At 37.2% G+C, this 72,089-nt stretch overlaps 5 protein-coding genes across 6 annotated transcripts; all 5 read left to right on the plus strand.

Annotated features, from left to right (window-relative positions):
* The first annotated feature begins 21,248 nt into the window (after window positions 1–21,248).
* Window positions 21,249–25,459, plus strand: LOC130469533 (uncharacterized). Its single transcript, XM_056838882.1, has 3 exons — window positions 21,249–22,037; window positions 22,128–22,311; window positions 22,398–25,459. The coding sequence occupies exons 1-3, from the start codon at window positions 21,249–21,251 to the stop codon at window positions 25,457–25,459; spliced, it is 4,035 nt and encodes a 1,344-aa protein (XP_056694860.1).
* A 794-nt stretch (window positions 25,460–26,253) lies between these two features.
* On the plus strand, window positions 26,254–27,940 carry LOC110783636 (replication protein A 70 kDa DNA-binding subunit B-like). Its single transcript, XM_056841259.1, has 7 exons — window positions 26,254–26,394; window positions 26,490–26,611; window positions 26,718–26,796; window positions 26,870–26,999; window positions 27,094–27,251; window positions 27,341–27,461; window positions 27,554–27,940. Exons 1-7 carry the CDS (start codon window positions 26,312–26,314, stop codon window positions 27,746–27,748), a joined length of 888 nt encoding a protein of 295 aa, XP_056697237.1. The 5' UTR covers window positions 26,254–26,311; the 3' UTR covers window positions 27,749–27,940.
* Window positions 27,941–36,911: 8,971 nt separating this feature from the next.
* On the plus strand, window positions 36,912–44,466 carry LOC130469534 (uncharacterized). The gene is made up of 2 exons (XM_056838883.1): window positions 36,912–36,973; window positions 43,614–44,466. Exons 1-2 carry the CDS (start codon window positions 36,912–36,914, stop codon window positions 44,464–44,466), a joined length of 915 nt encoding a protein of 304 aa, XP_056694861.1.
* A 256-nt stretch (window positions 44,467–44,722) lies between these two features.
* Window positions 44,723–46,948, plus strand: LOC130469535 (replication protein A 70 kDa DNA-binding subunit B-like). Its single transcript, XM_056838884.1, has 9 exons — window positions 44,723–44,881; window positions 44,961–45,234; window positions 45,314–45,401; window positions 45,497–45,618; window positions 45,725–45,803; window positions 45,877–46,006; window positions 46,101–46,258; window positions 46,348–46,468; window positions 46,561–46,948. The coding sequence occupies exons 1-9, from the start codon at window positions 44,723–44,725 to the stop codon at window positions 46,753–46,755; spliced, it is 1,326 nt and encodes a 441-aa protein (XP_056694862.1). The 3' UTR covers window positions 46,756–46,948.
* Window positions 46,949–49,633: 2,685 nt separating this feature from the next.
* Window positions 49,634–55,076, plus strand: LOC110785403 (protein IQ-DOMAIN 14). 2 transcript variants are annotated; one of them, XM_021989833.2, is made up of 7 exons: window positions 49,634–50,155; window positions 50,583–50,616; window positions 51,399–51,500; window positions 51,716–52,321; window positions 53,086–53,316; window positions 53,401–53,526; window positions 54,154–55,076. In XM_021989833.2, the coding sequence occupies exons 3-7, from the start codon at window positions 51,426–51,428 to the stop codon at window positions 54,850–54,852; spliced, it is 1,737 nt and encodes a 578-aa protein (XP_021845525.2). In that variant the 5' UTR covers window positions 49,634–50,155; window positions 50,583–50,616; window positions 51,399–51,425; the 3' UTR covers window positions 54,853–55,076. The 2 variants fall into 2 exon arrangements, with proteins under 2 accessions (XP_021845525.2, XP_021845526.2); XM_021989834.2 differs by lacking the exon at window positions 49,634–50,155 and adding an exon at window positions 50,418–50,467.
* The last annotated feature ends 17,013 nt before the right edge of the window (window positions 55,077–72,089 follow it).

Here is a 72,089-nt window from a genome sequence, read left to right on the forward strand (position 1 = left end):
AAAACTTATTTTGTCTGAAATAAGCTTATTTGTTTGTGAAAATGTCTGAAAAAAACTTATTTTTGCTGAACTTATATTATCTGGACTTATTTTGTCGGACAAAATAAGTAAAAATAAGCCGAACAAAACAGAGCCTTAAATAAAATTCAAGTGAATAAAATACATCTTTATTGAGTTATTTTTGAGATAGAGTCATGGAGACAAAGAGAGTAAAAGAAAATCTAAACTAAGTATTTGAGATTTTTATTTTGTTGCTAACCATCATTTTTTTTCCAATAATTTGGTTAATTGTCCGGGAATTAAAAATATCCCATTTAACTTTTCAAATAATATTCTGGAATAAGGTTGATAAAAAAAATATGGCAAACTAAATTCATAAACTCAATGTACGTAATCGGATCTTGGAAAAGCTATTCAAAACTTTTGGATAATTTTTTTGGTGTGGATGTTATCTCCGACGATTGAAAAACTTTATCAAGAACATTCCTATAATGTTAGTTATGTGTTGCAAATCAATTAGGCATAGCCGCATAGGATTACATGTGGTTACACAAGTACATTGCAAGTAAAATAAACAAGTGAAATATTGTAACGCGCGTTTAATTTCTTTACTTTGAAAATGTTTGTAAAATTTAGATTTTTCGTCATACAAGTACATGAGTATCTAGTTAGATTTTTTTTTTAATTGAGATGATTAATTGTCTTACTTGTTATTTCTAGTGATTAGAGGTAATAAACCACTTTTTAATTTTTATTCTCCTAAAAATCGCATGCATATAATATTAGCAATTAGATAATGCAAGATCGTCTTTTCACAAGAAACTTTGGCCTATAATTTCGGAAGGTTAAGGAGACCTTTGGAGTTCGGGTTTCAAAGGAAGTGTCCAATGAAATAATTAAAATATAGTCAAACAAAAAAGATAAGATATTGGATGGTGCTCCAAAAGCTAATCATAATCTTTCTTATAAAAATTGTGAAAAAACTTTCAAACTTTTGAAATTCTTTGAATCTTTATCATTTTTGAAGATACTAGTATTAAAGCTCGTGTGATGTACGGGTTTGTCAATTTTCATACATCTTTGTCTTATTATATGATCATATATAAATAGGTTTTTATAGAAAGTTAAAATAGGTGTCTATTTAAGTTGGAGTATAAATATGACAATATGTTCTTAATATTTAAAATGTTTATGCATAAGGCACTCATAGAAGAACCGAGTTATGTAATGATTAGTTCAAAAATAGGAAAAATCGAGTTAGTTATTCATGTCATCTCAACAAACTCATTACATATTTGTATAAGTATATACTCCCTCTGTCCTTAATTTTTCGCCTCATATTCTATTTAGTTCATCCCTTAGAGATTGCTTCATTTTCTTATATTGTATTAAATCCTCAGTATTTACCCCATTTATATACAGTCGTAAAAATTAAAAAACAATGTTACTTCCATTTTCTTGCTAAATTTTAGTACAATCCTTAACAAAACACATTTTCATATGGGACAAACAAATAGGGATAGATAGCGTAATATAACCTCATGTTATCTTTTTTATATAATATACAACCAGATATTTATAATTTGTTTTAGTGACATTAGCACAATTTTGTTTTTGTGCAAGATCAGAGGAGAACCCCCTAAAAGAAACAAATAGTATCTAGTGACATTAATACTTTTTTTTGAGTTGAAAATAAGAGGGCAAGCCCCTAAAAGAAAAATGTGAGTTGAAATTAAGTGAGAATTCAAGTACTGTGTATAAATGATATCAAACGACTGCATTTATCGCATTTTAATCCCCCAATTGATTTTATTTTCAAAAATTAAGATCTACTCATTAATCATAATGTTTTTGTTTTCTTCTCAATTAGAGCGAGAACTTCTATCTGAATGTTTCAAATTTTGTAGAAATTAGTGATCTTTTTGTGATTATGATTCATGATCTTTGGTAGGTAATGACCTAATTTAGTTTACAGATTGCATCTTGGCTGGGTACTTTGATAAAAAAAGATGAGTTAAGCTTATCTTTTTTTTAAAAATAAAAAAATACTTGAAACATTATGGTAGTGTAGAAGACAATAAATCTTTTTGGGCTCACTATTACATGAGCTTTTCTTTTGGAAGGAATCATCCGTCTTCTTTTTCTTCTCTCTCTTTGTAAAGTTTTTTCACTTGATTACGTTTGTGTATCGTTAGAGCAAATTAGATTGGAAAATGACTTTTAATGTCCTGTTATTTGTTCATCATGGGTAATTTAAAGAATGAAAAGGGTATGTAAAAAACATGGAAAAAGTAGAAGTAGGATAAATTTACGTTGAAACCTACTATCCTCTTGTTTGTTATCATCTTTTTAAATATTTATCTTATCACTATGGGTAATATATACGGAGTATAAAACATGGAAGAGATATAATATGATAAATTTTTTGTTAGGACATGTTATACGTATGGAGGGTTTTAAAGATAATAATATTATAATAATGCTATGTTAATTATCGTCTTTTTTAATCTTCATCTTATTATCATGGGTAATATATACAGAGCGTAAAACATGAAAGGGATAGAATATGCTAAATTTTCGTTATAACATATTATTCGTATGGAATTTTTTCAGGACAATAATAATGCTACTCCAGTAGTTAATTATAGACTATTCTTCCCATTTACACACAAATCTCTCGAAATTCTTCCCACTTACACACACAAAAGAGAAAAGACTATATAACTCTTTGAATTTGAGGAGAGCATCAAAACATGATGCATGTAGCCAGGGATGTAAAATTATGTTATGTTAATTATAGACTATTCTTCCCATTTACACACAAATCTCTCGAAATTCTTCTCACTTACACACACAAAAGACTATATTATTCTTTGATGTTGAGGAGAGCATCAAAACATGATGCAAGTAGTCAGGGATGTAAAATTGCATTTTGAATTCGTCCTCATTGCACACATCTCGATCATAAGTTACCGGACTCCAATTACAAAACTAGTATTCAACTAATTTGCCATGTACAATACTTACAGAGTACGAATTATACAAAGTATGAGACAAACTATGCTATTATGGAGTAAATCACAACGCATTAATTTCTTTAGAAAAATATGATTTATTAATGATCACTGTTATGGATTACTAAAAGAAACTTTAACTAAAAGATAAATAAAAATTCAAAATCTTAAAATCCTTGATCAACACAATTGTCTACTACTATTGAAACTGATAATTATAATTAAAATATACTCAAAATCAAAATATTCGGATCCTTGAGCATGCCTCTTATTATTATTTTTGAGAGAATCCCTTGTCATGGAGTTAAACCTGCATATATAAATAGTTGAACAAATAGATTAATACATTGATTTTAAATTTAAAGAATGAAGGAGAAAATTTGGCGAATGTTTGTTAATATTGTTTACCTTTGCTTTTTTAATGTGTAATTGGATGAATCATTGTTATTTTCCTTAGTATCACTACCATCATGAGGTTGTTTTTTATTGTCTACCAAGACGCCACCCGAGAATTATCCATCGCTTGGATAACGAACCAACTGTGATGACCGGAACAATTATATATATATATATATTAGATTAAGGTTTGTGTTTGATTTTATTTTTTTCCATTTAAGGGGCGTTTGTGTTTGAGTTGACGAGGATAAAAGGTCTTTTACCATCTTAACTCTCATTACCATCTTAACCAACCACCAATTTTGGTTTATTTTTTCACATTAATGTATAAATATAAATTAATTTTAACATGAACTCTAAAACAACGAAGTTTCTATGTGACTTTATTTTCTATGACTATTTTGGAATAAAAATAATAATTAAAGCATTAGGACAACCATGAAGAAAACATGACGTCATAAGTTTCATAAGCATCAACTATAGAAATGTCTTGCATATATCTGATTTAGTGTTTATTAATTTGAAACACTTAGTTCTATCTAGAAAAAAAAATTATACAAATTGTAAGTTGGAATCTTTACACTATTCAAAATTGGAGAGAATCTTTTAATTTCTTTCCAATACGTATTTCAAAACATATTCATGCGAGATCTTATTTTGTTCGTCTTAATATGTAGTTTAACAATATCAAATATTTATTTATTTTTTCTAACATACGTATTTAAATATATTTACGTTTAAATATTGAGTTGAAACGAGTTGAAAAGTCAAAACATGACTAATATTTAAGAACGGAGGGAGTATATGTATTTTAGCATTAATACTGCATTTGACAATAAAAATGTAACTTCTAATTATAAATACAACTATTTAATCATAGTGTAATGGTTGTCTTATACTCATAAGAAAATCTTAATTAAAAATTTATTAAATTACTCAGGGGTGATCTTTCATTTACATTAACAAAGTTTTAATCATGATCATCATCCCCTTTCTTCGTGGAAGCTACTACCCTTTGAAACGACTTTCTCTTAGCCCTTCGACACAATATCAAATGAAGGTGATAATCTTATTATGATTATTATTTTGTAGGGTAATTCCAATTGTCCATGAAAATTCATCTATTGATAGTTAACGTCAGACAAACTATTTTAGTCCTTCGACTATGTTTAGTCGTAACTCAAAAACCTATATAAGACGATTTTATGTATAAGATTAGTTTATTACCAAATAATTGTAATTTTTAATTAAACACTTACGCATTGGGACCATGTAGTTATATTCTACGTACTACGTTTGTATTAATTATATTTTCAATCAAATAATTATAGTTTTATTCTTATTAATATGTTTTTTTCAATTAAATATATGTTTTTTTTTTATTTTGACATTAGCGGTCTTATGCATAAAGCAGTCTCATAGGAGACGTTCTCTTTGTTTATTTGCAAGCAAATCGAAAAACAAATTATGTTGCCTCATTGTGGGACATTCAACTCCGATTCATCAAGATATAGACTATCTTTTAGATGATAAATTTGTCTTTCCTTTTTTTTTTGTTCAACCTGATCTTGATTTTAAGAGGCACTACAAGAAATTGTACCATTAATGACGGGAAATCCCGTCGCGAAAGGCCAATAATCGTTGATTAACGACGGGAATTCCTGTCGCGAACCCGTCATAAAAGGGGGCCGTCGTTAATAGAAATCTCGTCGTAAATCCGTCGTAAACCCGTCGTAAAAGACATTTGCGACGGTTATTCCCGTCATTGTTTGGTTGTTAGCCCCGTCGCAAAAGGCTTTTGCGACGGGATTTTTGACCTGTCGTAATTAGGTTGTCGTTAAAGATACAAATTCTTGTAGTAAGGAGACTGTGAATAACTTTATTTTCAAACCCTTTATTTTATTTTAAAGTAACACACTCTTTGAAAAATAAAATTACTAATTACGACATTAAATGTGTATTACGTAAGTAAATAGTGGGGGTTGATTGATACACCAACCTAAAATGTCCATGAAACGCAAGCAACAAATTTGGGTGCATGACATAATTGTAAATGTAGTGACGTAGGGTGGCTACAATTGTTTTGTTTTCGTCTAATAATTACTCCTATCCTTTTTCCCATTCCAAAGGTGAATAGTCACTTTCTCTGTTTTCTGCAAACAAACAAAACTTTAATGCTCAAAAGTTTTATCAATTCATCTTGTTTGGATTCTCTCCATTTATCTTCATTCGTTTTATATCTTAAAATTATACGGAGGAACACCTAAACTTGTAACAAAAACAACTCCAAAATCCCATATTTTTCCTCCGTGCAATCACAACCGTTAATTTAGGATAAATTCATAAAGATAATCTATTTCATTTCTTTAATGAAATGGAGAGGATCTCAGCTCTGATTCATCACCCAAAAAATTATACGGAGTAAAAATAATTCATACAATATCATGCCAATTTGGTATGTGTTGCCGTGTTGGAAACATCATAATACTGCTTTATCAAAATAAATTCATCGAATCATTAGAATCTCTATTCTACATTTCTACTAGTACGAGGGAACCCTTGAACTCATTATTGTAACTGAATTTTTGGTGCTTCTCTATAAAATAGTCAATAATACTCTCGGTAACTTCACAATTTGATTTAATTAATTAATTAAATAACAGATTATTTATCAAACTAAATTTTAGTAATTTTAAAATTGATTATTTAATCTCAAATAACAAAAAAGGAAGGAATAATGCAATCACGTATAGAGTATGTCAGCATAAAGTCCACTAATTAATATTTCACTTCTACAAACTAGGAAAGCAAAAATATATTGGCAAAAAACTGTTTCAAATCTATCAATAAAAGACAAAAGAATACAAAAAAAAAAAAACCAAATAATATTACATAATTGATTATAATTGTCAAAATCTCTATTCTATATACGGAAAACTAAATTTAATCAAATTACTTTCGCCAATAAGATTTATTAATACGAGTCTAAATAATTCAAAAAAAAAAGGAGTAAACCAAACAAACATAAGAAAAAAGATTAACCATTCCAAGATTTGGATCTAAACTTTTTTATTCTTGAACGCACATGATAATATAAATTATCTACTCCGTACATTAATATCTCATTTTTTAAAGGGAAAATTGTTACGATAGATACACGTTGGTCAAAGTGCGTGCAGTTGAGATAGAATGTGTGGTGGAACTGTGACATAAGAGAATGGGACATCCGTCGGAGAAAATAGTGAAGCTTCTTCCTCCCGTGAGTCGTGCAGTTAGAAAAAATAATAATGTGTGTGATATTTTCCCTCGTGCTGAGCATACTAGAAATAGTTTTCCTATTAATGAGAATAAAGCTCGTAGCATGTTTGAATTAATACATTTAGATTTATGGGGGCCCTATAAGACTCGTTCATTTTGTGGTACTCGGTATTTTTTAACCATTGTAGACGATTTTTCTAGAGGAGTATGAATTTATTTACTTCGTGATAAAACCGAGGTTGAAGATATGTTTATGAATTTTGTTGCAATGAGTAAACGTTAGTTTAATCAAGATACTAAAGTGATACGGAGTGATAATGGTACTGAATTTAATTGTCTGCAAGGTTATTTTTTTAAGAATATAATTTTATTCGAATCATCGTGTGTGGGTACCCCTCAGCAAAATGGTAGGGTGGAACGGAAACATCAACACCTTTTAAATGTTGCCCGGGCATTACGACTTCAAGCAAATTTACTTAAGAAATTTTGGGGGGAATGTGTTTTGTCGGCATGTTATTTGATTAATCGGACCCCTACACCATTGCTTGATAATAAAATAGCGTATGAAATGTTGTTTGGAAAAGTCCCGTCATATGAGTTAATTCGAGTCTTTGGTTGTCTTTGTTACGCTCATAATCAACATAGTAAAGGGGATAAATTTGATTCTAGGGGTCGACGATGCATCCTTGTTGGCTATTAATTTGGAAAGAAAGGATGGTATTCATTTGACTTAGAAACCTGAGAATTTTTCGTGTCTCGTGATGTTCGGTTTCATGAAAATAAATTTCCATACACTGAAATTTTGAGGGCTACTATTGATAGTGATGATGATTTTCTGCATAGTTCTGCTTTAGCCCACAGCAAACAGAGAGGTGAGGCGCACAGAGAGGCGCCCCATGAGCCTCAGACTGAGGCGCTGCACACTGATCAACCTCCTGCCTCTCATGCACTATTGCCTACTGCGTACCAGGGGGAAGCAGACACTGCTAATAGCAGCAACAGTAATCCCGTAGGGACGGGCAGTCGAATAAGGAGGTAGAAGAGGAGCTTGGGAAAGGGAAAAGAATTAAGTATCCATCATCCAAGATCCGGGATTGTGTCACCCACACTATACGGAAAAATAATATCTCATCTGCAACGTCACCCTCGACATCATCCTCCTCAGGTACTCCCTATCCTATAACGTATTTTGTTAATTATGAACGATTCTATGCAAAACACATAAACTTTATTGCAACAATCACAGATGGAAAAGCGCCCAAAACTTTCAAACAAGCATGAAACATGTAGAATGGAGAGAGGCTATGAGTGCAGAAATAGATGCACTTAAAGCACAGAAGACATGGGTTCTACGAAAATTACCTCTCGAAAAGAAGCACTCGGGAGCAAGTGGGTGTATACAGAGAAAAGAGATGAGGACGGACATTTGATTTGGCATAAGGCAAGACTAGTCTGCTTGGAAAATCACCAGGTAGAAGGTATGTATTACAATCAAACGTTTTCCCCTGTTGCTAAAATATTCACAGTGCGAACTTTCCTGGAAATTGCTGAAGTGAAAAATTGGGAAGTACATCAAATGGATGTACACAATGCTTTCCTTCATGGTGACCTAGAAGAAGAAATTTACATGAAAATTTCACCTGGTTTCCATAAAAATAATACTGACGTGGTCTACAGGATGAAAAAATCATTATATGGACTAAAACAAGCACCCCGGTGTTGGTTTGAAAAGTTGTCTACTGCCTGAAAAAGTATGGTTTTAAGCAATCATGTTCTGATTATTCGTTATTCACTATGTCAAAGGGAGAGTTGCAGTTAAGCGTTCTAGTATATGTTGACGACATGATTATTGCAGGAAACAATGTTTTGCATTGAATAGCTTCAAAGCATATCTAAGCTAATGTTTAAAATGAAGGATCTGGGTCATCTGAAATATTTTCTAGGGCTTGAGGTTGCACGTAGCAAGAGTTGATTTTATGTTTGCCAGAGAAAATATGCGCTTGACATTATTTCAGAAACAAGTCTATTAGGTGCTAAACCTGCAGATTTTCCTATGGAGCAAAATCACAAATTAGCACTTGCCGAAGGGAAAGAGTTGGAGGATGCAGAGAAATACATACGGCTTATAGGACGTTTGATTTATTTAGTTGTTACGAGACCCGATTTGGCTTATTCGGTTCATATTTTATCCCAATTCATGCAAAAACCTAGAGAGGAGCATTGGGAAGCAACACCGTGGGTGGTACGATACTTGAAAAAGTGTCCAGGACAAGACATCCTTTTACGGTCTGATAGTACATCACGACTGGAGGGATGGTGTGACTCAGATTGGACTAGTTGCCCGTTGACTCGTTGTTCGCTCACAGGGTGGTTTGTTTGACTTGGTTTTTCACCCGTGTCCTGGAAGACTAAGAAGCAACTTACCGTGTCTCGTTCCTCGGCAAAGCTGAATATCGCTCAATGGCGGCATTGATGTGTGAGCTAAAATGGCTAAACCAACTGCTTAAAGATCTTGGATTGGAACATAAGCAGGTTATGAATGTGTTTTGTGATAGTTAATCGGCGCTACACATTGCACAAAATCCGGTGTTTCATGAAAGAACAAAACATATTGAAGCAAACTGCCACTTTATACGAGATGCGATTAAGGAAGGTATTATTTGTCCATCGTATGTATCAACAAATGTGCAATTAGCAGATATTTTTACAAAGACACTCGGTAAAGCACAGTTTGAATTTTTTTTTGGCAAGATGGGCATTCGAGACTTACATGCTCCACCTTAAGGGGATGTTACGATAGATTAGGCATATTGTAATAATATCCTAATTAGAGTTATTCTAGTACAATTAGATATACGTTATAATCTACTCCGTAGTACAGCAGCAGCAAAAGTCTAATTAAGTCCTAGTTTGTATGTCACTAGGAAAGCAGTAGTCCTCATTAGAATTGGTTTACAAGACTAATGATGTACTATATATATTTGCGAAATCAATGAGAAGAAATACAACTTATTCAATATTTGCCAAAAATTAATATCCAATTTAGTTTCATAGGTTATTGTTTCGACTTATCATAATTGATAAAAGTAGTAATTTAAGAGTAATAATAGTAAATGAATAATTTTCTTGCCTATTATTTGCAGTAATTAGCTAATTATAAACTGTTATATAATCTCGCATGCATCGCGTGCATGGAAGAATAGTAAAAATGTAAGGGAACTAAAGAAAAGTTAATACTGTTTTAATTAATTTATAGTATGAAGAAATAACAAAGGACCATTACACAAACTATTTAAGCAAATACTAAATTTGACTTTTGTGTTAGGAATGGTAGCTCTCCAATCTTCATCAAAACAAAATATGATAAAAAGACAAAAAGGGCTGTATGTTTTTTTATACACAGACACAGATACACGAAAAAATTAAGTTTGGCTTCTATCTTGATAGCAATCTAGCTTGACAGAAAACAAGAAATTACTGTCTATCTCTGTGGCTGTTTGTCAAATATCACACAGATATCAAGTACGGAGTAGTATGCAACTCCGGCAGTGTATATCAAATTATCAATTAGAAATTCATACACATTCCACATATGAAATTAGATATCAAACATAATATACACTTTGCTTTTATTGGATAATTATAGGGAGTGTTTGGTTAGGAGAGGTTTGAGGGAAAAATAACTTTTTAAAGATGAAGTAGAGGTTTGACCTTTTAAAAAAGCTAATTCAAAGTGTTTGGTGAGGAGAGGTTTGAAAATTTTGCAGTGAAAAAGTTAATTTTGAAAAAGCTCAACATATAAACTTTTTGCAATTAGAGGTTTGAGAAGTGAATGTAAAATGACTACTTTGTCATAATATTGCCTAAAATTACAACTTTTTTCCTAAAATTTCCTAATATTTCCCTCTTGAACATAATACTCACTCCTTCATTTCACCTCATTTTTTTTGTTAAATCATTTCACCTCATATTTTTTGTTAAATCATTTCACCTAATTTTTTAGACTAGTTTCTTGCTGTAATAATTTTATAATAGTACTTCAAAGCACTGCTTGAAATATATTGCAATAATGCTTGTAATATTTTGTAATATTTTTCTATTTGCAAATCAAGAATTTATATATTCCCTCTGTTCTTGAATATTAGTCCCTTTTGGAATCTTGACACTATTCACAATTGAAGAGAATCTTCTCATTTCTTTCCAATACATACTTCAAAACATATTCATGTGAGATCTTATTTTGTTCGTCTTAATGTGTAGTTTAACAATATCAAATTTGTATATTTTTTTAACATACGTATTTGGAGATATTTACGTTTAAATATTGAGTTGAAACGAGTTGAAAAGTCAAAACAGGACTAATATTTAAGAACGGAGGGGAGGGAGTATTTAAATTTTAAACTAAAGAATACTTTTAAAATAAATAATTTTGTTTATTTTTATTCAAAAAATAAAGAGAAAACAATTAACATAAAACTACGTGTACGTCTAATATTAATAAGAACAAAATATCCAACAATAAAGTATTTCAATGTCCTTAATGGTTATTTTACATATTAAACAACTAACAACTAGTTCACCAAACACTTTTACTCAAACAGCCAAATCAACCAGTTAGTCAAATCAGTTAATATAAACAGCTAACAGCTAGTCAAACCAGCTAACATCTAACAACTCCTAGCCAAAAAGGGCGATAAATTAAAGGATTTTTTTGGTATTTAATACCTTATGAAAATTTTGTTTTAATTTACTACCTTAAAGTATGTTTTTGTTTGAAATCACTACCACTTTACAATTTTCTCATTTTAAAATTGAGATATTTCTTTCGTTTCTTAATCATTTTAAGTGATTCAAATCTCATACTTCTCATTTATGTGTAAGGATTCCATAGAGATCTTGCTTTTAAAATTTTGTAAAAGGTAAAATAAATTTTAAAATATTTGTGAATTATTGAACGAATTGTTTTAAAATGTCGTTCTCAATAAAATCCCTATAGAAAAAGGAAAATAATGAGCTCTGAATCATTTTAAACGATTAAGAAATGAAAGATATATCGTAAATTTAAAATGAGAAAATTGTAAAGTGGTAGTGATTCCAAACAAAAACATACTTTAAGGTAGTATATAAATTAAAATAAAATTTTCATAAGGTAGTAAATACAAAAGTGGTGTATTTTTAAGGTAGTAAATACAAAAATTTCCCCTAGTTGGCGTTATTACCCCTGAGTATAACTAGTATAATACCCGTTCCTTATAACTAGTATAGTACCCGTTCAATGCACGATTTATGATATAAATATTAAATTTGTATATCTAAACTATAGCCATAGACAATTATCCCCCATCTAAATAGAGCTTATAGATAATCCTCTTATTAAAACTAATGATTGATAGATCTGTTACTGCCCCATTTTGTGTCTTATTTGTTTAACAAACTGAAAAAAATAAGGGTATATAGATAAATTTATGTTCTTCCCCTTTCATAACCCATGGCAAACATAAATTTATACTCATCCGCTCGTTGCTTCAATAGTCATACCCACTTAATACTCCACTATCATCTACTCTCTTCGTTTCATATTAGTGGGGACACTTTGACTTTTCTATTCACAAATTTCAATTTGACTATCATTTGTGATTTATGGGTGAGGAAAAATATAGTCGTGTGAGGTGTGTTTGATTCGTGTCGATATGTACTTTCGGAATATCAACTTTTTAAATTTTACGAATACTTAATCGTAGATATTATTGTCCAAACATTTACATTGGCAAGTGTGAAAAGGTGAAGTGTAACTATTATTTCGAAACGGAGAGATTGCATCATTACCCAATCATTTAACACCTACCTCCACCATATACTTTACTCAACTAGATATAACTTCGAAGCAGGGTGGGTTGTTCCAAGACCTGGCAAAACTGACTCGGTCCGAATGATAGACCCATTACCCGATTTTGATCCGAAATGACGACCTAAACCCGGAAACCAAATTTACCCGAACCAAAACCGAAACCGATCTGAAATTGGTTTATTCTGAAACCCATACCCAAATCGACCCGAGCCGAATTAACTCAAACCGATTTTTATCCAAAATCGAAATTACCCGAACAAAAGATAACTGTAAAATTTGAATCAACTCGCAACCGATCCGAACCGAAGATCCTAAACCAATCCGAACCGAAGAAAAACTCAAATTATCAATAGATAAACTAAATAACACAAAATTTTTAACTTTTTATTTTTTTATTTTTTTTATTTTTTATTATTATTTTATTTTTTATTATTATTATTATTATTATTATAACTCCATATTGGTTATGAAGTAATTCGAGAGTTTGATTTCAAATACTAGTTACTTTACCAAATCATGATAATCTTTTATTAATCACTAATATATATTGTTATATTTGTCCATATATTTCATGTTTCGTCTCTCAACCATACATTAGTAGAAGTAAGACTAGAGTGACCTAAATTATCACTTGTGACAATGTGAAAATATAACACTTATCGTATACTATAATTCTCATACAGTTAATCAGTAATCTCAAATCGTATACGATTATCCCTTAATTATTTTGTAAGTAATATTGTTACATGATACTCCCTCCGTTCCTAAATATGTGTCCACTTCCTAAATATGGCGTTCCCTTTTAAGTGTCCACTTCCCATTTTTGGACATAAAATCTTTCCGAATATACCCCTAAAGTTCTAAACAATTACACACAATACCTAACTCTCCTAATTATTTGTGCCAAAAAAATATTAAAATAATGAAAAAAAAGATATTTTTTTTAAAAAAGAGGGGAAGTCAGATTTGGGGAACCCAAACCCACGTTACTTCCCCTCTCTCTCCTTTCATTTTTTGTTTCATCTCCTCTCTCTCTCTCTCTCTCTCTCTCCTCCATTTCTCTGTTTCTTCTTCATCTCCTCTCGTCCCTCCCTTTTTCTTTCTTCCTCCATCTTCGGCCCTCTCTGATCTATCTCCCATCATCTCTTTCATCTCCATCTCTCTCCAATTTCACCCACAAAATTCTAGATTTTGTTTTATATGGTGAAATTTGACCATGAAAATTTCAGATCTGAAGTTTTCATGGTCAAATTTGACCTTTTAAAACTCGAATATGGCTTTGGATTACTAGGTATTTTGAAATTTTGAATTTTTTTTAGTTTATTTTGGTTTAATGACGATTTCTGGGTTTGTTGGTGATTTATTTTTATTTCTGGGTTTGTTGATGATTTTTTGTGATTTAATGGGTTTTTTTTTCTGGGTTTCTGGAAGATCTAGGGTTTCTGGGTTATTTGGGTAACTTTTGTGATCTGAGTTTTCAAAAAAGTGTTTGCATGTGAGTTTTTTTGGGTTTTGATTGAGTTTCTGGGTTTTTCTGGGTTGAAGATCTTGATTCTTTGGTTGAGTTTCTGGGTTTTTCTGGGTTTTTTCGACTCTTGTTGAGTTTCTGGGTTTCTGGGATTTTTTGGTTGAAGATCTGGAAGATCTAGGGTTTCTGGGTTATTTGGGTAACTTTGTGATCTGAGTTTTCAAAAAAGTGTTTGCATGTGCGTTTTTTTGGGTTTTGATTGAGTTTCTGGATTTTTCTGGGTTGAAGATCTTGATTCTTTGGGATTTTTCTGGGTTTTTTTCGACTCTTGTTGAGTTCGGGTTTAGTTCCAATTTTTTGTTGTTCGAACTTTTTGATTATTTTAGTTTAGTTCGATTTTTTTTGATAGTTAATCGTAGTTTTGTTCGATTTTTTGATGTTTTGTTTTGATTTATGGGTTTGGTAATTTTCATGGGGTTGATAATTATTTTTGATAATTTTTGTATGGATAATCCGTGAATCTGTGTGATTGTAATTCTATTGGTTGATCGATTTTTTTGGTGTAATTTGATTGGTTGATTTGGTTGGTAGTGTATTGATGATATGGCATTATGCTTGTTTTTCTGATTTTTCTCTCTTTTCTTTTTGTACTTTTAACATTAAACAATTATCTACTTTTTCCTTTCCCCCAAAAAAAACATTCCCAATCATTACCTCTTACACACCATTCAATTTTATTAATTACCGTGCAAATGTCCAAAGTGGACACATATTTAGGAACGGAGGGAGTAAAATATTAAAAAGCAAAATATTTTATGAACGACGACCAAATCTAAAGAGAAATTACTAAATCAAAACTTAAAACGTGAAAAGCCCGATCTAACCCGAAAAATTTGATCTAACCAATAAATACCCGATCTGACACGAAAAAACCCGATATGATATGATATGATCCGATCTGATATGAATGATGTGATCCGATCCGATATGAACCGAATGACCCGATCCGATATTGACCAAAAGTCCTGACACAAATCCGAACTGATCTGACCATCAAAAATCGAATCGAACCCGATACCCAAATGGACCCGACCCATATCTGAACCCGATCCGAAGAGAAAGTGACCCAAAATGACTCGATCTGAATTCGATCCAAACAGCCCGTTTTCCAGGTCTAGCTGTTCCCTCAACACATGTACGACAACACCTGCCTAAAATTCTCATCCTCATGTCCGTCACCACGATAGGTACGATACCCATCCCTTTCCTAAACCCGCCTCGCGGGCGAAAAATAAAATTATAATGGTTATATCTTATAAAGGTTTATATTAGAGTATTAATTAATTTAATAATATAATAAGTTTGTATTATTATATTCGCAATACAAAATTAATACTCCTTAATAATATGTGAATGTAAAGGATTGCAATATATCACTTATATATCAATTTTGTGCAAAATTATTTTGATATGAACATTGTGCATCTCAACTTGATTATGGGACAGGTTTGGATTTATTAGACTTGAGAACACTCTCCCATTCCTAAAAATGTAGAGTCGCATTTAAATATCTTAATAAATATTATGGTTAAATAATAAATCAATTTTAATAATAAATTTATGCCACTATATTCATAAGTTAGCTAAAAGGTAAACTCGATTTAATTTGACCAAATAAAGGGATATCATATTGTTAATTGGGGGAGTTTTTGGGAGACGTCTCCCCTAGCCACTTCTCCCCAGCCAAGTCGATGCATACGTGGTTACGGAGCGGGAATAAATGTTATTAGGCGGGAAGCGAGACAGGGATGAAGGAAAGTTGTGGGTGATGGCCACAAATCATTTAATGTATCTAGATTATGATGGATTCTATATTGCACATTCTCGCCTCGCTTACCCTTTATCTAATTGATTATGAATATTGTGAATATTTTTTTTACTACTATCATACATATAATAATGTTTGGTTTATTTACTTGATTTCTTTAGTCAGACAACCAAATTGCCAAATACTCTAGAATAGAGTTTTAAAATTCAAAATTCTCTTATCAAAAAAATGATGTCGGGTCTAGGAAGTCACAAATCCAAAATAACATAGTAGTGGGTAGAAAAAAAAATCGTTATTTTAGTGGGTGCAAATAGCCAAAATTGATTTTATTGAGAAACTACAAATTTTCAGATTTTATTAAAAGTTTATCAAGCATCTACATTCAAGTGGGGTCAAATGACCCCACATCTTAAAAATTAACCCCACCCCTAAGTTTAAAGCTAGGTTTGAGGCGGGTGTGGATACACAGACGGGTAATGAAGCGGGGATAAATTTATTTTCCGCCCGCGAGGCGGTGATTAAGATGAGGGTGAGTACCGTACCTATTGTGGTGGTGAGAGGATGCAGATTTTAGACCATTGCAAGTGTTAGGGACCTACCCCATCCCGATTCAAAGTTATCTCTAGCTGAATCTCTATTCTATAAAGGAACAGCTGAGGGACATTTTGGTAATGTCACTTTTCGTGTCCCCCAATTAAAAGTCAAAAATACCCCCCCCAGAGTTCTACAGTTTGTTTGCCCTACAGACCTCTATTGACTGAAAGAATTTAACGCCCAAAATGAAGAATATGGGCCCATTACCACAGAATAAAATCCCCTTTAACTCAGTTACCAAAGTTAGTGTTGATTGATGGATTAAATCAGGAAAGGAATGAAAAAAGGGAAAATAAAATATTACAATTATTACAGTTTCTAAATGAAACGAAAACCAAAAACAAGACAATTATTACAGTTTCTAAATGAAACGAAAATTATTACAAGACAAAACAAGAACAATACAGCTAAACAATTTAAATTTTTTTAACTTAATTGCAGAAACCAAAAACATCCAAAAAAACTCCATTGTAAACCAGAAGAGGCGAAAAAATTCCAGAAATCTACTGCCGCATCACTGTTCTGCCTTCTTGAAGTCGCCCACGCGTAAGTACACTTTTTCGTATGAATCCTTGCAAAACAAATACAATCAGAAACAGAAATTAAACACTTTCAAAAAATAAAATCACAAATCTGTGTATGCATACAAATACAGTGTAATATTGTACGCATAACATTATAATTTTTATGTATACAAGGCTATATAAAAAATAAAATCGTAATTAAATTTGTGATTTTATGCATAAAACCAATGTTATTTTCTAATATTGTTGCATTAATTTATTTTGCAGATTTCAACGTATAAGGTAGGTAATATTCTTGCTTTTTAATGATTTTATATTTCAATTTATGCATTTGGTTAAATAATATCATAATTTTTTAAATTTTAAATTGCAATCACATTAGAATTTAATTGGGGTTTGAAGTTCATAACGAGGTACAACAACCAAAGACATACGGTTAATTCTTAATGTTTAAAATCTGGAAGGAAAACTAAACTCCTCATCTTTCAGATCTTTGCTTTCCCAAGTCAAATCTCAGATTTTTTGCATTTCTTTTGTTAAATTTATAGTACTCTTGCCAGATGGGTTTGCATTTTTTAATTCAATTATGTAAATCAAAAAATCTGAAATAAATTATTGTTTTGCATGTTATAATTTCGGTTTTAAGTTAAATTCCAAGTTGGGTGTTAAGTTCATCAAGGCATACTATAAACAACGGCATAAGGTAGGCCCACCAAACTCTTAACAAAATATTAATATGCATTCTTGCTTTTTAATGATTTTATATTTCAATTTATGCATTTGGTTAAATAATATCATAATTTTTTAAATTTTAAATTGCAATCACATTAGAATTTAATTGGGGTTTGAAGTTCATAACGAGGTACAACAACCAAAGACATACGGTTAATTCTTAATGTTTAAAATCTGGAAGGAAAACTAAACTCCTCATCTTTCAGATCTTTGCTTTCCCAAGTCAAATCTCAGATTTTTTGCATTTCTTTTGTTAAATTTATAGTACTCTTGCCAGATGGGTTTGCATTTTTTAATTCAATTATGTAAATCAAAAAATCTGAAATAAATTATTGTTTTGCAGGTTATAATTTCGGTTTTAAGTTAAATTCCAAGTTGGGTGTTAAGTTCATCAAGGCATACTATAAACAACGACATAAGGTAGGCCCACCAAACTCTTAACAAAATATTAATATGCATACTTTTTATTGATTTTAAATAATTATTACACATTACTTTTCATGCTTTTTTTTGAATAAGTTGTTAGTTGATTTTAAAATACCCTTCTTAATTATCATGTAAATCGGTTAAACATGTGTTCTATAAAATTAGAAATTGATTATTACATCTAGCTATAACTTATAAATAGTCTTAGGGGAAAAAATTACTTAAGGTATGCATATCCTATGCACTCAAGTATTCGATCACTGTTCCACAATTCACAAATCACAATTCACAAATCCCAATTCACAAATCCCAATTCCACAACTCAGAATATAATCCCAACACTTAACCTCACCAAATTAAAACATCAAAAAACAGATCACTATTCCACAATCAATGTTCAGAAAATTCACAATTCATCAAATATCGCTAAAATGAAATTCAGTTCAAATCTACCAATTTTATCATAATTGTCAAACAAATTCAATTTAGTAATTGCAGTTTTAGTGTCCCATACGGAATAGACAACACCCAATAGTCTCAGAAAAAGCAAAATCAAATGAACAAATAAAACATCAACAAATAATTCACAATTCATCAAATATTTCTAAAACGACATTCAGTTCAAATCTACCAATTTGTAAGTTTATTGTCAATTACAAATATACTGAGTACTCAATTACAATTGCAAATATACTGAGTACTCAATTACAATTGCAAATCAAGCCGGAAATCTCAAATATTCCTCCACTACAAATCACGAGAAGATCGTGATAAAGTAAAATTCTCAAATTTAACAGATACAAACAACTAGACATCGATAATAGTAACAACAAATTAGACAAAACCCCAATAATGGTCAAATTCTCAAAATATCAACTTTAACAGACGAAATCCCAATAATGGTTAAATTCTCAAAACCTAACAAATTCTCAAATTAACAGATAAAAAATTTTGATGAACCCCAATAATGGTTAAATTAACGTTAAATTCAAGAAACATACAAATAATTGACAAACCAAGAATAGTAACAAAAAATCTCACCAAATTAAAACAAACTTAAATTAGGCACGCAATTTAACAGAGCATGTAAAACATAATCTAGGTAGGGTCATTACCCAACATCGCCCATCGCCTCGCAATCGCCCAACGCCTCGCCATCGCCTCGCCCAGCGCCTCGCCCAGTGCCTCGCCATCGCCTCGCCCAGCCAGCGACCTTACCCTCCACATTGATACGACATGCAAACCAAAAAAAAAAATCAGTTAGTTACTCAACAATTAATCGCTAAATTAAATCCTAAATACCCATTCCAATCAGAAAAAACTTGCGCCTATTTTACAAAATACCCTTAATCTGAGTTGAATTAGTTAAATTAGCGATTTTTGGCCCAACATCTTACATAAAAGCCTTAATCTGAGTTGGGAGAGGAATAGGCGGTGATTTCATTTGCTTCAACTTCTGGATTGATTGATAGTTTCCTTCCAAACACTCTTCATACATAACCATCAATTGCACTGCCACCTATACACAACAAATCAGAAACAAAAGTCTAAATTGGAATAAACCCATTATTTCGGATACAAAATCTTAAGAATTTAAATTCAATTCAACATGGAAATTCAGCATGTAACTTGGAGAAGGTGAGAAACTAAATGAAGCACTAACCTCCTCGACGCTGCCGTCATCCGCAGTTGTATTGAAAGAATCCAAGCCTACGTTCAGCTCTTCTTCTAAATCATCTATGTATATGGGTTTGATAAACGATGAAGGAGAGAAAAGATGAAGGAGAGAAAAGATGGAGATCTGATAAACGATGAGAGAGAAGGGAGGCAACAAATGAAAATAAGTTTGACTTGGGAGAGGAACGGCGGATAACAACAACAACATCAGATAGGGTTTCTGTTGTTAAGTATGGAAAGGATTGGGCTTTGAGAACAAAATGGGCCTCTGTTTTAAACTGTACTAAAACGAAAATTTGTACCTCTATTATGGTGGTTTATAAAATAAACGGAACCAAATACGGAGTATCATCTAAAGTTCGAATACTAATACGAAAATTTAAAAAAAAAACACAAGTTATGTTTGACTTTCCTTTTAGTAAAAAAGCATATAAAAAAACATTCAAATACAATATTGAATTTAATTTAAATATAAACTTTCGTTTAAGTAAAACAGAAAAGCGAAAGGAAACAACATAAAATATTTAATTTATTTTAAAATTATACGTTCGTTTTAGCAAAAAAGGAAAAAAATGCATCAATATGAATATTTTCATTTATCCGTTTATATATTGCAACAAAATTACAATGCAAACAACTTATAGTAACCAAATTAATGTGTAGTTTTAGAGTTTCATAATGGACGAGAATGGAGATCAATGTATGCAAGATCAAAGGTCGATATGGAGGGATAAAAAAAGACAACAGAGAAAATCACTCACTCCAGAACAAAGAGATCGTCAAAATGCAAAAAGACGACTCAGCTATGCATGTGAAAACCAATCAGATGTTATAGCTACTCCTGAAAGCCAACCTCAAACTCCATGTTCGGAAGGGCCTGTGATTGTTACCAATACTCCCAACACTTTGGGAGTTAGAAGGGCTATGGCAGACATCACAAATCGTGCCCACAATGTCACGACTGGATGTGAAAGGCGTGAACGTAAGAAATCTGAACATAATCAATTCATTTTAAGTATGTAAACATGACAACTTACCTAACCAATCAAAAACATGATTTGATAATGCAGTGCAACCTATTGATGAACTTCGTTTACTCGATACTCGGGCAAATCTAGAAAATCGGTTTTTTAGTGTCGGTGAAAGTAGTGCACCCACCGTGACCATCCCAGACCCAACATCAAACTCAAGCGGCATGCCCAATAGATTCTTTTGTGTTGGCGAGAGCAGTACAACCAATGCACGTATAACATACCCTACTTCAGACGATGTGGAATTGCCGCGTTTTGTTGAGGCGGAAAATGAAATACGCATGCCTGGCATATTATTCAATGTCGGTGAAAGTCGTGCAATCGACACCAACAACATATCAAACCCCATTTCTGATGATATAAGGGTCTAGAAAGTAGGGAGAACTGGTTATAGAAATTGTGCAAGAAATTACCAAGAGGGTCAAGGGGTTCCTATATTCAGTTTGCCACCCATGAAAACATGTCCGCATTGCCAAGCACGACTTTTCCATTGTGAATCTCCTGAACTATGTTGCTTAAGTGGGAAGGTCAACTTACCTGATTTTCCATTATCCTCTGATATGCTTGATTTATATTCTGATCAATCGGAATATGGGGCTCATTTTAGGCAAAACATTCGTAAGTACAACCATGTCTTTTCATTCACTTCAATGGGAGTTCATTTAGATGACGAACTAGCAAATGCACGTCAAGGCGTTTACACATTCCGTGCACAAGGTTCAATTTACCATCGTATTGGAGGTTTTTTACCTTTGAACGAAGGAGATCGTCCTCGATTTCTTCAACTCTACATTTATGATACTGAGCATGAAAATGAAAATCGTGCAGCAGAGAATTCATCATTACGCCTCGATGTCATCGACAGAATAAAGAATATTTTGAATGCTCACAATCCTTTTGTCCACAATCTCCGTCATCTTGCTCAGCGTAGTGACTTAAGTGATTGCAAATTTGTCATCAAAGAGCAACCTACAAATAAACATCAATACTCGATGCCGACAGCTTCGCAAGTAGCAGCAGTTGTCGTTGGAGGTGATGACATTTCCAACTTGAAGGATAGGGACATCATGGTAGAGTCAGTAACTGGGCAACTAAGTTATATCAAAGACACTGCCGGTTATTATGACCCACTGCAGTATCCTCTATTGTTCCCTTATGGTTCTTACGGCTGGGATTTAAACAGTCGAAGTTCCACTGGTAAGAAGTTGACATGCCGGGAATTCTATGCATACATGTTTCAGGTGCATATTTCTAATAACTCTTTTTTAAGCCTTATCCTAAAAATCATATACTTAGACCTTTATGACCAAAACAAGTATTTTGTGTTATAGATGCGACAACATCTTGATTCTCTAATCTTAAGAGGTGGTCGTCTACTGCAACAATTTGTTGTCGATAACTGTGTCAAAATGCAAGCCAATAACTTGAGGTGGATTGCACTCAACCAAGATAAGATACGTGCTGATTTGTACAAGGGTTTAGAGGATTCTTTACATGCTGGAGAGCATAACACAGGTCCATATTGATTTAAGTTAATCAATTATATTACACTCAATAATTCATACATTGTTTCACATAATTCATATAATGTCTATTTGCAGAAAATGTTGGACGACGGACCATACTACCATCTTCATTCGTTGGAAGTCCAAGAGATATGCACCAGAGGTATCAAGATGCCATGGCATTGGTTCATAAGTTCGGCAAGCCCGATATATTTCTTACAATGACATGCAATCCATCTTGGCCAGAGATACAATCAGAATTGTTGGCCGGACAAGTTCCAAACGATCGTCCAGATCTGCTGACACGAGTTTTTCATGCTAAACTTGAAGAGTTGAAAAAGGATGTTCTCGAAAGGGGCGTCCTCGGAACGGTTGTTGCTTATGTATATGTGATTGAATTCCAAAAGAGGGGTCTTCCACATGTTCATATGTTATTAATTCTTGATCAAAATGACAAGCTAACCACTCCGGATGACTTTGATAAGATTGTGAGAGCAGTGATTCCTGATGAACAACAAGAACCAAAATTGTATAAGGCAGTTCTTAAACACATGATTCATGGCCCATGTGGTGTTCTCAACCACAAATCCCCGTGTATGAAACAAGGAAGTTGTAAGAAAGGATTCCCTAAGGAATTCTCCAATGATACAAAGCAAGGCAATGACTCATATCCTCTTTACCGTCGTCCACAAGATCGTCCAGCAGTACCGTTGCGTGAGAATTCACGAGTTCGTGTAGATAATCGGTGGGTAGTCCCATATAATCCTTTTTTGCTCTTAAAGTACGATTGTCACATCAATATTGAGATATGCAGCAGCATCAAGTGTGTCAAATATCTGTATAAGTACATCCATAAGGGTTCAGATAGAGTTTCAATGGAAGTTCATAACGGAGATGAGATTGCACAATATGTTGATGCACGGTGGATTTGTGCACCCGAAGCTATGTGGAAACTTTACAAATTCCCCATGACTAGAATATGTCCTGCCGTAGATCGTTTGCAGGTTCATTTGCCAAACATGCATCAAGTGAGGTTCGAAGGGAACCAGCAAATCTCAAGCGTGTTAGCGAACCCAAGAAACTCTAAGACGATGCTCACTGAATTTTTCAAGATGAATTCAGTCGATCCAAATGCAAGGAAATATCTTTATCGAGAATTTCCTGAGCATTACAGATGGTTAACGAGTTCACGTGAATGGCAGAAGAGAAAAAGTACACAACGAGTTATGGGTCGATTGTATGTAGCTTCACCATTGGAAGGAGAACGATTTTATTTGAGAATGTTACTCAATCATGTGAGGGAGCGTACATCGTTCGAACATTTAAGAACGATCAATGGCGTCACACACCCTACATTCAGGGCTGCAGCTGAAGCCCTCGGTCTAATCGAGAATGACGAAAGCATTCGTCAATGTCTTTTAGAAGCATGTTCAGTACGAATGCCATCTGCATTACGTCGGTTATTTGCAACCATATTGGTATATTGTCAACCAACTGGATTACGAGCACTCTGGGATGAGTTTTTCCCTTACATGGTTGAGGATTATCCAGCCTCAAACACAACAAGTAATTATGTTTTCCTCACTAACAAACTTTTGCAAGACATAGATAGGTTATTAAGACCACTTAGAAAAAGGATTTCTGACTACACAGAGTTGCCAAGCTTACCCGAATGTACTGATGACATTGACGAGCTTCCTTCTATCATGGAAGAGTACTTTTCTGTTCTGGTTCCAGATGAGGATTTGGCATGCGTTGGCACTCTCAATAGTGACCAACAAGTTGCATACGACACAATAATGAATGCTGTCATTTCAAAGGCTGGCTGTTCTTTCTTCGTCGATGGTCCTGGGGGCACCGGAAAAACATTTTTATACAAAGCCCTTCTTGCTACTGTAAAAAGTAGAGGCGAAATAGCTATCCCCACTGCAACATCTGGAATTGCAGCAACGTTGTTGCACCAGGGAAGAACATCACATTCGACTTTTCAGCTCCCACTTAATCCAGACAGCTCATCAACTTGCTCATTTACCAAACGTTCTAAAACTGCAATTCTCCTAAAAAATTCTGCTATTATCGTATGGGATGAGGCCCCAATGACACACAGATATCAATTTGAAGTTGTTGATCGATCACTCAAGGATTTAATGGGGAATGACTTGCCGTTTGGGGGGAAAATTATTGTGTTCGGTGGTGATTTCAGACAGGTTTTACCGGTGGTTCGAAATGGAACTAGAGCTCAAATGATTGACGCATCTTTTGTCAGGTCCTCTATGTGGAGACACATTCGTATTTTGCGTTTGAGAGAAAATATGAGATCAATTGATGATAACGGCTTTGCTAATTTCTTACTCTCTGTTGGGAACGGTAATGAACCTACTGTTTCAGATCAGATGATAAGGTTACCCACTGCCATGATTATACCAACAGTGGCAGATAGTTCGATCGAGGCTTTGATCGACCAGGTCTTTCCAAATTTAAGTGAGCACGTTGGTGATGGAAATTTTATAGTTGAAAGGGCGATCATCACACCCCTGAACGAAGACGCTGATAGAATAAATAATAAGGTTGTCGAAAAGTTTCTCGGAGAAGGAAAAACGTATTATTCGTTTGATTCTGTTCCTGAAGATAAGAGAAATTTGTATCAACAAGAGTTTTTGAATTCGATTTCTGCGTCGGGATTGCCTCCCCATGCTCTCACCCTGAAACCTGGGGTACCCTTAATGCTTTTGAGAAATATTGATCCTAAACATGGTCTTTGCAATGGAACACGGTTGCTTTGCCATTCATTAAAGGACAATTTCATTGATGCTGAGATTTTAACCGGACATTCTAGGGGGAACAGAGTGTTTTTGCCAAGAATTCCCTTGAAAACTGCTGAAGATATTAAATTGCCATTCGAGATGGTCAGAAAGCAATTTCCTGTGAAGTTGAGTTTTGCCTTGACTATCAACAAGTCTCAGGGACAAACTATTCCACATGTTGGGATATTCCTCCCTGATCATGTATTTAGCCACGGCCAGCTATATGTGGCATTATCACGAGGAATTTCAGAGAACACGACAAAGATCGTGGTAGAAAAGGGAAAGGTTCAAGGTTGTGAAGGCATATTCACTAAAAATATTGTGTACAAAGAAGTTTTGTTGTCTTATGATTAGAGATACGGAATTAAAGTATTATTTTTTATTTCCCAATTTTGTAATAAACGTTATTGTATTCTTGACATTGAGTAGTTTTTGTAATAATAATTGATTTACCATATAGCTACGGACGAATTGAGAGATGTGAATTTTATATATCGGAGTAATTAAATGTTTTCATGTATATAACTTTCTTTTCATGTGATATACCTATTCATACGTTGTGAATTTCGGTTTATGTAATTCTAATTTTATTCTGAACTAACTTTACAGGATGACAGAGTACCATTATCCAACTTTTGAGCATTTATATCCTAGCGGGGTACAACGATATGATGTACGAGCCCGACTGATTCGCAATTATGATATTTTCAACTACAACCATAAAGGAACAACCAAGCAAACATGGAAAATGATTTTTGTCGATGTTGAGGTAAATGACCTTACGCTTCATTCAAATTTTCATTGAATCTGAACTATATCATAACTTTTTCATGTGTTTCCTTTTGTAGGGTCAGGCCATACAGTGCAATATTTTCGGCCCCGCGATTGAAAAGTTTATAGGACGGTTTCAAGAGGGATTCATTTATATACTCCTTGCTGTACAAGTGATATTTGCTGAAGGGAAAAACAAAATTGTCCCCAATTGGAAACAGATGATCATCAAAGAAGAAACAAATGTGATACGTGAAGAGGAGGATGACATTTCCATACCTTCATTCCACTACAATTTGGTTCAGTTGAACCGATTAAGTTGTCACATCGACTGGACTGATAGAGTTTATGGTACTTTTGTTTGCCTTTTTTCAATATTTAGTTATCATGCATATGTCGTTTATTAATTGAAACATTGATGATGTTTTAGATGCAATGGGATTGGTCCTATACGTTTCACCGGTTGAGAATATTGGTGTGGATTCATTTAAGCGAGACGTGGCAATAATGGATACAACGTAAGTCCTCTAAATTATTAAAATGTTAATTACAAATCGAATTTACCTTTATTTCGATAAATTTGTCTTAATATTGTTTTAATTTCTACTTGCAGCTGGACTGTTATTAAATTAACACTTTGGAATGATTTTGTGCACGTTCTTGATGAAAATCTTAATCATGTTGACGTGGCACCAATCATTGTAGCATGTGGTCTGCATGTCAAGAGCTTCTATGGTACATCATCCAAATTAAATTATATAGTAAATGCTGTCTTTTTAATATGTAGTTTAAAGTATAATATCCAGCTGTGATAATATTTCTAATTGATAAATACAAACAGGTACATATCTTTCCACGGGATACCACACTAGGGTTTATGTTAACCCGGTTAATGAAAAAACAACATCCTTATCTACATGGTACGCACAATCTCGCCAAATACATGTACAACATAACCTTAAGTATTATGCTCACAACTTTTTTCACGTATAGGTATAAATCGAAAAAATTGGCAAAGATAAGGAGAGATTGGTTTCGTTCGTCGACTTTTTCGTTAAAGTCGTCGATTGATATTTCTAACACTCCCCGTATCCGATTATCTCAATTTCCCAGCGTGAGAAAGGTATCGTTTTTAACCTTGAAGTTTGAGTGTTGTCAACAAATTAAATACGGTATTATGTACTTAATTGTCGGACTTTGCGTCTTTTTTTTGGTAGGTTCAATACTGTCGAGTTGTTGCATATGCATGTCGCGTTGATAGTGTTGATAACATCATATATGAGGCATGCAATCGTTGCCTAAAAAAGGTTGTCATTTTTCAAGGACTACAAAAATGTCAATCTTGCAATCTCACCAACACTGTAACTATCCCAAGGTAACTATCTAAATTTTTTTTATACTTAAACACACATTATATATTGGTAAATATCTATATTAATAAATTGATTTAATTTCGTTTTATAGGTTGCTTCTTCGACTTACCATATTTGATAAAAGTGGTAATTTGAAAGTCACAATATTACACGATCTTGCACAACACCTTTTAGGTTGTTTAGCTACTGAAATAAAATCAGTACTTCAACAGGTTTCAATCTAATACTCTAACAACATAATTGTTTTAAAAATATTAGCTCATGTTGATTTTACATTTGAATATATTTTTTAACGTTCATGCAGCCTAATGGACGTAATCGAGTGATGGAAAAAGTATTTGCATGTTTCGGAAACAGAGCTTTTTCATGGGTGCTACATCCACCAATTGGAGATTTTAATCCTGAACATTCGTATACGGTTGGATATGTGTTGCATGTCGATTGGGCGGAGGAGTGCATGTGGTTAAACAAATATATTGCGAGCAAAAAAAGAAAATGATATTTACTATTTTGTATGTACTTCAATTTTGATTTTTCAATAGGATATGTTAGTTGTATCAAAATAATGTTAATTTTTTTTAATAGCTTTAAATTCGTCATGTAAGGCTACGAGTATTGTATGACCTCAATGTCGCAAAATATGGACTTTGCGAATGATTATTAGTGTCTAAAATTTGTAAAATTTCGCAAGCATCGCGTGCATGAAATAATAGGCACAATAAAGTTTCTAAAATTCACGCACGCATCGCGTGCATAAAATACTAGTAAAGTATATGGTGGGGGGTAGGTGTTAAATGATCGGGTAATGATTTAAATGATGGGGGAGTACTAAGTGGGTATGACTATTGAAGTAAAGAGCGGGTGAGAATAAATTTATGTTTGAAACAGGTGCTGAAAGAGAAGAAAGTAAATTTATTTACATACCCTTAATTATTTTTTTCAAATTTTTAAATAAATAACATAACACATGGAATGGGGCAGTAACAGATCTATCCATTATTAATTTTAATAAAAAGATTATCTATAAGCTCTATATTAATGGTAATTAATCATCTATAATTGTAATTTAGAATTGCAAACTTAATATTCATGTCATAAATTGTGCATCTCACGGGTAAGATAACTAGTCATGACTTTGAGGTTGGTCAAGGTCTCCACACTCGTACGCATCTAAAATTCTAATCCCTATCCCGTACCCACGATATGAAAGGTACTCACACCTCCCAATCTCCTTCTTAACAGGTAAAAAATAAAACTCATCCTCAATCTATCACCCACCCGTGTATCCACACTCGCCTCAAATACACCGATGGACTCAACATGTTTTTGGTAAGAGAGTTTTTAAATTTAAAATTCTACTATAGAGTCTTCTACAATTAGAATAATTGAGTAATGGAACAAAAAATTATAACATGTACTCTCTCTGTCCAAATTTAATCGTTGCAATAATCATTTTACGGTATTTTATGCGATAGGTTATTATAAGCTTATATATTATAATTTCATAGAAAAATGGGTATGCTGGAAGATGGTGAGATTTTTTTATAGAATCAAGTATAAGAGAGCCAAGTGAGAGAGTGACATAGCTCCACATCGATTTCTGTTATCAAAAATTGTGTGCAAAGATTTTTCATTAGATTACAATGTAAAATAAAGGCAAATATATTACCCATTAAATGATCAAAGAAAAAGAAACAAATACTAAAAAAATAAAACTAAAAACTATTAAAATTATTTTTCATTTAAAAGATGAACTCTTAAATAACTGGATAAGTAGAAACTATAAATTCGAGAAAGAAAATATACAAAGTTATTAAACAATTTTTTTTTCAATAAGCATGTTTTACACAACCCTAAACTCCGCATGTTAGAAAAATTGTTCAAAAGTTCATACGAAGAAAATTAGATATAATCTTTAGTTAAAAGCATTTACATAGTTAAACAATGTAATACATATATTATATGACGAAAAATCTAAATTCTAGTACTAAAGTAAAGAAAATTAACATATAAATAGTTTGTTTCTTAGTGAAATTGAAAAAGGGATTTCAGATTGATTGACTTTTTTCTTAGAGAAATTAGAAAAAAAGGATTTCGAAAATTAGATTTTGATAGCGAGTAGAGAAACAATGTCGTTGAGTGGCTTATTTAGACTACAACAACGAGCGTCGTTCCACCATTTGGACTGCAATATAGTGTTTTTTTTTTGTTTTTTTTTTGTTTTTTTTTATGAATTAAAATGGAGAGAATTAAGGAGTTTTGTCATCTTTCCAAAGTTATTAGCAATTTAACATTAACAAACATACATTATGAAGGAGAAAATTAAGGGGTAATTTTGATTGGCTTTTTGACTCTTTTTTTTTTTTTTATACATAATTTTTTTTTTTTGTGTCATTACGGTGGGTTACTTTGTTGTCATTAAGCATTTGGGAAAAAAATTCTTTTTTTAATTACTTGGCCTGATTTTGGTGGGATAAGTTAGCTGTAATTAGTATTTAGTAAAAAATAATTCCTTTCTTAATTTTTGACTTTTTGCCAGTTGTTACTTGTTGTTTCATCAGTGGCGTAATTTGTGGTTGGGCCTACGTAATATTTACAGTGATTAAGTTATTTTTATTGTAGCTTTCCTTATTTATTTCCGAGTGTTTCCCTTTATGGCGTTATTTACTGTGGCTATTGACTGATTTTCTTATGTTGCTTTTTTATTGTATTTAATACTTATTGTTAATATAATTGTGGTTAATAGAGGAATGTTAGTCTTTTCTATAGGGGATACTAAAAGTGTATTTACTAAAATAACCTCAGGTGTTCCCTTATAGAATAGAGATAGATAGATATTGACAACTAACTTCCGTCAACTTTACTTACCTATGTTTAAATAATGCAAAGAGAACATATCCTTAAGCTCTATTTAGTTCAAGTAATCTAAGTTGCACAACAAAAGTCAAGTTCAACAAAAAGTTTAAAAGTCCAGCTTGTTTTATTCAACTTATCTTGTACAGTTTATGTTCGTGATAGACTTGACCTAAAGAGAATAAATTTCAAAGTTATGCACAATACGACTCAAAAGGGAAATATGTGTTCTAAGTTGTAGGTCATGCCTAACTCCTATTTATATCACAAAATTCATTAAAAAAAATATATACTGTTACATAGACCAACACATTGGACATGACAAAACACAAATAAACAGTTGAAATTTAGCATAACACGAAAGATCAAGCCATTTAATGTGTGGATCAGATCCGGCTCGAGCATACCAATACAAAGCACACGAGCTTAACACGAGGTTCGTACGGACCAAAGCCATCCTTAAAGTATTATTAACCAATAGAGTGCCCATTATGGTAGCTAAGAAGCACATTTGCACACCAAATGGTGAGTAAACGTAATAATGTTAAAGAAAACAATGAAACCTGAGTTACCTAACCCATTCAATTCAATTCAATAAACAAGAGTTTTCTGTTTGAAGTACATACAAAATACCCATTCAAATCCATTACCACAAAGTTTTCTGTCTTCTGGGGTGCATTGGTCATGGTCTTGCATCTCTTTGCAGATTCACCGCCATTTTTGAGCTAAACGCATAGATCTTGCATAAAAATTCCTTTGGTACTTCCTCCCTAAATAATTAGTGAAATTTAACACTTTGTTTTAGTTAGATTAAACCACTATTTCTTCGACAAATCATATTCTTACACTAATTCCAATTACATGTAAAACACATGTTGCCGAAGACGAATATTTCCTCCGTTCCATAAATATCGCACCATCTTGTTTTTTACACTACTAGTCTTATATGCACGCGACGCGTGCGAATATAAGAAACATTTATGTTATTATATTTAAACCTGAACTAACATGTAATAAAATATAAATAAATGCAATGCGTGCGAATATATGAAACATTTGTGTTATTACATTTTAACCTGAAATAACATGTAAAAAATATAATATAAATGCGATGCGTGCGAATGTAAGAAATAGATAAATTAGATAGAGCCGAACGCATATAAACAGATTGATTAAAATGGTAAAAATTTATTTAAGGGGCTAGATTGATTAAAATGCTTCTTTGGGCTTTTTCTATTGGGTAGGTTGTCATTATATTCTCTATTAAGTGTGGACTATGGAGGGTATTTTAGTAATCCAAAGGGACACCAAAAATGGATTTACTAAAATAACCTCAGTTCTTCACTTATATAATAGAGATTCACAATAACGATTTGGTCATCTTTTGTAATTCATACCTAAGAAAAATTGTAGTCCTGTAGGATCTTGCTATCGATATAAATTTTCTAAATATCAAAGTGTGTGTTGAAAAGTCGAGATATGAAGAGTCAAAGTGTGTGTTGAAAAACGTGTAATATTTAAGGAACGAATTACGAATGTTTAGGTAAATATCAATCTGAGGGCGTTTGGTTACATGTTTGATCTAGCTTGATGAGAACCAAAAGGTTTGGTTACATCCTAAACATTTTGCTCTTAAAGTACGATTGTCACATCAATATTGAGATATGCAGCAGCATCAAGTGTGTCAAATATCTGTATAAGTACATCCATAAGGGTTCAGATAGAGTTTCAATGGAAGTTCATAACGGAGATGAGATTGCACAATATGTTGATGCACGGTGGATTTGTGCACCCGAAGCTATGTGGAAACTTTACAAATTCCCCATGACTAGAATATGTCCTGCCGTAGATCGTTTGCAGGTTCATTTGCCAAACATGCATCAAGTGAGGTTCGAAGGGAACCAGCAAATCTCAAGCGTGTTAGCGAACCCAAGAAACTCTAAGACGATGCTCACTGAATTTTTCAAGATGAATTCAGTCGATCCAAATGCAAGGAAATATCTTTATCGAGAATTTCCTGAGCATTACAGATGGTTAACGAGTTCACGTGAATGGCAGAAGAGAAAAAGTACACAACGAGTTATGGGTCGATTGTATGTAGCTTCACCATTGGAAGGAGAACGATTTTATTTGAGAATGTTACTCAATCATGTGAGGGAGCGTACATCGTTCGAACATTTAAGAACGATCAATGGCGTCACACACCCTACATTCAGGGCTGCAGCTGAAGCCCTCGGTCTAATCGAGAATGACGAAAGCATTCGTCAATGTCTTTTAGAAGCATGTTCAGTACGAATGCCATCTGCATTACGTCGGTTATTTGCAACCATATTGGTATATTGTCAACCAACTGGATTACGAGCACTCTGGGATGAGTTTTTCCCTTACATGGTTGAGGATTATCCAGCCTCAAACACAACAAGTAATTATGTTTTCCTCACTAACAAACTTTTGCAAGACATAGATAGGTTATTAAGACCACTTAGAAAAAGGATTTCTGACTACACAGAGTTGCCAAGCTTACCCGAATGTACTGATGACATTGACGAGCTTCCTTCTATCATGGAAGAGTACTTTTCTGTTCTGGTTCCAGATGAGGATTTGGCATGCGTTGGCACTCTCAATAGTGACCAACAAGTTGCATACGACACAATAATGAATGCTGTCATTTCAAAGGCTGGCTGTTCTTTCTTCGTCGATGGTCCTGGGGGCACCGGAAAAACATTTTTATACAAAGCCCTTCTTGCTACTGTAAAAAGTAGAGGCGAAATAGCTATCCCCACTGCAACATCTGGAATTGCAGCAACGTTGTTGCACCAGGGAAGAACATCACATTCGACTTTTCAGCTCCCACTTAATCCAGACAGCTCATCAACTTGCTCATTTACCAAACGTTCTAAAACTGCAATTCTCCTAAAAAATTCTGCTATTATCGTATGGGATGAGGCCCCAATGACACACAGATATCAATTTGAAGCTGTTGATCGATCACTCAAGGATTTAATGGGGAATGACTTGCCGTTTGGGGGGAAAATTATTGTGTTCGGTGGTGATTTCAGACAGGTTTTACCGGTGGTTCGAAATGGAACTAGAGCTCAAATGATTGACGCATCTTTTGTCAGGTCCCCTATGTGGAGACACATTCGTATTTTGCGTTTGAGAGAAAATATGAGATCAATTGATGTAATACCCTGAATTTTTAAAATACGGTTTACTATGCTTAATAATTCTATTTAATTTAATGTCTATTATTAATCGTTTTAAATCTTAATTCCAGACGCTATTTTTTTTTTATAATCTTACTTAACTCGGAAATTTTAATATTTCAGTCGTAAAAATACTTCGATTTTTATAATTCAATTAGTTTTTTTTTTTTAAATTATAATTATTTCCGAATTATCTTTTAAAGCTTAATTAGGGAGTAAAAATTCTGAAATTTCTCTAGCAATTCACAATTTTCAAGATATCCTTATTCTCCTAAATAAGCCAAAGTTAGTTTGTCTCCTTCCTTCTTTCTTCTTCTGCTTCACGCAGCTTTTGCCATGGAAGTCAAACTTCCCTTTTACACTTGTCTCACACATTCTTACAATTGATCCACGTATCCTTGCCTAACTCCCTTAGTCACCAGAATTGCAGGTTTTTCTTCACATTTGTCATTCCAACCAATCTTAACTGAGTCAATGAACACCAATTCACACTAGAAATAGCTCTCAAAATAGGCAGAAAATGAGAAGAATCAAACTCAAAATCGTGAGTAACAATCAGTTTCAACCTCATTGAATTCCAACAAAACTAAACACAATTCAATTTCACTTCCTGCTTTTCTGTAATTTAAACCACCACCACCAACGACCACCGTCTGCCTACCACCACCGTGACCACCATCGATAACCACCTTCGACCACCACCAACACAGCAACCACCTTCGACCACCACACCTCCCTCACCCTCTCCCTTCCACCACACGCACCCCCTGCCCTCTCCCCTGCTTCCTCTTTCCCCTCCTTCGGCGCGCCACCAGCGTCGCAGCCACCACACCAGCCCACTCCCCTCGCCTGGTCAACTCATTTCCCCCACACTTCCCGGCGAGCTACACGACCACCAATCGAAACACCCTTCTCCAAAACTCCCCTGCTTCCCCTTCGTTTTCGCACTCCCTCCTCCTCTCTCACGCTGCACCACCGCCGCGAAACACCACCCACCTGCACCGGCGTGACCTTGTTGCGCCGCCCGGCCGTCCGTCGCTCCTTCTCCTCGCGGCTCTTCATCCCCTTCGTTGCTTCCCTGTTTTGGCCCCCCCTCCCCCTGTTCTTGACCCAGGAAACCGAAAGCAACAAAAAAAAAAGAGGAGAGAGAGAGAAATCCAATCTCTAAATTTTGGAGCCTTGATTTGTTTTTCAAACCTAACTCCAAATTGGGCCACATTTCATTTGGGCCTTGGGTAAGACTAAATCTGAATTTTCAGATTTTTAATTTGTCAATACTTATGGTTTAATAATTTTTACAAAATATTTACTAATAAAAACTGTTTATTATTTTTCAGATTTTATTATCAACTTTATGAGAATAAAGATTCTAGTTTTATTTATCAAAATGGAATTTAAACATTATTTACATGAAAATTTATTTATAAAATATATATGTAATTCAATTCAAAATTCGATTAATAATAATATTTTCTTTAAATGTCGAAATTATATTTTATTAAAATTCGTTATTTATTTCATTACTTATAAAATTTATGATTTATAAAATATTAAATTTTATAATTATTTATCGATCTAGTACTAATTCAATTATTTACTATTTTTAAAGAAATTGGACTCGGAGCTCAGGACGAACGAACCAACGAAAATCCTTAGCAAAATCGTGGAAGTGAGGTAACGGCTATTGCTAGTACCCGCAATCCCCTTATAAATATGATTTATGAAATTATGACGTTATGATTGAATTTATGAATTAAATGTTTTGATGTGTTTTATGGATTGTGGGATGAAATATGATTTGTTTGAATTGTTTATTATAATATGATTTGATTGAGTTTTCTCATAAAATTATGTTTATGCAATGCTTTGAAAGAAATAATATGTTTATTGATCCCAGGATCAAAATGTTGTTTTATGAGCTAAATGAGTTATGTTATTTCGAACTGAAATACAAGCCAAGGCTTGGTAAAATTATACAAAACATGATAAATGAAAGTGAAAGACCTGGTTTGTCTGGCGGTATATAAACTACCATCTTCCTATCTACCGGTCATGCATGCACCACGGACACCTGTCCACCCATGGATTACGAGCCCAGGCTCCCATGGTTTATGAGCCCAGGCTCAGGGCCCAGGCCCCATGTTACGATGAGCCCAGGCTCTTATGGGCCCAGGCCCAGTGGAGAATTCCTTCACGGTTCGTACTTGCCGACAACTAGCATGTTAAATTGTAAAGTTTATGAATGAAGTGAATATGATGTTTTATTAAATGTTTTACTTATTCTATTCTCCCTGTGTTATTAAATAAAATGAATTGAAATGAATTTACGCTGCTAGAATAGTTCGTTACTGAGTCTTCGGCTCACCGTTTTGTTTTCCGTTTTAGGTACTGCGGGGAATGATGGGCACGAGTAGTGGCGAGGAGTTTCACTTTAATATTATCCACCTAGTTTATGTTTACGGTTCTAATAGTTTAATAAGTTTTAATTAAAGACTTTAGTAAGTTATGTACTTTCATCTTGGTAATATAAAAGATTATATATATTGTTTTGGAGTATTTAAAGGCTTATGATTGATGTTTGCCTTGTAATTTCCGAAAAGGAAGTTACGGCAGGTAATGTCCCGACCAATTAGGTTAATTCCGCTGCTAATTATGCTTTAAATTATTGAATTAGAGGTCGGGGCGTTACAGTTTGGTATCAAGAGCAAAGGTTCTGGACCATAAGTGCTAAACCTTACGGGTTTTGGCACGAATAGAATTCATTAGGCTTTAAGTGAAGAATTTTAAGGAATGAGTTAAAAAGAATGTTCTAAAATCTTGCTAAGTTAAAATGAATATGAGTGTGAGTGTAGGAACGAGATCAAAGGGATTATTTTATATTATTATTTCGCTTCAATCTGATAAGATATGTTATGCAGAATGTCGACCATTGATGCTATCAACGATGTTACCAACGGAGCTCGCAACGAGCATCATGTTCACGATGATAACGACATTACTCACGAGGAGTATGTCCATGTTAATGGCCATGAGGAAAGGATGGAACGATTGGAAAATGTGAGTGCAATGTTGGCCGAATTAGTCCATGATTCTCGGAAAAAGAAAGATGTTAGTGGGAACGAGAGCGCAACGATGTTCAAGAACTTTTCGTCGCTTAACCCACCATCCTATGATGGCAAGCCTGATCCAGTTGAGTTCGAGGATTGGATAAGTCGCATTGATCAGTTGTTTGAAACCCTGCAATGCCCTGAGAAATGGAGAGTTGATTTCGCAGTGTTCTACTTGACGGGTCAAGCAGGATTATGGTGGAAAGTTAACAAGGAACGAAAGAATGGGTCTGGATTTGGTTGGAACGAGCTACAAAAGTTAATGAGAGACAAGTTTTATCCACCATCCCTGAGGAAACAAAAAGAAGATGAATTTCTACACTTGCAACAAGGAACAATGAGCGTGTTGGAATACGCAAATAAGTTCATGGAGTTGTCAAGGTTTGCACCAGACCTGGTGTCGACAGAGCAGTCCAGGATGAACCGTTTCAAGCGAGGCATGCACCTTAAGTACCAGGATAGGTTGTCCACTCAGAGGTTTACTTCATACCAGGATATGGTTGATATTGCAGCTAATGTAGAGAGAGTGGTACTGCTTCGAGAAGCGAAGAATGTTGGGTATAAAAGGAGAAATGAAAACCAGAGTCAAGGAGGAGCAAAGAAGCCTAACCAAGGCTATCAGGGAAACCAAAGGAGGAACGATGTTGGAAACAAAGGACAAGGTTATCGTGGAAACCAGAATAATAGGGCGCAAGAATGTGCCAAATGTGGGAGAAGAGGCCACATTGAGAGTGAATGTCGTGTAGGATCGAACACTTGTTTTCGATGTGGGAGCCATGATCATTACATCAGAGATTGTCCGAAGCAGGTAACCCCAACCACGAGAGGACCAGTTTCAACTAACAACGATCGTGGTCGGAACAACAACAACACAGGAGGTTCAAACCGCAACCCACCCCGACCACCGCCAGCTGGAAGAGTTTTTGTGATGAGACAGGATGAGGCAGATGAGAATGATAATGTTATCACCGGTACTTTCTCTATCCATTCTTTAGCAGCCCATGTTCTTTTTGATTCTGGAGCTTCACATTCCTTTATTTCTCCATTGTTTGCAAAGTATTTAAATTTGAAACCATGTTGTGACTTTCATGCTATGAGTGTTTCCCTTCCTAGTGGAGAAATTGTGAAATGTAGAACCATGTATAAGGATTGCCCTATTATAATAAAGAAAGTTGAGTTTCAAGCAGACTTAATAGCTTTTGATCTATCTGAATTTGATGTAATCTTGGGAATGAATTGGTTGACTAAGTATGAAGCTAACCTTAATTGTCCGAGGCAAAGTGTGACCCTTATAACGCCAGATGGAGATAGAGTTTCATTCCATAAGCTAGTAAGAAAACCAACGATTCAAATTGTCCATGCTTTGAGAGCACATAAAATGATTGAGAGTGGTTTATCTGGTTATCTGTGTAGTGTTATTGACTTAAATACCTCTGGACCTTCCATTACCGACATACCTGTTGTTTGTGAGTACCCACATGTTTTTCCAGAAGAAATACCTAGTATGCCCCCACCAAGAGAATTAGATTTCAGCATCGAATTAATTCCGGGATCCACCTCTATTTCTAAGGCACCATATAGAATGGCACCAGCTGAGTTACAAGAATTAAAGAAACAATTAGATGAGTTACTTGAAAAAGGATATATTCGACCTAGTGTTTCACCTTGGGGAGCCCCTGTCTTGTTTGTGAAGAAAAAGGACGGAACTATGAGGCTATGCATAGATTATCGAGAGTTAAACAAGATTACCATTAAGAATAAGTATCCCTTACCCCGTATTGATGATTTGTTTGACCAACTTCAAGGTGCAAAAGTGTTTTCTAAGATTGATTTGAGGTCAGGTTACCATCAACTTCGAATTAAACACGAGGATATTCCAAAGACAGCCTTTAGAACCAGATATGGTCACTATGAGTTTGTTGTGATGCCTTTTGGATTAACCAATGCGCCAGCTGTATTTATGGATTTGATGAACCGTATTTTTAAACCATACCTTGATAAGTTTGTAGTTGTTTTCATTGATGATATTTTGATATATTCTAAGAGTAATGAGGAACACGAGGAGCATCTGAGAAAAGTGTTAGATATGTTGATCGAAAACCAGTTATATGCTAAGTTGTCAAAATGTGAATTCTGGCTTAAGGAAATATCATTTTTAGGACATATTATCTCTGAGAAAGGTGTATCTGTTGATCCTGAGAAAATAAAAGCAATTGTGGAATGGCCTAGACCAACTAATGTACCCGAAGTACGGAGTTTTATGGGTTTAGCTGGATACTATCGAAGATTCGTTCAAGATTTTTCTAAGATTGCCTTACCCATAACCCGATTAGTTAGAAAGAATACCAAATTTGTGTGGAATGATGATTGTGAATGTGCATTTCAAGAACTTAAGAAACGTCTCACCACTGCCCCTATTCTTACCCTTCCATCTGGAACTGACGGATTTGTAATCTATAGTGATGCCTCTAAGAATGGGTTAGGATGTGTCTTAATGCAAAATGGAAAAGTCATAGCTTATGCTTCACGCCAACTCAAAGTCCATGAACAAAACTACCCTACCCATGACCTTGAACTTGCAGCTGTTGTTTTCGCCCTTAAGATTTGGAGACATTATTTGTATGGAGTTTCGTGTCAAATTTTCACCGACCATAAGAGTCTTAAGTATATTTTCACCCAAAAAGAACTCAATATGAGGCAACGTAGGTGGTTAGAACTTCTTAAAGATTATGACCTTGATATTCAATATCATCCCGGAAAGGCTAACGTTGTTGCAGATGCATTAAGTCGGAAGTCTCACCTAAATTCTATCCTAACTTTTTCCCGAGTCAACCGAGATGATCTACAAAAGATGGAAATTGAGTTTATCAAAGGAAATGCTTGCTTGAATGTGTTGGTAATGAAGCCAACTTTGATTGATGAAATTAAGGAAGTGCAATGTAAGGACTTGCAATTAGAAAGAATAAGGAGTGAAGTGGAAAATGGGAAGTCACCTGGTTTTGTCATTCAAGAGGATGGCACGTTAAGGTTTCAGGGAAGATTATGTGTGCCTAATGATGAGAAGTTGAAAAAGAGAATCTTAGAAGAAGCTCATAGTTCACCATACTCGATTCACCCTGGAGGAAATAAGATGTATAAGGATTTAAGGCAAATGTATTGGTGGAGCAACATGAAGCAAGAAGTGGCAGAGTATGTGGCTAAATGTTTGACATGTCAGAGAATCAAGATCGAGCATCAAAGACCAGCAGGTTTGTTGCAACCTCTGGATGTGCCAGAATGGAAATGGGATTCAGTTTCAATGGATTTTATCATAGGATTACCAAGATCAACCAAGGGAATGAATGCTATTTGGGTCATTGTTGATCGATTAACAAAGTCAGCGCATTTCTTAGCCATGAAGAACAATTCGAGTTTGGATCAACTTGCTGAACTATATGTGAACACTATTGTGCGATTTCATGGAGTGCCTAGTTCTATCGTTTCTGATCGTGATACGAGGTATCAATCAACCTATTGGAAAGAATTGCAGAAAGCTCTTGGGACGAAACTTAACTTCAGTACCGCATTTCACCCAACGACTGATGGACAAACAGAGCGTACCAATCAAATTGTCGAGGATATGTTGAGAGCATGTATTTTGGATTTTCAAGGAACCTGGGAGAAGTTTCTACCTATGGTTGAATTTTCGTACAACAACAGTTATCAGGCCACTATTGGTATGGCACCTTACGAAGCACTTTATGGAAGGAAATGTCGTACACCATTATGTTGGAGTGATATCGATGAAGCACGTGTTATAGGACCAGAATTGATTCAAGAAACTACTGACAAGATTCGTTTAATCCAATCAAGAATGATGGCAGCACAAAGTAGGCAAAAGAGTTATGCCGACCAACGAAGAAGACCACTAGAGTTTGAGGTTGGAGATCACGTATTCTTGAAAATTTCGCCAACAAAAGGAATAATGAGATTTGGTCAAACAGGAAAGTTGAGCCCAAGATACATCGGGCCATATGAGATATTAGAAAGAGTAGGTACAGTAGCATATCGACTAGCTTTACCAACCGACTTGGAAAAAGTGCATAATGTGTTCCACGTGTCGATGTTAAGAAAATATGTTCCTGATCCTAGCCATGTGATTACGCATGAACCCTTGTTATTGCGAAATGATTTGACTTACGAGGAGAAACCAATTGAAATCCTAGAACGAAGAGAGAAACGACTTAGAAGCAAAGTAATTCCAATGGTTAAAGTCTTGTGGGCCAATCACTTGACATCTGAAGCTACATGGGAAGTCGAAGTGCAAATGAGATCGAAATATCCCCAATTATTCGTTTAGAAACGATAAGATGTATGAATTCTAAAATATTATGATGTTATTCCCGCCAAGTTTATATAGCAAATAGGATGATTAAGTATGACATGTATAATTTCTAAGAATGGCAAGTTCAACTGAGCTCCAGTTTCGAGGACGAAACTTTTTCTAAGGGGGTGAGGATGTAATACCCTGAATTTTTAAAATACGGTTTACTATGCTTAATAATTCTATTTAATTTAATGTCTATTATTAATCGTTTTAAATCTTAATTCCAGACGCTATTTTTTTTTTATAATCTTACTTAACTCGGAAATTTTAATATTTCAGTCGTAAAAATACTTCGATTTTTATAATTCAATTAGTTTTTTTTTTTAAAATTATAATTATTTCCGAATTATCTTTTAAAGCTTAATTAGGGAGTAAAAATTCTGAAATTTCTCTAGCAATTCACAATTTTCAAGATATCCTTATTCTCCTAAATAAGCCAAAGTTAGTTTGTCTCCTTCCTTCTTTCTTCTTCTGCTTCACGCAGCTTTTGCCATGGAAGTCAAACTTCCCTTTTACACTTGTCTCACACATTCTTACAATTGATCCACGTATCCTTGCCTAACTCCCTTAGTCACCAGAATTGCAGGTTTTTCTTCACATTTGTCATTCCAACCAATCTTAACTGAGTCAATGAACACCAATTCACACTAGAAATAGCTCTCAAAATAGGCAGAAAATGAGAAGAATCAAACTCAAAATCGTGAGTAACAATCAGTTTCAACCTCATTGAATTCCAACAAAACTAAACACAATTCAATTTCACTTCCTGCTTTTCTGTAATTTAAACCACCACCACCAACGACCACCGTCTGCCTACCACCACCGTGACCACCATCGATAACCACCTTCGACCACCACCAACACAGCAACCACCTTCGACCACCACACCTCCCTCACCCTCTCCCTTCCACCACACGCACCCCCTGCCCTCTCCCCTGCTTCCTCTTTCCCCTCCTTCGGCGCGCCACCAGCGTCGCAGCCACCACACCAGCCCACTCCCCTCGCCTGGTCAACTCATTTCCCCCACACTTCCCGGCGAGCTACACGACCACCAATCGAAACACCCTTCTCCAAAACTCCCCTGCTTCCCCTTCGTTTTCGCACTCCCTCCTCCTCTCTCACGCTGCACCACCGCCGCGAAACACCACCCACCTGCACCGGCGTGACCTTGTTGCGCCGCCCGGCCGTCCGTCGCTCCTTCTCCTCGCGGCTCTTCATCCCCTTCGTTGCTTCCCTGTTTCGGCCCCCCCTCCCCCTGTTCTTGACCCAGGAAACCGAAAGCAACAAAAAAAAAAAAGAGGAGAGAGAGAGAAAGCCAATCTCTAAATTTTGGAGCCTTGATTTGTTTTTCAAACCTAACTCCAAATTGGGCCACATTTCATTTGGGCCTTGGGTAAGACTAAATCTGAATTTTCAGATTTTTAATTTGTCAATACTTATGGTTTAATAATTTTTACAAAATATTTACTAATAAAAACTGTTTATTATTTTTCAGATTTTATTATCAACTTTATGAGAATAAAGATTCTAGTTTTATTTATCAAAATGGAATTTAAACATTATTTACATGAAAATTTATTTATAAAATATATATGTAATTCAATTCAAAATTCGATTAATAATAATATTTTCTTTAAATGTCGAAATTATATTTTATTAAAATTCGTTATTTATTTCATTACTTATAAAATTTATGATTTATAAAATATTAAATTTTATAATTATTTATCGATCTAGTACTAATTCAATTATTTACTATTTTTAAAGAAATTGGACTCGGAGCTCAGGACGAACGAACCAACGAAAATCCTTAGCAAAATCGTGGAAGTGAGGTAACGGCTATTGCTAGTACCCGCAATCCCCTTATAAATATGATTTATGAAATTATGACGTTATGATTGAATTTATGAATTAAATGTTTTGATGTGTTTTATGGATTGTGGGATGAAATATGATTTGTTTGAATTGTTTATTATAATATGATTTGATTGAGTTTTCTCATAAAATTATGTTTATGCAATGCTTTGAAAGAAATAATATGTTTATTGATCCCAGGATCAAAATGATGTTTTATGAGCTAAATGAGTTATGTTATTTCGAACTGAAATACAAGCCAAGGCTTGGTAAAATTATACAAAACATGATAAATGAAAGTGAAAGACCTGGTTTGTCTGGCGGTATATAAACTACCATCTTCCTATCTACCGGTCATGCATGCACCACGGACACCTGTCCACCCATGGATTACGAGCCCAGGCTCCCATGGTTTATGAGCCCAGGCTCAGGGCCCAGGCCCCATGTTACGATGAGCCCAGGCTCTTATGGGCCCAGGCCCAGTGGAGAATTCCTTCACGGTTCGTACTTGCCGACAACTAGCATGTTAAATTGCAAAGTTTATGAATGAAGTGAATATGATGTTTTATTAAATGTTTTACTTATTCTATTCTCCCTGTGTTATTAAATAAAATGAATTGAAATGAATTTACGCTGCTAGAATAGTTCGTTACTGAGTCTTCGGCTCACCGTTTTGTTTTCCGTTTTAGGTACTGCGGGGAATGATGGGCACGAGTAGTGGCGAGGAGTTTCACTTTAATATTATCCACCTAGTTTATGTTTACGGTTCTAATAGTTTAATAAGTTTTAATTAAAGACTTTAGTAAGTTATGTACTTTCATCTTGGTAATATAAAAGATTATATATATTGTTTTGGAGTATTTAAAGGCTTATGATTGATGTTTGCCTTGTAATTTCCGAAAAGGAAGTTACGGCAGGTAATGTCCCGACCAATTAGGTTAATTCCGCTGCTAATTATGCTTTAAATTATTGAATTAGAGGTCGGGGCGTTACAATTGATGATAACGTCTTTGCTAATTTCTTACTATCTGTTGGGAACGGTAATGAACCTACTGTTTCAGATCAGATGATAAGGTTACCCACTGCCATGATTATACCAACAGTGGCAGATAGTTCGATCGAGGCTTTGATCGACCAGGTCTTTCCAAATTTAAGTGAGCACGTTGGTGATGGAAATTTTATAGTTGAAAGGGCGATCATCACACCCCTGAACGAAGACGCTGATAGAATAAATAATAAGGTTGTCGAAAAGTTTCTCGGAGAAGGAAAAACGTATTATTCGTTTGATTCTGTTCCTGAAGATAAGAGAAATTTGTATCAACAAGAGTTTTTGAATTCGATTTCTGCGTCGGGATTGCCTCCCCATGCTCTCACCCTGAAACCTGGGGTACCCTTAATGCTTTTGAGAAATATTGATCCTAAACATGGTCTTTGCAATGGAACACGGTTGCTTTGCCATTCATTAAAGGACAATTTCATTGATGCTGAGATTTTAACCGGACATTCTAGGGGGAACAGAGTGTTTTTGCCAAGAATTCCCTTGAAAACTGCTGAAGATATTAAATTGCCATTCGAGATGGTCAGAAAGCAATTTCCTGTGAAGTTGAGTTTTGCCTTGACTATCAACAAGTCTCAGGGACAAACTATTCCACATGTTGGGATATTCCTCCCTGATCATGTATTTAGCCACGGCCAGCTATATGTGGCATTATCACGAGGAATTTCAGAGAACACGACAAAGATCGTGGTAGAAAAGGGAAAGGTTCAAGGTTGTGAAGGCATATTCACTAAAAATATTGTGTACAAAGAAGTTTTGTTGTCTTATGATTAGAGATACGGAATTAAAGTATTATTTTTTATTTCCCAATTTTGTAATAAACGTTATTGTATTCTTGACATTGAGTAGTTTTTGTAATAATAATTGATTTACCATATAGCTACGGACGAATTGAGACATGTGAATTTTATATATCGGAGTAATTAAATGTTTTCATGTACATAACTTTCTTTTCATGTGATATACCTATTCATACGTTGTGAATTTCGGTTTATGTAATTCTAATTTTATTCTGAACTAACTTTACAGGATGACAGAGTACCATTATCCAACTTTTGAGCATTTATATCCTAGCGGGGTACAACGATATGATGTACGAGCCCGACTGATTCGCAATTATGATATTTTCAACTACAACCATAAAGGAACAACCAAGCAAACATGGAAAATGATTTTTGTCGATGTTGAGGTAAATGACCTTACGCTTCATTCAAATTTTCATTGAATCTGAACTATATCATAACTTTTTCATGTGTTTCCTTTTGTAGGGTCAGGCCATACAGTGCAATATTTTCGGCCCCGCGATTGAAAAGTTTATAGGACGGTTTCAAGAGGGATTCATTTATATACTCCTTGCTGTACAAGTGATATTTGCTGAAGGGAAAAACAAAATTGTCCCCAATTGGAAACAGATGATCATCAAAGAAGAAACAAATGTGATACGTGAAGAGGAGGATGACATTTCCATACCTTCATTCCACTACAATTTGGTTCAGTTGAACCGATTAAGTTGTCACATCGACTGTACTGATAGAGTTTATGGTACTTTTGTTTGCCTTTTTTCAATATTTAGTTATCATGCATATGTCGTTTATTAATTGAAACATTGATGATGTTTTAGATGCAATGGGATTGGTCCTATACGTTTCACCGGTTGAGAATATTGGTGTGGATTCATTTAAGCGAGACGTGGCAATAATGGATACAACGTAAGTCCTCTAAATTATTAAAATGTTAATTACAAATCGAATTTACCTTTATTTCGATAAATTTGTCTTAATATTGTTTTAATTTCTACTTGCAGCTGGACTGTTATTAAATTAACACTTTGGAATGATTTTGTGCACGTTCTTGATGAAAATCTTAATCATGTTGACGTGGCACCAATCATTGTAGCATGTGGTCTGCATGTCAAGAGCTTCTATGGTACATCATCCAAATTAAATTATATAGTAAATGCTGTCTTTTTAATATGTAGTTTAAAGTATAATATCCAGCTGTGATAATATTTCTAATTGATAAATACAAACAGGTACATATCTTTCCACGGGATACCACACTAGGGTTTATGTTAACCCGGTTAATGAAAAAACAACATCCTTATCTACATGGTACGCACAATCTCGCCAAATACATGTACAACATAACCTTAAGTATTATGCTCACAACTTTTTTCACGTATAGGTATAAATCGGAAAAATTGGCAAAGATAAGGAGAGATTGGTTTCGTTCGTCGACTTTTTCGTTAAAGTCGTCGATTGATATTTCTAACACTCCCCGTATCCGATTATCTCAATTTCCCAGCGTGAGAAAGGTATCGTTTTTAACCTTGAAGTTTGAGTGTTGTCAACAAATTAAATACGATATTATGTACTTAATTGTCGGACTTTGCGTCTTTTTTTTGGTAGGTTCAATACTGTCGAGTTGTTGCATATGCATGTCGCGTTGATAGTGTTGATAACATCATATATCAGGCATGCAATCGTTGCCTAAAAAAGGTTGTCATTTTTCAAGGACTACAAAAATGTCAATCTTGCAATCTCACCAACACTGTAACTATCCCAAGGTAACTATCTAAATTTTTTTTATACTTAAACACACATTATATATTGGTAAATATCTATATTAATAAATTGATTTAATTTCGTTTTATAGGTTGCTTCTTCGACTTACCATATTTGATAAAAGTGGTAATTTGAAAGTCACAATATTACACGATCTTGCACAACACCTTTTAGGTTGTTTAGCTACTGAAATAAAATCAGTACTTCAACAGGTTTCAATCTAATACTCTAACAACATAATTATTTTAAAAATATTAGCTCATGTTGATTTTACATTTGAATATATTTTTTAACGTTCATGCAGCCTAATGGACGTAATCGAGTGATGGAAAAAGTATTTGCATGTTTCGGAAACAGAGCTTTTTCATGGGTGCTACATCCACCAATTGGAGATTTTAATCCTGAACATTCGTATACGGTTGGATATGTGTTGCATGTCGATTGGGCGGAGGAGTGCATGTGGTTAAACAAATATATTGCGAGCAAAAAAAGAAAATGATATTTACTATTTTGTATGTACTTCAATTTTGATTTTTCAATAGGATATGTTAGTTGTATCAAAATAATGTTAATTTTTTTTAATAGCTTTAAATTCGTCATGTAAGGCTACGAGTATTGTATGACCTCAATGTCGCAAAATATGGACTTTGCGAATGATTATTAGTGTCTAAAATTTGTAAAATTTCGCAAGCATCGCGTGCATGAAATAATAGGCACAATAAAGTTTCTAAAATTCACGCACGCATCGCGTGCATAAAATACTAGTAAAGTATATGGTGGGGGGTAGGTGTTAAATGATCGGGTAATGATTTAAATGATGGGGGAGTACTAAGTGGGTATGACTATTGAAGTAAAGAGCGGGTGAGAATAAATTTATGTTTGAAACAGGTGCTGAAAGAGAAGAAAGTAAATTTATTTACATACCCTTAATTATTTTTGTCAAATTTTTAAATAAATAACATAACACATGGAATGGGGCAGTAACAGATCTATCCATTATTAATTTTAATAAAAAGATTATCTATAAGCTCTATATTAATGGTAATTAATCATCTATAATTGTAATTTAGAATTGCAAACTTAATATTCATGTCATAAATTGTGCATCTCACGGGTAAGATAACTAGTCATGACTTTGAGGTTGGTCAAGGTCTCCACACTCGTACGCATCTAAAATTCTAATCCCTATCCCGTACCCACGATATGAAAGGTACTCACACCTCCCAATCTCCTTCTTAACAGGTAAAAAATAAAACTCATCCTCAATCTATCACCCACCCGTGTATCCACACTCGCCTCAAATACACCGATGGACTCAACATGTTTTTGGTAAGAGAGTTTTTAAATTTAAAATTCTACTATAGAGTCTTCTACAATTAGAATAATTGAGTAATGGAACAAAAAATTATAACATGTACTCTCTCTGTCCAAATTTAATCGTTGCAATAATCATTTTACGGTATTTTATGCGATAGGTTATTATAAGCTTATATATTATAATTTCATAGAAAAATGGGTATGCTGGAAGATGGTGAGATTTTTTTATAGAATCAAGTAAAAGAGAGCCAAGTGAGAGAGTGACATAGCTCCACATCGATTTCTGTTATCCAAAATTGTGTGCAAAGATTTTTCATTAGATTACAATGTAAAATAAAGGCAAATATATTACCCATTAAATGATCAAAGAAAAAGAAACAAATACTAAAAAAATAAAACTAAAAACTATTAAAATTATTTTTCATTTAAAAGATGAACTCTTAAATAACTGGATAAGTAGAAACTATAAATTCGAGAAAGAAAATATACAAAGTTATTAAACAATTTTTTTTTCAATAAGCATGTTTTACACAACCCTAAACTCCGCATGTTAGAAAAATTGTTCAAAAGTTCATACGAAGAAAATTAGATATAATCTTTAGTTAAAAGCATTTACATAGTTAAACAATGTAATACATATATTATATGACGAAAAATCTAAATTCTAGTACTAAAGTAAAGAAAATTAACATATAAATAGTTTGTTTCTTAGTGAAATTGAAAAAGGGATTTCAGATTGATTGACTTTTTTCTTAGAGAAATTAGAAAAAAAGGATTTCGAAAATTAGATTTTGATAGCGAGTAGAGAAACAATGTCGTTGAGTGGCTTATTTAGACTACAACAACGAGCGTCGTTCCACCATTTGGACTGCAATATAGTTTTTTTTTTGTTTTTTTTTTTTATTTTTTTTTATGAATTAAAATGGAGAGAATTAAGGAGTTTTGTCATCTTTCCAAAGTTATTAGCAATTTAACATTAACAAACATACATTATGAAGGAGAAAATTAAGGGGTAATTTTGATTGGCTTTTTGACTCTTTTTTTTTTTTTTTTTATACATAATTTTTTTTTTTTTGTGTCATTACGGTGGGTTACTTTGTTGTCATTAAGCATTTGGGAAAAAAATTCTTTTTTTAATTACTTGGCCTGATTTTGGTGGGATAAGTTAGCTGTAATTAGTATTTAGTAAAAAATAATTCCTTTCTTAATTTTTGACTTTTTGCCAGTTGTTACTTGTTGTTTCATCAGTGGCGTAATTTGTGGTTGGGCCTACGTAATATTTACAGTGATTAAGTTATTTTTATTGTAGCTTTCCTTATTTATTTCCGAGTGTTTCCCTTTATGGCGTTATTTACTGTGGCTATTGACTGATTTTCTTATGTTCTTTTTTATTGTATTTAATACTTATTGTTAATATAATTGTGGTTAATAGAGGAATGTTAGTCTTTTCTATAGGGGATACTAAAAGTGTATTTACTAAAATAACCTCAGGTGTTCCCTTATAGAATAGAGATAGATAGATATTGACAACTAACTTCCGTCAACTTTACTTACCTATGTTTAAATAATGCAAAGAGAACATATCCTTAAGCTCTATTTAGTTCAAGTAATCTAAGTTGCACAACAAAAGTCAAGTTCAACAAAAAGTTTAAAAGTTCAGCTTGTTTTATTCAACTTATCTTGTACAGTTTATGTTCGTGATAGACTTGACCTAAAGAGAATAAATTTCAAAGTTATGCACAATACGACTCAAAAGGGAAATATGTGTTCTAAGTTGTAGGTCATGCCTAACTCCTATTTATATCACAAAATTCATTAAAAAAAATATATACTGTTACATAGACCAACACATTGGACATGACAAAACACAAATAAACAGTTGAAATTTAGCATAACACGAAAGATCAAGCCATTTAATGTGTGGATCAGATCCGGCTTGAGCATACCAATACAAAGCACACGAGCTTAACACGAGGTTCGTACGGACCAAAGCCATCCTTAAAGTATTATTAACCAATAGAGTGCCCATTATGGTAGCTAAGAAGCACATTTGCACACCAAATGGTGAGTAAACGTAATAATGTTAAAGAAAACAATGAAACCTGAGTTACCTAACCCATTCAATTCAATTCAATAAACAAGAGTTTTCTGTTTGTCTCAAATAGTCTTTGCATTCAAGTAAAGTTTGTTGAAGTTGGCCACATTGAGTGAAAGAGTTGCCAACCTTCCCTATCTCTCTCCTCCCCTTTCTCACTTTCTCTCTCTTCATCCTCAGAATCTTCAAACCCAAAAGTTAAAATTATAAATCCAAATCAAAAGGGTAAACAAAGTTGGGGAAACCAAACATTAAAAAAAAAAAGTACTGCAATAATTCCCCCCTTTGAATTTCAAAGTTTCTAGAGAGAGAAAGTTGCAAAAGAAAAGTTTAAAACATTATTATAAATTCCGAAAGCTTTTCTTTCTCTCATGAGAGAAAAGCATAAACTGTACAGGAAGTTTGAGGTGGGCTAACCAAAAAAAAGAAAGACAAAAAACAGCTCAACTTCCCCCTTTCAGACATTTTGAAGAAATTTTTAGTAAAGGTACAATATTATCTTAATTAAAGCTTTAATTTTGGTTGGATTTTGTTTAATTATGATTAATTTTACTTGAAAAAGCTGATTTAAAAAAAAATTGAGTTAAGTAATGTTAATGCCATTTCTGTAAAGGTGTGAGCTTTTCTGGGGATCAGTGATTGAGTTTTCATTAAAATCTTAATTAAAGCTTAAAGATATAGTGGGTTTTGTTTAATTTTTGAGTAATTATGGTTAATCTTACTTAAAAAGCTGATTTTTTTTCCAATTCTATACTGCCCATTTTGGTTAAGCTGAGAGCTTTTATGGGGATCAGTAATGGTAGAGATTTTGCAGCTTCTTTTTGGATTTTTAATGCCATTTCTAATTGTTCTTCATATAAGTGCCTATTTGTATTGTTTAATAGTGATTTAATTAGCCGTTTCCTCTGTTTCAGATGTGCAAATCCAGAACTCAGCAAATATATATAGGTATGTAAGTTCAGAACTTTCTGTCAGATACCTGTTTTATTTTTTTATTTTTTATATTTGTATAGAAATTTCAAAATATTAACTGGGTTTTAGGTTTTTGTTTTGGGTGTTTGAATTTAGTGGTTGGTAAAGGAATAAAGTGATAAAAACAACACAAATTTGTTTTTTTTCAGGCACTTAATTTCATATAGAATTTTGGTGTTTCATTGTTTTTCTCTTCTTTGTTTGACTGCTGTTGTTTCTTTCTAGTTGTAATTTGTTATTACGAGGTTGCTCAAACTTTCATGTTGAAGATTCAATTTGTGGTTATTGGAATTTGAGCTTGTGACAACAGAATATAGGTGGTAATTCTAAGAAAGTTGAGGAAATTGAATATGGTTTTGGACAATTTTGTAGCCAAGTCAATGGCCTAATCAATGGAAATTCTTGTTTCAGTTGTTTCAGAGTGTTGGGGAGGGATCAAAGAGGGTTGGAATTCATAGTTCTCGTTAAGTGTTGTATGCCTTTGGCCTAATTTGAGGTGGTTGCATGTGATTTCGAAAGCAGGTTGGAGGAATATAAATGTATAATTTAAGTATGTAGATGTGAAGAGTCTGAGTTATATAGGTGTATGATTTATGTTGATTCCTCAATCAGAAGTAAGTTGGTATGTTTGAGTGTTTGACCCTTGCATCTCGAAGTGTTGGAGTAAAGATAAGAGGATTAATGTTATCTTTTATCTCTATGTATTCTACATTTTTACATCGGGTTGCGACTGAGATTCATTTCCTTTTGTGACGCAGCAAGTAAATTACAGTAATGTTAGCAAAATGGGGAAGAAAGGAAGCTGGTTTTCAGCAATTAAGAGGGTCTTTGCACATAGCTCTAAGGAGAAAGTAGCTGATGTAAGTGGACTTTATTGCTTTTTAAGGTTTTATTGTTCACTCATCATTTTCAGATTCGTAACTTTGAGTTCAGACAATTGCTAAATTGTACCCAAGAAAATTGGGATTTCATGTAATAATAATCCATATTTTATTCGGGAGTTGGAGTCTGATGTTTACATTAAAACTTATCTGGCTGGGTACTTGTTATTTGGCTGTCATGTCGAACCTGATAGGGAACAGAGAAGAAAACCTCTAAAGAGAAGAAAAAGAAAGGGGGTGGGAAGCTAAAACATGGAGATGGTCATTCATTCTTGCCTTTTGTCAGAGAGCCAAGCAGCATTGAGAAAATACTTGGAGAGGTTGAAAGGGAGCACCGAATTACAAATTATGACCCTCCAACTCCACCTGAACAACCAAAGGCGGAACCTCCTCATGTAACACCTCCGCCTGTTCGAACTGCTTCTCCGCCTGTTCGAACTGCTATTCCACCTGTTCGAACTGCTTCTCCTCCTGTTAGAACTGATACTCCTCCAAGAGCGCCCACTCCACCCAAGGCTGCTTCCCCTTCAAGGGATGCCGTTCCACGGACTCCACCTTCACGGGATGCCGTTCCACGGACTCCACCTTCAAGAGATGCCATACAGCCAACTCCTCTGAGAGAGCCCACCCCTCCAGCAAGAAGGGTAGCTTCTCCTCCACGAGTTAAAACACCTGTGAATGCTGCGGCTCCGGCTAAGGTTCCTTCATCAAGGTTTGTTCAACAACGGAGGCCAGAGCCGACGTTAAGGGAACAGCATGCTTGTGCTACTAGGATCCAGGCAGCTTATAGAGGTTATATGGTAAGCTATCCGAACTGCTCTGTATTTGTTTGGTTTTCGTTTACACAATTACACTTATCTTATAACAGTAGATGCAACCTGTGTCACAGATCGTCCTTTGAATCTCATGATTATTGGTCTTTCTTGGTGCATTAATTAGGGAAAAGGGCTGACACCTGCTGGTTTTTCATTTACTTTTTATGCTCCTTGTGTGAGCAGATCATTGATTTTTAGGCTTTTGTTCTCTACTTCTCTCGATTGTTTTTTGTAGATGTAGCTTGTGTCAGACAATTCAAAAATCTCAATTAAACAATTAACTAAAGTTTTCAAACACGAATGAACCTTATTCTGAAAGAACCTAGAGAAACTTATTGTACAATGATTTACCATTAGCGGGAAAGCAAAAGAGACTTGTTTGATCATACATGGAAACATTTCGTGCTGCAAAGTCCTGTTTGTAAGAGCTGGTCTTAGTTGTGCATTTATGGAATAAGCTTATTACATTTCCAATTTGTCAATATCTTATCCAAGGACACTCTTGGATTATATTCCAACTGAGGAAGTCATTACTATTGGACAACTATCTAGTGATGGAAGTATCTAGCAAAGTACGAAGTATGTGGTATGGAACTCAAATAAATTATGCCTGTCAAACCCTACATATATGCCTGTTTCCCGGGATATATTTATTTGAATTTTTTTAATTGTTCTTCCTGAAGCATCTTCTTGGGGAGTTTGTGATCTTAAGTCTCATTTTCCATGTGACTTTGACTAAATATCGCTAGGCAAGGAGGAGCTTTAGGGCTATAAGAGGTCTGGTGAGGCTGCAAGGAGTTATGAAAGGGCATAGTGTGAAGCGTCAAACATCAAATGCGTTGAAATGCATGCAGATGTTGGTTCGCGTACAAAATCAAATTCAGTCACGAAGGATCCAGATGTTAGAAAATCAGGTGTTACAGCGGCAGGCTCTGTATAAGGATGACCAGGACCAAGAGAGCAGCTTCAGCAAGTGGATGGTATGTTTAGGCTTTGATCTGTAAATCCATGACCTGGAACATTTATGCTTTCCTAGTCATTTGAATGGATATGCTTTTTTGCAGTCTGAGAACCAGGATCAATGGGATGACAGCACACTGACTAAGGAAGAAAGAGAGGCAAGAATGAAGAGGAAGTATGATGCAATTGTTAAGAGAGAAAGAGCAATGGCTTATGCATACTCCCATCAGGTACTTTTTCCTCTTCAGCTTATGTCATAAAATGTGTTATCCTTGTGGCAAAAGAGGGTTTCTCGGCGTAAATATTACAAATTGTTGCTACCCTTTTAAATGCAAGGCGATGTAGAAAAAAAGTGAGCAGGAAAAGGCAGATGACTGGAGACCTACCGAAATGGTTAGCTAGATGATTATTCGGGGGCGCGGAGATTTGTAGTTTCTTTATATTGACTGCACCTTTTGATTTCTGAGGGCCCCTTTACTTTCTGCAGTTCCAGCGTCATATTCGTCTTGTCAAAATAATAACTATGCATATCATGATTTTTCTGCAATGAGAAGCAAAGTGTAAACATATGGTTAGGTACTTAGGTAAGTTAATCCATCCAAAGTAGGTATTAGATGGGCCATTTACTGTAAAGAACTCATAACTTGATTTTTGGTAGTTAGCAGATTACACATACTTTCATTTAATTTTTATTCTAGACCCTAGAATAGAATGATGTCGGAAAAGAAAGCTCATATCCTTTTCTGCATGCCCCCAAATCACCAACTTTTGTTTGCCGTGTGAGAATGTTCATAGACCTTGTGCAGTAGCAACAGTCTTACATTGGGATTATTTTTTTCTTCTTATATCTCTGTTAGTTGTTTAAATCAACTCCAAGAACGGCAAATGGAGCTATAGCGGATTTCCGATCAGGAGGGTATCCCTACTGGTGGAATTGGTTAGAACAACGGCAAGTACCACCATTGACGCCAACTAACCGTTCACGAAGCCCTGTGATAAAGAACTTCCTAGCAATTCCATCTAAAACACACAAGGACTTGAGTGGTAGCAGCCCAGTTCCCCAGTCAAGTAACCTTGGAGGTCTCGGGTTCAGTAATATGGATACTCCATCTCCAAGATCCAGCAGGTCAATGGTAGCCCCAAGATCAAGACAGGCAAAAACCCCACCCAGTAGATTTCAGCAGAAATTATCTCGAGGGAGTGCAGCCTCATCACCCTTTAACGGACGAATATTCAAAGATGATGACAGTCTAATGAGCTGCCCGCCTTTCTCGGTTCCACGTTACATGGTGGCTACGGCTTCTGCTAATGCCAAGTTTAGAGGCAGTCCCGTCCCAGATAGCCCAAGCAGTATCACAGATGAGCCGAAAAGGCGGATGTCATTTCCTTTTACTCAAGGGGCTGGATCTTTTAAGTGGAACAAAGGGAAAGAACCGAGTTCACCAAGCGTGTCAGGGAAGAACCAGTCAGTGCAATCTATAGGAAACTTGAGTGTTGATTCTACAGTTTCTATGCCTGCTGCTGTAGGAAGAAAGCCATTTAACCGTTTCGTGTGATTCTTTTTGTCTATTTTTTTTCCTCCTCTACTCTCTCACTGTGGGCCTGGTTTTTACGTTACATTTTTTTTCCATGTTTTTTCTTATCTACTTGTGAGTGCTTGTAAACGAGTTAATTACAATTGCTGATGTATACTAATAAAGACGATGTAGAATGTGATTGCTTGTAAGTACCTGCTTATCATTTTAATTACTATTGTTTGGGATGTACTGATTTTAATGCATCTTCTGCTTTCAATTGCTTGATGATATTATCATAAATTTTACAGTCCATCATTTGGCAAAGAAGCGTGTTTACCAGTTCAGCAGATTGATATTCTGTGGTTTGTTTTACACTTTTATATCCTACTTACACATTTACTGAGTTGCATGTATGAAGTGTTATGTTGAAGCTCATGTCTTGGTGCGAATCGTGCGACAGTCAAGTGTGTACTTGCTATCCGCTAGGTCACGTGTTCGATTACTAGAAACCATCTCTTTATAAAAATAAGGATAAAGTTACATTTGGACAATCACATTTTTCCATAAGAAATACTTCCCCTGTTCTTATTTACATGACACAATGGGATTTTAGACACTATTCACACAAACACCTTTGACTTCATTTTGTGGTTTATACATAAGAAAAAACATAGTCGTGTGAGGTCTTATTAGATTCGTATCAGTAAATATTATTTAAATATCAACTTTTTATAATTTTTTTTTCTGATCCACAATTAGAGATATTAATGTTTAAAATCGTGCATTGGCAGACGTGCCTAAATAATTGTGTCATTTAAAAAAGAACGGAGGAAGTACTTTGTATAACCATGAGTTCATGACACCAGATGTCCACAATGTAATGCTTGTTCACTTTCATAATATTTATTTTGTTCACAAATATTGTATTACATATGACTTTTTTTTCTATTAATGAACTATTTTTATTGTAAAAAAAAGTTCACATATTCAATATCAACTCGGCACCTCTATGATGTGGGAGCTATCAAGCTCACCAACAATGGTGGTCGAAGTTTCCAGAAAAGAGAGAGATGAGAAGAAGAAGAATAAAAGTTTGGGGAGAAGTCAGAAGAGAATTGTAGGAGAGAGAAGGAATCTTTGTATTTGATTAATTGTGTTCCAAATACAATGTTTTAGCTGCTTAAATAGCTGGCTGACAGCAACAACTAATAACAGATTCCACTAACAAACAAAAGTTGTTATAACAACTTTTCCCGCCAAAAACAGAATACAACTTATTTGCTTAAAACTGCTTAAAAAGGAAACTAAAATAGCATCCCATATCATAACTGTTGTGGGGTTTTTCCGGTGAGATACCTTGGAGGTTTTCCGGTAACTTTTAAGGATTTCACAAGATTGTATTTTTATAGAGAGAGAAAGTAGAGAGAAGGCAGAGCAGCAATTGCTCTTGAATGTATTGATTGTGACCCCTTTTTCTAGGGAAGTGGGACTATTTATAGTACTAGGATTTTGTGGGAATGACCTAATATTCCCTTTACATGATTGGCTAGGGTATGGGAGGAGGACATGTGTCCTTTCTCCTTACAATTCCCTGGCCCTTTTGGCAATAGTGGGCTTTTTGGGCCTATTGTGCTTATTCATACCACTTGGAATACCTACTACCTAGGCCCCTTTTCAGGTATAGGTACATTACATACATTTATACATTCTTAAATACAAATACATATACATTGTAAATACGCAGATTGATACTCATGCTGTGGTCTAGTCTTCGTATGGTTTCTGCTTAGGGGGCGTAATACGTGCCATGTGTCGCATCCTCATTGGTACACGAAGGCATGGTAATTTTGCCCACAACATTTGCCCCTCAAGAAGGGCATTTCTGGAAACACTTTCCGGGTATCGCTTCTTGACCTTTGATTTGCATCTTCGTCTTTGGGACAGGCGTTGAGGTGGTGACACGTGTCACCTTTCTCCATTTTGCCCCTCCCTGTATATAGAGGGGGGTAAAATTCATTTATTGCATTTCGTTTTCACAGAGCTATTCACAGGCGATTTCCGGCGAACTCCCACCACCAGCAGGCGATTTCCGGCCACCGCGAGACTCAACCTGTTCTTCACCAAACTCAACCTGTTCTTCACCAAACTCAACCTGTTCTTCACCAAACTCAACCTGTTCTTCACCAAGTACTTCACAGATCCTTCAAGGTTAGTTTTCGCCTTTCTTCCTTGTTTTTGTTATCCCCTCGTCATTTTTTCCCTTTATTAGCGGCCGGCCTCCTAGTACTAGGTAAGGGTTTGAAGGTTTTAATTGAGATTTTTCCGCCGTTCGTTTTTTGTCGGGGTGGACGTCCAATCGCGTCTTTTTCTTCTTTGTTGGTCACTCCTAAGCCGTGCTTCGTTCACTATGCAGAAGGCATGGCTAGAACCAAGCAAACGGCAGATCCTACGCGCCTGCGCTTGCGGGAGGAAACATTCACACCCCCTAGGGAGAGATATTCTTCCACCGCCCCGGCAGCCGACGAAGAATATGCCGAACTCTTTCAAGAGATCGATGAATATGTCGAGGTGGAGGAGCAAACGGCAAGCTCGTCAGGGGGTACAGCGAGCCAGGCAGTGGGGGAGTCGAGCGTCGCTCCATCGCCATCGGCCGACGAGGAGCAAGAGTCCGCTCCCCAGCCTATTAGGCCCAGAGGACGGGAGGAGGCCCAACTGCTTCCGTCGGAGATTCACCCAGACATGGGCTGGATGCGGTGGCTAGACAGGCATGGAGCCCAGATGAGGGACGACCTCTGCGTGGGGGAGGGGTACCAGATGCGTGTGCCGGCCGGTCTGGACTCGACCGTCAGCCTGCTTGCCGAGGGAGAGTTCCCAGTGTATGCCGCATCCATCAAGCTCGGCATGAGATTCCCTCCACACCCCTTCGTTGTGGAAGTGTTAGATGGTTTTAACATTGGGGTGGCCCAGCTGACCCCCAACTCGTGGGCTGATATCTTTGGCTATATTGCCAAATGTGCGCTGAACGACGTGGAACCGTCTTTCAACGCTTTTTTGCATCTGGTCTCCCTTTCTCGTTCCCCCAGTGCCGCCAAAGGGTGGTTCAATCTGAGCAGCCGTGGTACATACCAAACAGTGGTCGGCAAGCTCAGCAAATGGCATATGTGGAGGAAAAGATGGGTCGTGTTTTACACGGACGACCAGGAGATGTACGAGAGGATGAGCCGCTGGAATTGCAATGCCAACTATATGGACCGTGACGAGCCCCTCCCACCCCTTACTGCCGAGGAGTGGGATCAAATAATGGTCCTGTTCAAGGCCAACACTTACCACTTAACCGCGGACAAGACTTTCCATGTGCCGGCCGAGTGGTTGCCGCACATTAGTCAGTTTCGGAATGAGGCCTTTCTAGCGGCCGTAGGCTTAGGATATTCTATGACTCGAGGTTGTATGCCAAATTATGTGCCGTCCCGCGTTGGTCTATTCATTTTTTTCTAATTTTGGATTTATTTTGTTCACAGCGGAAGGGATGAGCAAGTTATCGGCGGCGGATATTGGGAAGGGCGACATGACCGATTGGATGGCCGACATCTATGAGGCCAAGATGCAGAAGGCCAAGGCCGAGTTGGAGGAGAAGGTGAGTATTCTCTTAGGTTGTTGTCTTTGCCAGTTAAGCTTTTCCCGTCCAGTGCCTACAGTGGGCGTCTTTTTTAGTGACGAGCCGTTATCTTGGCGTGTGACCCGTGTTTTCTAAGGTAGGCCTCGTCACTTTTTAATGACGGGCCCCTAAGTTAGTGTTTTTCTTGCGGTTGCCAAGGTGCGCCTCGTCACCTTTTAAGACGGGCGTCCCTTTGGTGACGAGCCTTTTTTTTTTTTTTTGCAAGTGACTCGTGATTGATAGGGTACGCCTCGTCATTTTTGAGACGGGCGTCCTTTTTAATGACGAGCCACTATTCTTTGAGTGACTTGCACTTGATAAGGTACGCCTCGTCATTTTCGAGACGGGCGTCCTTTTTAATGACGAGCCACTATTCTGTGAGTGACTTGCGATTGAAAGGGTACGCCTCGTCATTTTTGAGACGGGCGTCCTTTTGAATGACGAGCCACTATCTTGTGAGTGACTTGTGATTGAAAGGGTACGCCTCGTCATTTTTGGGGCGGGCGTCCTTTTGAATGGCGAGCCACTATCTTGAGAGTGACTTGTGATTGAAAGGGTACGCCTCGTCATTTTTGAGACGGGCGTCCTTTTGAATGACGAGCCACTATCTTGTGAGGGACTTGTGATTGATAAGGTACGCCTCGTCATTTTTTAGACGGGCGTCCTTTTGAATGACGAGCCACTGTCTTGTGAGTGACTTGTGATTGATAAGGTACGCCTCGTCATTTTTTAGACGGGCGTCCTTTTGAATGACGAGCCACTGTCTTGTGAGTGACTTGTGATTGATAAGGTATGCCTCGTCATTTTTGAGACGGGCGTCCTTTTGAATGACGAGCCGCTATCTTGTGAGTGACTTGTGATTGATGACGAGCCACTATTCAGTGAATGACTTGTAATTCATCACGAGGCCCAATATCTGACTGTCCTTTACGCTCTTTTTCTTTTTAGCAAGCTAAGGACGCGGCTAAGGCGTCAGGGAAGAAAAAGGGGACGACTCTGTCCCAATTGAAGAAAAGGGCCGTGCCAGCTGGCTCGGAGACTCCGAGTACCTTCAAAAAGCCCAAACATATACCCCGCCGTCTGGTGAAGAAGGGCGAGTCAAAGGTTGCTGAGGGGGGTCGCCCTGATGACGATGAGATTGGCGTGGACAAGCCGTCTCTGGTTGTGGACTTGGTGTCCAAATCAAAGTCTGGTGGGCATCCTGACGAGTTGGAGGACCCTCTTTCGGGAATTCCGGCCGACGTCCGTTCCCAGATTCCTGCGGAGGTGGCCCGCCGAGCTAGGTCATCGGGCGGTAAGTATTATTCGAACGTCGTTCAGAAGTATCGAGCCTCCTCTGGCAGTTCTTCTTACTCTCCGCGTCATCCTAAGGCCGTTGTTTTTCCTATAGCTAAAGACAAAGGGAAGGATGCTGCTGCTGCAGAGGACGAGAACGTACCCGCTACTCCTCACTATTCGTCAAAGGATAGGGTGGCTATATGCCGTAAGGTATTTAAGGCCGTCCCCGCAGAGTATGTTGCTTCTCTTCCTGGCCGCAAGACTGACGCCCAGTTTGGTGCAATCCAGGCCACCCTACTCGACGTGAGTCTATTTCCCACTTTGCTTGTACTTGTTTTTTCTTTTCAAGTCATTTACTAACATGTAGCTCCTTTTGCAGTTGTTCTGCCGCATGGAATTCTGCAAGAGTTGGAAGACGCGCACTGCTGAGGAGCTCAAAGCTCAGGTGGCTGAGTCCACCCACCATGGCGACTATGCATTCAAATCCATTGAAGAGGTCCGCCTGCAGATGCAGACGACCATATACCTTCAAGCAAAGGAGGTAGCTTCATTGAGGTCTGACAAGGCCGAGCTGCTTAAGAAGATCTTGGCGCAGGACAAAGACATGGTGACAATGGTCGAGGAGGCCAAGACAGCGGCGGCGGAAATACGGACGCTTCAGGACCAGTTGCGGGAGTACCCTCAGGTCAAATAGGCGGCTGAGGAAGCCGAGCATCTTCGGGGGAGCTGGAGACGGCCAGGTCGCAAGTTCGCACCTTGCGTGAGCGTCTTCTGGAATCCTATGATCAGGGGGAGCAAGCGACCAAGGACGCTGTGAAGCACGCCTGGGAGAGCCACATGCCAGAGTATGATCTCGCGTAGTTCCAGCGGCGATTGGAACACAGTGCCGCTGTGTTGGCTGCTGAGCGTCTCGGTCAGCCGCCCCCTGAGTTTGTACCTTCTGATGATGAGGACGATGCGGCTGCTCCCTGATTTGCTTCCTTCCAAGTTCTTCAAAATTTTATTCAAGTGTTCCCATGCCTAAGGGCAAAAACAATTATTTTGTTAAGTTTTGGCGCTGCTGGCGTCTGTACCATTGTGCCTGCTGAGCACACAACAATTTCTTTCTTCTTTGTTTTTGAATTCTGGGCTACTTTTACACGCCTTTCTACGGGCGTTGTTTTATAAGTAAATAGGTTATTTTTGTTGCTTCTTTTATCTCGCATTTATTTGCTCTTCGTAATTTGATTATTCCTTAATCAATAGGCTTAATCAATAGGTATGGTAGCCAAGGTGCAACTGAGTATACACTAAGCACGTTGGTGCCGCAGGCAACTGAGCATGCGCTAGGCACTATTGTGGTCGTCTCTTTCTTTGGCGAGCGTGTCTATAACGATGTTGATTGACGCAAGTCAGTCAATAGGTATGATTGCCGCTAGACATGCTCGTCAAATGGGCTGGGCGGCCAAACGTTCGTGCCGCCGAACTTTTGAGCAAACAACCTTTGTTTCAAAGTTATTGGTGCCGCAGGCAACTGAGCATGCGCTAGGCACTACTGTGGTCGTCTCTTTCTTTGGCGAGCGTGTCTATACCGATATTGATTGACGCAAGTCAATCAATAGGTATGATTGCCGCTAGACATGCTCGTCAAATGGACTGGACGGCCAAATGTTCGTGCCGCCGCACTTTTGAGCAAACAACCTTTGTTTCAAAGTTATTGGTGCCGCAGGCAACTGAGCATGCGCTAGGCACTACTGTGGTCGTCTCTTTCCTTGGCGAGCGTGTCTATACCGATATTGATTGACGCAAGTCAATAAATAGGTATGATTGCCGCTAGACATGCTCGTCAAATGGACTGGACGGCCAAATGTTCGTGCCGCCGCACATTTGAGCAAACAACCTTCGTTTCAAAGTTATTGGTGCCGCAGGCAACTGAGCATGCGCTAGGCACTACTGTGGTCGTCTCTTTCCTTGGCGAGTGTGTCTATACCGATATTGATTGACGCAAGTCAATCAATAGGTATGATTTCAGCTAGACATGCTCGTCAAATGGACTGGACGGCCAAATGTTCGTGCCGCCGCACATTTGAGCAAACAACCTTCGTTTCAAAGTTATTGGTGCCGCAGGCAACTGAGCATGCGCTAGGCACTACTGTGGTCGTCTCTTTCCTTGGCGAGCGTGTCTATACCGATATTGATTGACGCAAGTCAATCAATAGGTATGATTGCCGCTAGACATGCTCGTCAAATGGACTGGACGGCCAAATGTTCGTGCCGCCGCACATTTGAGCAAACAACCTTCGTTTCAAAGTTATTCGTGCCGCAGAGCTTTTGAACAAACAACCTATGTTTCAAAGTTGTTCATGCCGCTGAGCTTTTGAACGAACAACCTATGATTTAAGGTTATTTGTGCCGCTGAGCTATTGAGCAAACAACCTATGTTTCAAAGTTGTTCATGCCGCTGAGCTTTTGAACAAATAACTTATGATTTAAGTTTATTTGTGCCGCTGGCACTTACTATGCCGTACTGGTTGGCCAGCGGCTTGCTATACTGGGAAGGGAGTTGGATAGGTGATCAGCCTACAACTTGGTGCTAATCTGGGCCACTTCTTAGGCTTCAAACAATTAGTCTTGCTGAGAGTTTTTGCTAATCTGGGCCACTTCTCAGGCCGTCATACAATTAGGCTTTGGTTATGCATTGGAGTGTACATTTTTATATTCATTGTGCGAGCAATAAATATTATGAGACAAATAGAGTAGTATTATTTATAACTTTGCAAGGCGAATTTAGCCGGTTACAAAAGTAATTACTACCCTACTATGACCATTAGAGGCCGCCCCTTGGGCAATGGATCGTGGTACGTAAGACAAAGCTTAGCACATAGTTAGACGAAATACTTCTTGAGATTGTCGGCATTCCAAGTGCGCAAAATAGGCCGGCCCTGCATGTCTTGAATGTGGTATGTTCCATCTCTAACCTCATCATAGATCTCATAAGGTCCCTCCCAAGTGGGCGTCAGCTTACCCTGTTCGTTTGCTCGTCCTGTGGATTCCATTTTCCTGAGGACAAAATCTCCCACTTTGAGCACTCTATTAGAGACTTTCTTGTTGTATTCTCTTGCCATTCTTATCTTGTACAGCTGTTGTCTGAGCGCTGCATTTCCTCTAACCTCGGGCAGGAAGTCCAGGGCTGCTTTCATTGTCTCCCAGTTAGCATTTTCGTCATACAGCATGACTCTCAACGTTGGTTCACACATTTCTATGGGTAGGACAGCCTCGGCGCCATAGGCTAGCAAGAAGGGTGTTTCACCGGTTGAATTCTTAGCCGTGGTGCGGATGGACCATAAGACATTTGGCAGCTCATCAGCCCATAGACCTTTGGCTTCGTCAAGCTTCTTTTTCATTCCTTCGGAGATAATTTTGTTGAACGCCTCTACCTGACCATTGGCTTGGGGACGTCCGACTGATGCAAAACAAGTGTGTATGCCGTGATCTGCCAGCCACTCTTTCAGCTTAGGCGTCTCAAACTGGGGCCCATTATCGATGACGATAGCCTGTGGAATCCCAAAGCGAGTCATGATGTTCTTCCAAATGAATGCTCTCACATCAGTAGTTTTTATGTTTTTGAGCGCTTCTGCCTCCACCCATTTGGTGAAGTAATCTACAGCAACGATGACATAACGCCTTCCTCCTGGTGCGGCCGTAAATGGGCCTAGAAGATCCATCCCCCACTTAGCAAATGGAATTGGGCTTGTAATGGGTGTCAGAACTCGTGCCGGTCGGTGTATTAGGTGAGAAAAACGCTGGCATTTGTCACACTTCTTGACCAGTGAAATTGCGTCCTCCTTAAGAGTCGGCCAGTAATAGCCGGTTCGAAGTGCCTTTTCAGCCAAAGCCCTTCCACCAATATGCGAGCTGCACAACCCCTGATGAAGGTCTTCTAAAATTTCCTGCCCCTTCTCAGGTGTTACACATCTTAACAAAGGACGGGAGTAGGCCTTTTTATAGAGGGTGCCGTTCCACATTTCAAACCAAGAGCATTTCTTCTGAAGTTTTGCCGCTTCCCTTGAGTCTTCGGGCAAGACTCCATTTATTTTGAAGTTTACTATGTCATCCATCCATGTGGACGTCCTGTCAAGAGTTTCCACCTCCATTTGCTCAACACTTTTGTGCTCTTTTACCTCCCAAAACACGTGCCGAGGGGTATCACAAGACGCGGAACTTGCCAATTTTGACAGGGCATCAGCTTGGTTATTTTCCGAGCGAGGGACTTGCCTTACTTCAAAACTTTTCAGTGGCTCTACTTCCTGATGGACGGCCTACATGTATTTGACCATAGTCGGATCCCTAGCTTCGTAGGTCCCATTAACTTGGCTCACAATCAGTTGGGAGTCAGATAGTGCTACAATCTCCTCGACGCCTGCCGCCTTACACATTTTAATGCCACAAAGCAGGGCTTCATATTCCGCTTCATTATTTGACGCCTGGAAGTTAAATCGCATAGCATACTCAAAAGTATCTCCTTCTGGGGAGTGACAGATTATCCCAGCTCCACATCCATTCTGTGTGGATGAACCGTCTACATACACTGTCCACATCGTGTTTGTATTCTTGGCAAAGTCTGGCCTCTTCATTTCAACAATAAAGTCGGCACATGCCTGCCCCTTGACAGCTTTCCTCGGCTCATAGGTGATATCAAAGGCGTTCATCTCTATTGCCCAATTCAGCATTCGTCCTGACGCCTCCAGCTTTGTGAATGGCAGTTTGAGCGGTTGATCTGTGTAGACCACTATTTTGTGAGCTAAGAAATAAGGACGGAGCTTTTTGCTGGCCATGAACAGAGCCAAGCCAAACTTTTCCACTGTAGGGTATCTAACTTCAGCATTTTGAAAAACATGACTGACAAAGTATACCGGCATCTGTATTCCCTCCCTCTCTGTCAGTAGAACGGCACTCAACGAGTGCTCGGACACGGCGAGATACATGTACAAAGTCTCTCCTAGCAAGGGGCTAACAAGTCGAGGCAAGGTATGCAAGTGCTCCTTTAATCTGACCAATGTCGCCTCGGCTTCGTCCGACCATTCAAACTTGGCCTTCTTTCTGATTGCCCTAAAAAAGTAGTGGCACTTGTCTCCAGCCCTGGAAAGGAATCTGCCCAGGGCGGCCAAGCAACCTGTGAGCCGCTGGACCTCCTTCACTGTCTTTGGTGAGCTCATATCAATTACTGCCTGGATTTTGTCTGGGTTGGCTTCAATTCCTCTTTCATCAATCAAGAAACCTAAGAATTTGCCTACCGTCACCCCGAACACACACTTCTTAGGATTCAACCTCATGTTGTAAGCTCGAATAGTCTCAAATGTCTCCCTGAGATCAGTTATGTGCGCCGCCCTCAGATTACTTTTTACGATCATATCATCAATATAAGCTTCAATATTTCTGCCGAGCTGCTTAATGAACACAGTGTTAATAAGACGCTGAAAGGTGGCCGGTGCATTCTTTAACCCAAACGGCATCACATTGTAGCAGTAAAGGCCTTGTTTAGTAAAAAATGACGTTTTTTCCTGGTCGTCAGGCCACAACGGAATCTGATGAAACCCTGAGTATGCATCCATAAAGCTCATCATAGCATGCCCTGCTGTAGAGTCGACGAGCCGGTCAATCTTGGGCAATGGGAAACTGTCCTTGGGACATGCCTTATTGAGGTTGGTGTAGTCAACACACATTCTCCAAGTACCATTAGGTTTTTTGACGAGGACCACGTTAGCAACCCAGTCGGGGTACTGACTAGGCTCGACGAACCCTGCCTCCATCAACTTTTGTATTTCCGCGGCTGCCGCCTGATTTCTATCTTCCCCATGGTTCCTTTTCTTCTGACGAACCGGTTTGAAGTTTGGGTCCACATTCAGCTTATGGACGGCCACAGCAGGATCAATACCCGGCATTTCATCCACTGTGAAAGCAAAGATATCTTCAAATTCTCTCAAAAGGTGGACCAACTCTGCCGCCAGCGGGTCGTCAGGAGAAATCCCGATGGGCACTACTCTGTCAGGTTTATCTGTGTTTAATACCACATTGAAATGAGCCCCAACAGGCTCTGGGCGTCTCTCTTCCATGTGCCCTGCTGAGATAGTTAATGTTTCTTTGACGATCTTGGGTTGTGTGTCGCCACATTTTCGTTTGTTTCCCGATGTCCCTTTCTCTTCACCCGTCCCCCATGCTTCTGGACTCAAGGTGGTTAGGTAGCAATCTCTAGCTTGTTGCTGGTCACCATGTATAGTGCTGACACTCCCATCGTCACAAATGAACTTAAGAAGCATCAGATGAGTCACAATGACAGCCTTTGCCCTATTCAAGGTGGGACGCCCCAAGATGATGTTATATGCCGTCAGGTCTTTCACTATGAGAAAACGGACGTCCATTTGTCGAGATTCCTTTTTATTTCCCATCCTCAGAGGAAGGGCAATTATGCCGACTGGGTGGATGATACTACCTCCGAAGCCTATAATGGGATAGTGGATTTTCTCAATCTTTGAGGAATCATGTTGCAGCCGATTCAAGCACTCTAGACTAATTATGTCCGACGAACTTCCTGTATCAACCAAAATACGCCTAACCCTCAGATTAGCAACTTTTAACTCAATTACCAAAGGATCGTTATGCGGGGTGGAGATTTTCCCACGGTCGGCCTCGCCGATTTCCACTTTTGGAAACGGGTCAACTGTGGCCTTGCCGGACAGCATCACTTGCCCCAATCGCTTGGCATAATCCTTCTGGCCCCTCATGGTCGGCCCGCCGGCGGCCAATCCTCCGGAGATGACTGCTACGCACTCTGGGTCGGTACGATTCCCATCTTCCTCAGAGGGAGGGGATTTGTTTTTCTTGTAGAAGGGTTTGCCAGAACCTCCCGTGTTCCTGCTGATATAACTCTTTAAGAATCCCTTGGCGGCTAGGCCGTCCAATGCCCTTTTCAAGCTCTTACATTCTTTGGTGTCATGCCCAATGTCACTGTGAAAGTGACAGTACAGTTTTGGGTCCCTACTTTCTGGTGGCGACTTCATGGGAAATGGACGATCAATGTCATATTTGGACCCGACGTCCATCAGAATTGTGTACATGTCTGTGTTATACTCAAATCGCTCCCGATCATAAGTTCTGGACCGTTTCTGGCCTGCCGCCCCGGGAGCCCTGTCTGACTCTTTTGCAATAGCCCACGTCCCGTTAGGCCGGCTCTTCTTTTCGAATTTCTCCTTTTTTGCCGCCGGCTCGGCGGTATCACTTCCTCTGGGATCTTTCGGGACGCTGCAAATCTCTGTTGCATGGATGAAGGCCTCGGCCTCATCCAGCACTTCTGGCATTGTTCGGACGCTTTTCTTTACCAGATCAAACTTGAAAGAGCCCTTTTTAAGCCCTCGAATGAAGTTATCGAATGCAACACCATCTGGCAAATCCGGAATTTGCCCTGCCTCTAGATTGAATCTCTTCACATAGCTCCTCAGAGACTCGTCTTTCCCTTGCTGAATCCTACTCAGATGCATGCTCGTCTTCTTTTCTTCCTTGTGAGCCATGAACCGAGTAGAGAACAATAGCTCGAGCTCCGAAAAAGAGCGAATAGTTCCGGCTGGAAGTCTCTCGAACCACTTAGATGCTACTCCTTTGAGTGTGCCCGGAAAATACTTACACCAGGTTGAGTCAGTTGTTCCTTGGACATACATGTGATGCCGGTAAACCAAGAGGTGCATGTCTGGATCTGTGGTCCCATCGTAAGCATCAATGTTGGGCGGCTTGACTTTGGGTTCCCTCGGGGCTCTCATGATGGAGTCTGCAAAAGGGGTGGTGTGTCCTAGGGCCATGTTGGACACTCCCTCCTGAATGTGATACACAGGATCTTGACGCCTTGAGTAAGGTACCCGCTGGGAAGACTCGCGTCCGCGAGTTTGACGGGTTGGACGGGTGACCCCTGGGCGCGCCTGGCTCAGATGCATATAAGTTGGATGAGGGAGAGGTCTATCCGGCATGACGGGGGTTGACCCAGTGTCAGAAAGTTCAGACTCAGAGCCAGGAAATTGCTCTGCGCGTGGCTGCTCACGTCCTCGGGACGTTTCTCCAATCAGCCGCCGTGGCAGTCGGCGTGGTAGGTAAGACATTGCCTGATTGGGCTGACTTGCTGGCGGCTGCCTCCTCAGGTCCTCGCCTGTCTGCCTGGTCCAGACGTTTGGGGGGCGCAAAGAAAGTGTTGGCCTATTGCTTGCCGGCCCCTCCTGATTTGCAGCCACAGTAGTGGTGTAGATCAGCATACTCTTCTGTACCTCAGCATTAACTGTCTTTCCCATATCAGCTTGGAACTCAGCCAAAATAGCCCGAAGAGCACCCACAGAGACAGGCATATCAGGGTTTTCCTCTATTACTGTATCCGCCCGAGGATCCAGGTGCCCTCCAGGAGGGGTGCGATTGGCCTGGTCGTCCTCCTCGCTGAGCACCTCTACCTCGGCAGCGTGACGAGGGGTGTGCCCGGCCGCAAATATACGCGCGGCATCTCCAGTGATTCTCGTGGCCGGCGTATGATGTTCAGTCGGCATTTCTCTTTCGAGGGGTGGCCGCTCTACCCGCGTAGGCCGCCCAGTATAGTTGTCCTGTCGTTGATCTTCCATGTTACCGTACCTCCCCACAGACGGCGCCAAATGTTGTGGGGTTTTTCGGTGAGATACCTTGGAGGTTTTCCGGTAACTTTTAAGGATTTCGCAAGATTGTATTTTTATAGAGAGAGAAAGTAGAGAGAAGGCAGAGCAGCAATTGCTCTTGAATGTATTGATTGTGACCCCTTTTTCTAGGGAAGTGGGACTATTTATAGTACTAGGTTTTTGTGGGAATGACCTAATATTCCCTTTACATGATTGGCTAGGGTATGGGAGGAGGACATGTGTCCTTTCTCCTTACAATTCCCTGGCCCTTTTGGCAATAGTGGGCTTTTTGGGCCTATTGTGCTTATTCATACCACTTGGAATACCTACTACCTAGGCCCCTTTTCAGGTATAGGTACATTACATACATTTATACATTCTTAAATACAAATACATATACATTGTAAATACGCTGATTGATACCCATGTTGTGGTCTAGTCTTCGTATGGTTTCTGCTTAGGGGGCGTAATACGTGCCATGTGTCGCATCCTCATTGGTACACGAAGGCATGGTAATTTTGCCCACAACAATAACTTTCCCCCAAAAAGAGACTTGTCCTCAAGTCTGGATGACAAAGTTAGGAAAACGTGTTTCAAAGTCCACTGCCACTTCCCATGTAGCTTCATGATCCTCAAATCCAACCCAACTGACCAAATACTGAACCTGTGGGGCATTTTGAAACTTAACTACTCTCTTCTGAAGAATGGCAGCTGGCTGAACTGAATTTTCCTCTGTAGATGAACCCTGGAACCATGGAGGAATGTGAGCAGCAAGGGGTAAAGTGCCATGAAAGGCCTTCAACTGTGAAACATGAAAAGTGTCATGAATTTTGGCATCACTAGGAAGCTGGAGCTTGTAAGCAACTGGACCAATCTTAGCCATCACTTGAAAAGGACCATAGAATTGCAAAGCTAGCTTTTGATTAGTTCTCCTTTGTAAAGTCTGCTGTCTATAAGCTTGTAGCTTAAGCCAGACCCATTCACTAACTTCAAACTCCCTTTTAGACCTGTGTCTGTCAGCTTGTACCTTCATCCTTTCTTGAGCTTTAGAAAGGTGCAACTTGAGGGACCGAATCATTGCTTCCCTTCTGAGTAAACTTCTGTCAACCTCTGCATTACTGGATTCAGTAGGGAGATAAGGCAAATGTAGAGGAGGTGGTTGATTATAGACAACTTCATATGGAGTGAGTTGAGTTGCAGTATGGAAATGTGTGTTGTACCACCATTCAGCCAATGGTAACCACATGTTCCAATTGTTAGGGTGTTCTCCTGTCATGCATCTCAAATATGTCTCCAAACACCTGTTAACCACCTCTGTTTGCCCATCTGTTTGAGGGTGATAAGCTGAAGACAGTAAGAACTCAGTGCCTTGAAGAGAAAACAAACCCTGCCAAAAATTGCTAAGGAAAATGGCATCCCTATCACTGACTATGGATCTAGGCCAGCCATGGTGTTTAAACACATTGTCTAGATAACATTGAGCCACTTGGAGTGCTGTGTATGGGTGAGAGAGAGCCATGAAGTGAGCATACTTGCTCAACCTGTCCACCACTACAAATATGACTTCTTTGCCCCCAGACTTGGGTAAACCAGAAATGAAATCCATTGACACATCTACCCACACTTCTTCAGGAACAGGAAGGGGTTGCAGAAGGCCAGGATATGCTGATTTGTCATATTTAGATGCTTGGCAAGTCACACAGTTTCTCACAAACCTTCTGACATCATGTGACAAGCCCTTCCAAACAAACAAAGCTTTCATCCTTCTCAAGGTGAGCTCTCTTCCACTGTGACCACCCTCAGGGGAAGCATGTTGCCAAGTGATGATCTTGTGTCTGAGTTCATGATCTGGCCCAATTACCATCTTATTTTTCCTTCTAAGGATACCATGTTGTAACTGATAGCCATCCACCAACTGTTGTTGTTCTAAAGATTCCACAATAACTTTTAACTTGTCATCTAGCTGGTAACTTGCTGTAATCAATGTAGATAAGTTAGAATCAAGTACAGAAACTGCCATGCAAAGAACTTCTGATCCTTGTACCCTAGAGAGTGCATCAGCTGCCAAATTTTCCCTCCCACTCTTGTACTGGATCTCATAATCAAAACCCATCAGCTTTGACAACCAGAATTGCTGAAATGGTGTTGAATTTTTTTGCTGTAGTACCCATTTTAAGCTTTTCTGGTCTGTTTTGATAAGAAAATGACTCCCCATTAAATACTGTTCCCATTTCTGAACAGCAAACACAATAGCTAACAGTTCCTTTTCATAAACTGAAAGTTTTTGCCATTTGGGACCCAAAGCTCTACTGATAAATGCTAGTGGATGTCCTTCTTGCATTAAAACAGCACCAATACCAGTTCTGGAAGCATCTGTCTCCACAATAAATTGTTTATCAAAATTTGGAACAGCTAATACAGGAGCTGTAATTAATGCCACCTTCAGTGCCTCAAAAGCACTCTGAGTTTGTTCATTCCACAAGAAACTGTTCTTCTTAAGCTGTTCAGTTAGAGGTTTACTGATGAGAGCATAGCTTTTTACAAATTTTCTATAATAACCAGTCAGACCTAGAAATCCTCTAAGTTCTTTGACTGTAGATGGCACTGGCCAGCTACTAACTGCAGCGATCTTCTGTGGGTCTGTTTCCACTCCATGTTCAGATATAAAGTGGCCCAAATACTCCACTTTTCTGGTAGCAAAAGTGCATTTGATTTCCTTAGCATACATCTGGTTATCCTTCATCAGATCAAAAACCATGGTAAGGTGCACCCAATGATCCTCTAGAGTTCTACTATACACCAGACTATCATCAAAGAACACTAAGACACACTTTCTAAGGAGAGGTTTAAAAACTTGGTTCATCCAATTCTGAAAAGAAGCAGGAGCATTGGTTAACCCAAAGGGCATAACCAGAAATTCATAGTGTCCAGTGTGAGTTTTAAAGGCTGTTTTGTATACATCATTATCATTGACCCTCATTTGATGATATCCAGCTCTAAGATCAAGCTTACTGAACACCACAACACCTGATAACTCATCTATCAGTTCATCAATCACAGGAATAGGGAATTTATTTTTAATTGTTTTGCTATTCAATTCTCTGTAATCTACACACAACCTCCATGTGCCATCTTTCTTCCCTACCAACACTACTGGTGATGCAAAAGGACTAGCACTTGGTTGAATAATTCCCCTATCCAACATTTCTTGTACCAACTGTTCTATTACATCCCTTTGCTTAAGAGGGTACCTATATGGTCTGATATTCACAGGGGTGGAACCTGGGTTAAGTGGGATAAAATGATCAAATACCCCCCTTGAAGGAGGCAACACAGTTGGTTCCTCAAAAACCATACTGTAAGTCATTTTGAGTTCTTTCAACTCTTCACACTCCTGTTCTGTCTGCTGTACTTCTGTGGCTAGACAAGTTTGGTCTACCACTTGCATTAAGCACAACTATGCAGCTGTACTGAAGAGTTTAGCTGATGGTTCCCCTTCAACTACTTTCAGTTTTCTGGTTGGAACCCCTTTAAGCATTACTTGTTTACCATCCAAGCTAAACTCCATTCTCAGCTTATTAAAATCCCAACTGATGGGTCCCAATAAGCTAAGCCACTGAATCCCAAGCACCATATCACAGCTCCCCAAAGGAATTAGCAACACATCAGTCACAAAACTCATCCCT

Source organism: Spinacia oleracea, chromosome 3 (assembly GCF_020520425.1).
Source record: "Spinacia oleracea cultivar Varoflay chromosome 3, BTI_SOV_V1, whole genome shotgun sequence".
In the NCBI taxonomy this organism is placed as follows: domain Eukaryota; kingdom Viridiplantae; phylum Streptophyta; class Magnoliopsida; order Caryophyllales; family Amaranthaceae; genus Spinacia; species Spinacia oleracea.

Excerpts from the sequence above, each read along its gene's own strand:
- LOC110785403 (XM_021989833.2), top strand. The coding sequence starts at position 51,426 with ATGGGGAAGAAAGGAAGCTGGTTTTCAGCAATTAAGAGGGTCTTTGCA. Across the intron at positions 52,322-53,085 it reads CAGCTTATAGAGGTTATATG|GCAAGGAGGAGCTTTAGGGC; the intron begins GTAAGCTATCCG and ends AAATATCGCTAG. Across the intron at positions 53,527-54,153 it reads CTTATGCATACTCCCATCAG|TTGTTTAAATCAACTCCAAG; the intron begins GTACTTTTTCCT and ends TATCTCTGTTAG.
- LOC110783636 (XM_056841259.1), top strand. The coding sequence starts at position 26,312 with ATGGGATTGGTCCTATACGTTTCACCGGTTGAGAATATTGGTGTGGAT. Across the intron at positions 26,612-26,717 it reads GCATGTCAAGAGCTTCTATG|GTACATATCTTTCCACGGGA; the intron begins GTACATCATCCA and ends AAATACAAACAG. Across the intron at positions 27,000-27,093 it reads AATTTCCCAGCGTGAGAAAG|GTTCAATACTGTCGAGTTGT; the intron begins GTATCGTTTTTA and ends TTTTTTTGGTAG.
- LOC130469535 (XM_056838884.1), top strand. The coding sequence starts at position 44,723 with ATGACAGAGTACCATTATCCAACTTTTGAGCATTTATATCCTAGCGGG. Across the intron at positions 44,882-44,960 it reads TGATTTTTGTCGATGTTGAG|GGTCAGGCCATACAGTGCAA; the intron begins GTAAATGACCTT and ends TTCCTTTTGTAG. Across the intron at positions 45,235-45,313 it reads CTGTACTGATAGAGTTTATG|ATGCAATGGGATTGGTCCTA; the intron begins GTACTTTTGTTT and ends ATGATGTTTTAG.
- LOC130469534 (XM_056838883.1), top strand. The coding sequence starts at position 36,912 with ATGGTTGATATTGCAGCTAATGTAGAGAGAGTGGTACTGCTTCGAGAA. Across the intron at positions 36,974-43,613 it reads CGAGAAGCGAAGAATGTTGG|AGGTCGGGGCGTTACAATTG; the intron begins GTATAAAAGGAG and ends TTATTGAATTAG.
- LOC130469533 (XM_056838882.1), top strand. The coding sequence starts at position 21,249 with ATGAAAACATGTCCGCATTGCCAAGCACGACTTTTCCATTGTGAATCT. Across the intron at positions 22,038-22,127 it reads TCTATGCATACATGTTTCAG|ATGCGACAACATCTTGATTC; the intron begins GTGCATATTTCT and ends TTTGTGTTATAG. Across the intron at positions 22,312-22,397 it reads TGCTGGAGAGCATAACACAG|AAAATGTTGGACGACGGACC; the intron begins GTCCATATTGAT and ends GTCTATTTGCAG.